At 36.4% G+C, this 72,089-nt stretch overlaps 1 protein-coding gene across 2 annotated transcripts; it reads left to right on the top strand.

Moving 5' to 3' along the window:
• The first annotated feature begins 17,386 nt into the window (after window positions 1-17,386).
• LOC131032114 (sister chromatid cohesion 1 protein 4) lies at window positions 17,387-35,111 on the top strand. Of its 2 annotated transcripts, none has more exons than XM_057963041.2 (13): window positions 17,387-17,860; window positions 21,670-21,919; window positions 22,030-22,121; window positions 22,222-22,271; window positions 22,586-22,656; window positions 22,753-23,129; window positions 23,352-23,475; window positions 33,353-33,489; window positions 33,596-34,023; window positions 34,220-34,256; window positions 34,422-34,527; window positions 34,641-34,767; window positions 34,931-35,111. In XM_057963041.2, the coding sequence occupies exons 1-13, from the start codon at window positions 17,737-17,739 to the stop codon at window positions 35,027-35,029; spliced, it is 2,022 nt and encodes a 673-aa protein (XP_057819024.2). In that variant the 5' UTR covers window positions 17,387-17,736; the 3' UTR covers window positions 35,030-35,111. The 2 variants fall into 2 exon arrangements, with proteins under 2 accessions (XP_057819024.2, XP_057819025.2); XM_057963042.2 differs by lacking the exon at window positions 17,387-17,860 and adding an exon at window positions 21,361-21,415.
• The last annotated feature ends 36,978 nt before the right edge of the window (window positions 35,112-72,089 follow it).

Genomic DNA, 72,089 nt, shown 5'->3' with positions numbered 1-72,089 from the left:
GGATTTTTATTAGGGTTTTATTAGAAGCCTCAGCTTGGCCATTGCCTTAGGGGTAATATGGAGTGGAGAAGCGGTGTTGGATGTTGAATTTTTGGCAGAGTTCTTTGACATCCTGGTTCTTAAATTGTTTACCATTATCTATGATGATAACTTTTGGGATGCCATATCGGCAGATTAGGTAGTTCAGGATGAATTTGGATATTTGCTTGCCGGTGGTGAAAGTAAGAGGGATAGCCTCTACCCACTTGGTGAAGTATTCGGTGGCGGTGATAATGAATTTATGTCTGTTGGAAGATGAAGGGTGGATTTTCCCAATGAGATCGAGCCCCCACTACGAGAAGGGCCATGGTGTAATGAATGGCTGCAATTCTTGTGACGATGCATGAATCTTGTCGCCATGCTGCTGGCAAGGGATGCATTTCTTCACATAATTGTATGCGTCTTCTTCCATTTTAGGCCAATAGTATCCTGTTCTCAAAATTTTTTTAGCCAATGTGAGTCCGCTTGAGTGTGCTCCACAGATACCCTTGTGTACTTCGCGTAATGCCCATTCTACTTCTTGTTTATCTAAACACCTTAGGAGGGAACCATCAAAATGCCTTCTGAACAAGGTGTCTGCAAGGATGGTGTAACGAGCACATCGATGGATGAAGGTTTGTTGTTGGGTTTTGGTGAGGTGTGGCGGAATGGTGTTGTCTTTGAGGAAAGCGAAGGTTTCTTGGTACCAAGGGGACTTGGGACTAATGAGAACACACACCATTTCAGACTCTGGTAGGTTGTATGCTGGTATAAACAATTGCTCGACCAAGAAATCGCACTTTTGACTATGTGCTGGCATTTGAAGGAGGGAGCCAATGGTGGCCATTGCATCTGCAACCCTGTTGTTTGTTCATGGGATTTGGTCAAACTTGATTGCCATGAAATATTGCTTAAGATCTTCAACCATGGTACGGTAGGGAAGGAGTTTATCATCTTTTGTCTGGTATTCATCATTGACTTGTTTTATGATGAGTTGGGAATCGTCATAGACTTGTAATTCCTTTATTTTCCAGTGGATAGCCAAGCGTAAACCTGTGACGAGGGCTTCATATTCTGCTATGTTATTGGTACATGCAAAGGCTATCTTGTATGATTTGAGGATGCCATCTCCTTGAGGTGTGACCAATAATATTCCTGCCCCCAATCCATTTTGAGTGTAGGAGCCATCAAAATACAATTTCCATGTGGAGGATGTGGTAACAATCATAATGAACTCATCTGGTAATTCTGTGAGAAGAGGATGGTCGCATGGAAGTGGAGCTTCAACCAACTGATTTGCAATGACTTGTCCCTTGATTGCCTTTCTGTCCACATATTCAATGTCAAACTCGCTTAAGAGCATGACCCATTTGGCGGTTTTGCCAATGAGAGCAACTTTGGACAAGAGATATTTAAGTGGATCAATTTTAGCAAATAATTGTCTTATTATTTAGCATATAGTGTCGTAGTTTCTGTGTGCTGAACACTAATGCCAAACATGCTCTTTCAATGGGGGGTGTAATTGAGTTCATATCCTACCAACGTCCGACTGATGTAGTAAATGGCGTGTTCCTTCCCTTGATCATCTGTTTGCACCAATAATGCCCCCAATGCCATTGCAGTAGCACATATATATAAAATAAGGGGCTTTCCAGGAGCAGGAAGCATCAATACAGGAGGTGATGCTAGATATTCTTTTAATTTCTCAAAGGCCTTTTGACATAGGCAATCCTATTTAAATTTTGTGTCTTTACGCAATAGGTGTGCAAATGGATGGCACTTGTCTGCTAGCTGTGAAATGAAACGCCTGACAGACTGGAGTTTTCCCTGGAGACTGCGCAGTTGTCTGAGAGTTTTTGGTGGAGGCATTTCCATGATAGCTTTTACTTTTGCAGGATCGACCTCGATGCCTCTGCGGGAAATAATGAATCCTAATAGTTTTCTCGATGTGACTCCAAACACACACTTTTTTGGATTCAGCCGTAGTTTGTATTTTTCTAATATTTCAAAGATTTGCTTTAGAATAGGAATGTGTTCTTGTCTTGTCTTAGATTTGCCTAGCAGATCATCCACATAGTCCTCCATAATTTTGTGCAAGAGGTCATGAAAAATTGTTGTCATTGCCTGTTGATACGTAGCTCCAACATTTTTAAGGCCAAAAGGCATGACCCGATAACAGAAGGTACCCCATGGTGTTGTGAATGTAGTTTTATGCTGATCCTCATCTACTATCCTGATTTGGTTGTATTCGGAAAACCCATCCATTAGCGATAACATTTCATGTCCTGTTGTAAGGTCCACAATCATGTCTATATTGGGGAGCGGGAAATCATCTTTAGGACAAGCTATATTTAGATCTTGGAAATCTGTGTAGATGCGGATGCCCCCAACAGGTTTGCCGACAGATACAATGTTGGAGACCCATTTAGCATAATCTATTGGTTTGATAAATTATGCGTCTAACAACTTTTGAAGTTCCACCTTGACCAGGAGTGCAATATGTGGGTGCATTTTGCGCAATTTATGTTTTACAGGTTTTGCCTCTGGGCGGACGACAAGATTGTGAACCACCAAGGCAGGGTCCAACCCTGGCATATTGGAATAGGACCATGCAAAATTGATTTTTACCTCTGTAAGGAAGTTGATAAAGTCTTGTTTCTCGATTTCTGTGAGGGATTTGACAATGAGCACATTTTTCGAAATGACTTCGGTGCCCATGTTGATGATGTCTGTTTCTTCTATCAACAAATTTGATTTGTCCTATGGAAAGTAACCAATGGTAGGGAGGTCAAATCCCTCATCGTCAAGTGCCTTTTCCAGGTTTTCACTTTCAAATACGCCCTTTGTTTTTATTTCTTGTTCATCCAAAGGCGCCTAAGGGAGGTTTTCACCTAGGGAATCATATCTTTTTATTTTATTATCTTTTTTGTGGCTAAGGGCATTAACTTGACTACCAAAGTATCCATTTTTGTGTAGTTTAATACCCTCAATTCTGCTACAATCTTCCATATTTTGTGTTGTTAGGAGAGCAATGAGAGCATTATCGTCGGTGCAGATATCTAAAGTGGGTTTGTCTTGTTGGCCCCAGTCAATGAGTTCGGGATTGACAAGATGTAGCTCATGTGAAGTGGGAGGGGTTACAGGGTGATGGTATTGATGTAAGCGTCCAAGAAGATATCTTTCTCATATTCATAAGGCATTTCATGGAATTCCTCTTCGTCAACGCTTTCGATATCCGAAGGACTAGAAGGGGCACTAGCGATAGTAATCTTAGGCACTGGGGTGTACCCCAAGCCTCTATTGTATCTGTAGGAGATAGGATTTATGGGTGTTTTTCTTCCTTTCTCCTCTGGTCCCAGGTCATGTCCTTTGTAACCCATTTTTTCAACTATGGCAGATGCTTTTGGTACATTTCTTTGGATATTCTTGTTGGATCTTCATCTTCTTCCTGGTACAACCATGAAGAGATATCTGCTTCAAGGCTCTCATTATCAAGTGGGCCCCATTACTGGAAGGTGGTGTTTTGGTATTGCATGACTGGTTTTGGGTCCTTTTTTATCTCTTTCGGTTTGCCAAAGGATTTAGGAGAGAGAGGGAGGTTGCTTATTAATAAGACGTCCTCCAATTTGTATTCTCCACATCCATTGTCCAAGATCTTGATTTGATTATCTGGTTGGGATGATGTGGAGGCAACATTTGATGTGTCAGATGGAGGCGTTGGCAAGGGTCTATTTAGTGGGCAATGATACAGATGCTTCCTCTCTAATAGTTTGCAATATTGAAAAGGTTGGGGATCACCTTTGATAGCGATCTCTCTTCCGTTATAGGGGAATTTGATGCATTGGTGATAGGTGGAGGGTACGGCCTGCAAGGAATGAATCCATGGCCTCCCAAGGAGAATGTTGTAGGGGAGATCAAGATCTAGTACTTGACAAGGGGTTTCAATTGTAATGGGGCCCCATTTGAAGAGGTAAGGTGATCATGCCCTTTGAAATTCTTTCAGCATCATCATATGCCTTTATTGTGATCCTTCCTGATGTGTCTATCAGATCCTCAGAAAGTCCCAATTGTTTTATTAATTTGTATGTGCACAGATTAAGCCCGGATCCACCGTCTATCAGGATACGTTTGACCTTGTGCGTGTGGATAAGAGCTTCAATGTGCAAAGGTTTGTTATGGTCTTCATCTGCGGGAGCATCTTTGGAGTTAAATACAATGTGTTGCTGGGCAACAAGGTTTCCAACGAGGACTTGGAATTGGGTGGCGTTGATGTTATCTGGAATGCGTAATTGGAGAAGGGCTTGTTCCAAAATTTCTTTATGGACCGGGGAAGTCTTGAGAAGTTCCAAAATGGAGATCTGTGCAGGTGTCTTCCCAAGTTGATCAAGGAGGTCATATCGGCGGGTGGAAGACATGGGTGGGGGGTTTGGTGGGGGATGGACTCCTTGGATGGTGACCCTTCCTTGGCATGTAGTTGCATTGCAATCATTCTGGAAATGGGAGGTGGAAGGCATGGCGCCTTGAATGACTATCCTAGCAGGATTTGGTCTGCTTTGGGAAGAAGGAGAATTGACTCCTTGGATGGTTATGACATTGACATGATTGTCTGCAGGTTTAATGCGACCTACTAAAGAATCAAAACTGGTTATGTGATTAGCATAGTCATAACCCATTGCATTAGATGATGAGCCTTTTCCTTTATCATGCTTCGGGAAGGGTTCCTGGTACATTTTGAGTTTGTCATTGTTATTACCAGGTTTTGCATTTGCTACTTCAATCTCACCTCTATCAATGAGATCTTGTATGTAGATCTTCAGTTTCATACACTTTCGTGTATCATGTCCCTTGATACGATGGTATTCACAATACTCATTTTCATTATACCATCTTGGCTTAGGTTGATTGGGGTCAAACGGGCGAGTGATTGGAAAAACCACTATACCTGCTTGGACAAGTTTTTGAAACACCACTTCAATAGGCTCAGCTAGAGGAGTGAAATCTCTTGGAGTCCTGTTATTCGATCGGGGTGGTCGTCCCTAGATTGAGACATTGTTGTGAGGTTTTTGTGATTGATTTTGGTTGTTGAATTGATGATTGTTGGTGGTGGATTTTGGGGGAGCGGCCACGGTTTGGACCCACTTTGCATCAGTTATACCATCATTGACCACATTTTTGTTTTTGGACCAGAATTTTGGCTTGTCGTTATAATAAGAGGAAGAACTTTGTGTTGATTTCTGGTAATGTTTCAAGGTTCCTTCCTCCAACAAGGCACGTTCGAGGGCGAGACCCTTATCTGTCAATTTTTGGAAGAATTTGATACATTGAGATATTAAGGGTCTTGAAAGTTTAGGCACCAAGTTCTTTTGAAATAGTTCAATTTGATGTTGTTCTGGCATGTCCCACTGGAATTTCTTGATAAGATGTCGTCATCTTTGTAAGAAATTGGCGAAGGTTTCTCCAGGCCTTTGTTTTGTATTACATAGGTCCATCACAGAAACATCATTACCCATGTTGTATGCATAGTGGGCCACAAATTTTTCTGCCAAGTTTGGAAAAGAGACAATGGAACCTCGTGGTAAAGATGAGAACCATGTCAGGGCGTCTCCTGTGAGACTCTTGGGAAAGAGTTTGCGCGAAGATAAAGGTCACTATAGGAGACTTCCTGGCATAAGATGTGGAATTCTCAAACATGATCATGGGGGTCTCCTTTGCCTTCATACTTGGTGAATTTAGGAATCTTGAATCCTGGGGGATATGGTGCAACTGATATAGACGGATCATAAGGACAAGGGCAAAACTCTTTGAACGAGTAAGTTTTCCTTTTATTAGTCCTTTGTTTCATGTCCTTGATGATATTCTTCATGTCTTGAATTTCCTTGATGAGGTCTTGTTGTGGGCTTTGATAATGATGAAGTGTATTTGCCCCAAGAATTGGATGAACCAAAGAAGGTGCACCACCACCAATATATTGATATGATGAGGAGGTGGGAACGTGGGATGTGATGACCGATGTCGTTGGGGTTTGAGTGACAATTGGTTGCGGTTCGCCAACTGTTGTGACGGGATTGAATACGGCCCGGATAAAATTTGCGACATTGTTGGGAGGAAGGGAAGTTTGTGGAATAGAAATTTGTGGTTGAATAGAAGGAGGTGGTATAGAAGTTTGTTGGAGAATGGATGAGATCGGATTTGATAGTGGTATGGATGGTAAGGAGGAAGAAGGTGGGATGGAGACCACGGTGGGAGGTACCGCGGGTGGCATTGATTGAGCCTGGATGATTGATGGGGCTGAAATTGATTGAGTTTGAATAGTAGGTGCAACACTTTGTGTGGGAGCGAGGTCTCCTTGTGATTGTTGGGTGAGAGCGGGTTTATTAAATTCAAGCGGAAGTTGAACTCCATGTTCAAGGAAAGTTTTCAGAAGTGCAGTAGGATTGTGTTTAATAAACTTTTCCATCATCTCTTGGTTATAAGAATCTGTTAGGAAAGTTTGCACTTCCGGACAAAGTTCATCTTGGTTAACCATGTCAAGATTTTGACTTTGATCTTGATCACTAGGTTGTCCACTTTGTGTATGATCTTGCGTGGGATCTTCATATAGGACACCAATGTCTGGCATGCCATATTGTTGTTCAACCATCTTTTTCTTTTGGGGTCAAGTTGCAACCATACACGATATTTGTGATGAAAAGACTTAGGAAAAAATGTGATGAAAGGACTTAGGAAATTTGTGATGAAAGGATTGAAGAAATTTGAGGATGAAAAGACTTGAGAAATTTGTGATGAAAGGATTTAAGAAAATTGAGGATGAAAGGATTTAAGAAATTTGTGATGAAAGGATTTAAGAAATTTGAGGATGATTGATGAAGAAGGTATGGTAGTGATGGTTTAGAAGAAATTTGATGACTAGGTTGTTTTTGGTATGAACATGAAGGATCGATTCGAATGACAAGTTATATGAAGGGATACGACCACCTTGATTTGGACAATGGTTGGTGTTTCAAAGGACAAACTTGAATGTTTATGGAGATGATGGACTCTTAGCTTCTCTCTTATGCTTATGAAAAATGGGACGGACAGAGTTTTGACGCAATTTTGGACTTTGTGTGGGTAATGACTTGGACAATTGTTTGTGTCTTGACAAAAATTTTTTGCAAAGTGTTTGGGGATAGTGATGTGTTTTTAGTCTACTCTTGGCAAGTATGTATCAAACAAAGCAAACACTGTGATCAAATGCATATTATATCAAAGACACTCATGCTCATATACAACATTCTTAAGGCTGACACAGACAATAGTCATTGAATCCCAATTGGTTTCCCATCTACGCTTACCCAAAGCAGACACTTAGATGCTTGAACCGACTGGCTCCCCTCCACGACACTCACTTCTCGGGGCAGCCAAACATCAATTCCCATGAAAACTCCTCATGGCGAACTTTGTGTCTCTACTAAGGGCCATAAGAATATGGGCCACTTCAAAGGTCCGACCTCCTACACCAATGACTAGAAGGTTTTTGGCCACTATGAACAAGGTGTTTAGTAAGTCTTCCCGTTAGGAGCTACCCTTCGAAGTTGCGCAAGCACAATTGAGGCCTATAGCCCAACAAAGCACCGAGAACTTAGTAGTCACGCAAGCATGATTGAGATCTCTAGGATCCTACTAAGCACCCAATGTGAGAGTGAACTCTCATATAGCCTCAACCATTAACCCTTTCGTAGCCAATGGCTTATTTATTATAGTGAGTTGGGAACCCCAGGTCCGGGTGTACTCACTTGGGTCGTTCCCCTCTTACCTTCTCAAAGAGCAAGTTGGGAGGGCAGGCTCGCTAGAGGTAAACACACAATCAAACAAGAAAAGGTTGGAGGGTCTGGATTTCTGATCGTCTAGTAAGACGAGAGCATACTTTCCTACCTTTACGTTTTTCTTAAAGACACATAAGACAATGGTTCATTCCATTTTAATTAATATCTAGGTGCCTAATTTAAATAAATGCACAATATTTGGTTGAATCAGCTAGGCAACCTGCAAAACCACTTGATTAGTAGTTTGAAAAATGGAGTCTTCAAAAAGCGTCCTGCAAAACAACTTGATTAGTAGTTTGGAAAAATAGTCTTCAACAAGCGTCCTGCAAAAAACAACAAAATGACAAAAATATTAAATTTTTTTTTTTTTTGGGAATGAATAGAAAAACATGAATAAAAACTTTTTTACTAATGACAAATGTGGATTTGAAAAAAGCTTTGATGGGTAAATGGGGTTTGACTAGGTTTTTGCCACTTTCCAAGGGATAGGCAAGCGAAAAATGGGGATTTTGGAGGAGAGATGAAGGAATGGGAAAATTTGTCCAAGAGGGACAAAGAAGCAAAAGTTGGAGATGGATAATATGAGAAAAATTTGGAGGTGATTGGATAAAAGGTGAAGAAGTTATGGCAAACCCTAAAAATAGAGAAATATGGGATTTTGGGCTTCAAAAGTGGTTTTTTGGGATAAGGCCTCCAAGGAAGGAAATGTGGAAAATGGCAATGTGGAGAATCTAGTGAAGTTTGGAGGAAAATGGAGTCGAGATAAAGAAGATATGGTGAAAAACAGAAAAAAAATTTACTTGCAGATTTAACAGAGCAGACAAAAACCCTAGATTTAATAGAGGAAAATAGAGTCGAGATTTAACAGAGTAGACAGAAACCCTAGATTTAACAGAGCAGAAACCCTAAATTTAATAGAATTCAAAAAATGTCAAAGGTCCGGATTTCTGATTGTCTAGATAGACAATAACATAATCTCCTACTTTCACACTTTCTTGCGGTCAGACAGATTATCTTTAAATAGAGCAGATAACAGGAAATGAAAAAAAAAGAAATGCAGACTACAGTTAACGCCTAAAAATTTCAAACAGATTAACAGAGCAGACAGTAGCACTAAACAGATAGAAAAGTGTCAAAAGTCCAGATTTTTGATTGTCTAGATAGACAAGAGCATACTCTCCTATTTTCACATTTTCCTGCGGTCAGAGCATACAGTCGCGCTAAACAGAATAGAAAAAGTGAAAGGTCTAGATTTCTGATTGTCTATATAGACAAGAGCATACTCTCCTACTTTCACACAAATTATAATTAAACATAGTAGATAACAGAGCAAATAATAGATCGGATAACAGGAATTCAAATTCCCACAAAAACGCTCGCACTAATCACAGAGCTATCGTACTGAAACAGAAACAGAAACAAGAATGCAACAAAAATAGAAAATAAGCTGTTGCGCCGAAATACAAAGCCGCTATTCTGGAACCTGCAAAAAAGGATTTTTTTTTATTTTTATATTTTTTAATTTTTTATATATTTTTTTTTTCCTGCAGTCGCGCTATTCTGGAACCTGCGTCTCACAACTCACAAAAACCTAAAAAAAATATTAGTTCTTAGGGACGTGGGTCCCACCGGACGTGCCAAAATGAAGAGGTGAAAACAGATTTGAAGATCAAATGATCAAAACATAATGAAATAAACATGCAAAATGCTAAAATATCATTAAAAGACCATTTTACCTTGCTATTTTACCTTCTCCTTCGGATTGAGCTTGATGAAGTGAAGGCGCCCCTTGATAATGCTCCACTTGATGTGCTCCTTTGATTGTTGGATGTGGATGACTCTCCAATGTTGTGCACAAATGGAATGGAATTGAAAAATGATAAGAATGAGATGATCAAGTTGCCAAGATGATTTCTTGGGCTCAAAAGGGCAGCATAAACTTACTGGATTTCAAGATGTCCAAATGAAGGGATGGAGCCCTTTATTTATAGGAAGAGGAAAGAAAAACAGATGGCTAGGATGGATTCGAGATGAAGGGCTAAGACTTACTTGTGAGCTCACACAAGCTCCAAGAGAGGGTGTGGAGACCAAGAAATATGCCTTAAAGGCATTTTGTATCTCCACCTTCCACAAGGTGCATTGGAGGAATTAAAAATTCTCCAAAAAGAGATATTATGGAGATTGGAGGAATAAAAAAGATTTAAAAATTCCTTGGGAGAGGGAATGCCTAGAGGAATGTGAGATTTTGAAAATCTTACATTCACCCGGGAAAAGAGCATTTAAAGCTAGTGGCTGGATGAAAAGGACAAAGAGTTGACTTTGTGGTTAATCATGATGATTAACCATTAACGACTCATTAGGAGTGGGATTAGAGGAAATATTAGGTGGGATTAATATTTGTAGGAGAATTTGACTAGGAGAGAGAATGAGTGGAGGGAATAAAAAATTAGAAGAATAATGTTCAGTGAGTTTAGGGAGCTTCTAGAAGAATTTATTAGGTTAATGATGAATTAAGAAGATGATTTGTAGGAATCATGTCGGTTAACTAATTAATTGAAATTAATTAGCTAAGAGGAAGATTTGCGAGGATTTGATTTTTTTAGAAGAGTAAAGAAAGGGATTGATTTATTAAATAAATCAATCATATGCTATAGTGACAATATTAATTATATTTAATTAATATTGAGAGGAATTTGAATTAACATAATTAATTAATTAATTATGCGAGGAATTAAAAATAATTAAAAAAATTATTTTTAAGTGTCTACACTTACAATCCTATGACACCGACAAGACAATCCACCGACACTAGCAAGATTAGACTCTACACCGACACACAGACCACCGACACCGACAATGAAAGGGAGCTATCGACACAGAAGCCGACAGGAATTTTGATTGTAATTTATTTTGTTAATTATTGTAAAATCATTGTAAGCCGACTTGGCATGTTGTAAAATGACTCATATATATAAGAGATCGTTGTAGAACATTTAGGTAAGCATGGAGGAATGTAATTAGGCAAAATAAGGCAGACCTATTATGCGAATTATAGGTTAAGGATTTATGTATGAAGCAGAGCTATAAACCGGTACTGGATCTGGCATAGTAGATGTTATTTTGAAGCAGTACAACACATTGGATTTATATAATCCATTTTGTAAGTCAGTGAGACTTCCCATTTTGTAATTGAGCAGTGAGGTCTAGGCACTTGGCCTTCTTGCATGTGCAGGCTCCTCTTGTAGCAGTAATATTCTCTTATTGGCTAGTAAGTGAATATTGTGGGTCACAAATCCCATCGAGGTTTTTCCCACACCGGATTTCCTCGTTAAACTACTATGTTATGGTGTGTTTTTCATGTGGTTGCTTTTATCTCTGTTTATTGCATTACTTTTTGTTTACTGGTAAATAGTATTATTATGCTCTACATGTTTTAAGTTAAGAAAATCATTTCACCAGTTAGATACTGATTCACCCCCCCCCCCTCTCAGTATCTGTGGGAATCCTAACATTGAAGCCCAACTACACGTTTGAATTTTCACATGCGATCAAGCCTACTTGCAACCACATTTCCGTTATTTGTTGAGCTCTTGTGCACACATAAAATCTGAGAGCAAATATGTCAAGCAAGATCAATGGAGATAGGAAGAATGGAGATCCAAAACCTATTGGATATGTGATGGTATAATCTTTGTGATTTTATTTGATTTGCATTGTCTTAAGTGATCTTCATATGTTATGGTGGATCTTTGTTGTTGTTAGGCTAGGGTTTTGTGGTTGAATCTATTTAGTCTTTTAATATTGTTGTTTCCATTTTCACCATAAACAATATTAAATCATTATCTTCACAACCCACCTTTACTGCTACTAGTGGAACCCATCACCCCTTATGAATGTATTACAAACAATAGTCTGAATAAATATTTTAAAATATTTTTCCAATACACCCTTAAAGTCTTAAGTCACTTTCTAAGGATGGAACCATGTCATACAATTTACAAGGTAGATGACACCTTAATCCTAACATCGACACCCTTTGTTAATGATTTTGACTTTGGGGACCATGGGTTAGAAATAGTAGATAAGGTATTATCAAGAGTTATAGGTGTGTAATTTATGATTACAAGATTATTGTGTTTGATGTCGTATCTTTTATTTCAAAGAATTGGTTTTGATGATGTGAGGTGTGTTTATAGAAGAGTGAATGCATATATCACCTTTCAAACTTCATTCAAGATCACAAGTTGATGTTTGTTTGGTTTGAATTTCCTAATTAATATAGGTTATGTTCTCAAGTAAGAAGAGATATTGGATGTAAATTATCTTTGGTTCTAGATGGATTGCTAACTTCATATTGGAAAAGTTTTCAAGAAAGCGTTACTAGATATTTACATGGGTTTTTAAGACATTGATTTAGGCCTAAGAGGTTGATTTGTGATAGGGGTTATCTTATCTTTGTCAAAAGATAGTTAGATGAATACTTAGATGTAAAATTGTAGACGTGTTCATCGCGTTCTAGTGTTTAGGATGGAATATGTACTTGTTCAAAATATTTGGGAGTGGTGATCTAATAATTCCACAAGGAATGTCATTTTTGATTCTTTGTCTATGACATAACCATTGGAAAATTAGTCAAAACCATCGATTTCAAATCAAATATGTTGGAGAGCGACAACAAATAGATGATAAAAATGGCAATACAGGGTAAATTTCCAACACAGTAGAGTATTGTTGAAGGTGAAAGAAAACCATTGATTCAAAGTGACAATTTTTGAGACTCATGACTAAGTCAAATGGAACTACCGATGTAGAGACAAAATGACAAAATGATAGATAAAATCATCGAAACAAGTTACTTTGCAATTGGACTCTATTTTGATAGAATTAAAGCATCCAAATAGGTCACAAAAATGTTGAGATGATGATAGAGATGTTTCTTTAGAGTTTAACCCAAAAGCTATGGACTAGATGGATAGATTTTTTTTGCCAAAATAGGCAATAAAAATATTTGGCTAAAAATGCCAAACCAAGGTTAGACTCTAAAACTATGATTTGGATAGACAAAATGAATCCACCCAAATAGGTGGTGAAAATGTTGGGATTGACTCTGATACACTAAATTAGGTGATGTTTGGAAAAAAGTAATTATTTTGGGCATTTCAAATAATTGCAAACACAAAAATAGACTTGTTGGACTTTAAGGGAATTTAAGGCTTAAAAAATATATTAGTATACCATATAAGGCTTTGATTAATGTGTAGCTAGATTTAGTGAGAAAACAAGCCTTTGACAAGTAGTCTTTGACTTACAACAAACAATTGCAAAAAGTAGATACTAGGAAAATCACCACAACCAATAAAGCATGTTAATAAGTTATAAAAATAGAAACTTGGCAAAATAATATAGAAAACACGACCATTGAGAGACAATACAAAACCTCTGAATCAAAACCATAATTACTAAAGCTCTAAATGTAAAACAATATACCAAATAAATGAAATCATTGAATCAAACAACACAACTATCAAAGTGTGAACAAATTTGCCGAATCATAATGGAACTTTTTAATTAATGCATGCTAGTTTAACCTTATTTTCTTTTGCCATTTGGTGACTTGGATAGCACTTGCAAAATCAATTTTTATTGGAAAATAAAGAGCAATTGCCAATGAAAATAATAATAAATGATTTAAGCATAAAAGTTAGTATATGACTGCTAAAGGATAGAATTGGTGAAATATAGTAAAAACTATTGAAGTATGACAAAAACATTGAATCATAATAGAATATCGTTAAAAGATCAAACCCTACAACCAAAAATATTAATCTTACACAAAGAGAGAGTGTTTTTTTTTTCTTGTAAAGTAACAACTTGTAACTTGATCCCTTGTCAAAAACCAAATGCAAATTGATCAATAAACACCAAAAAACGTGTTAAAAATGTATGAATGCAACTGTTGAAATCTCGTATGCAATTGTTGGACTTGCAACAAAACCACCAATCTAACGAAAACGAGACATGGATCGCATTGAAAGTGCCAAAAACGTGTGCAATCAAATGTAACACAAGTTAGCAACCTAAAACAGTCTAAATAGCCAAATAACAAATAATAACAAAAGCTCAAGGTTGGACCATTAGAAGATCAACACAATATAAATTATCAAAAGATATAACCTATATCAATCTTCTAGTTGCACTATGAAAGTGGTTTTGCCCAATTTGTTTTGTCATTCAAGTGCTCATTTATGCATCATGATATTGTATTCAAGATGTATTTTTCATGGTTTGGATGATCTCCAATTTATAAAATTTTGGAGAGTTGGATAGAGGACAAGATTTAATTGAAATATCGAGGGCTCACAATTGATGAGAGATCACAAGAAAGAGGGGTTGCACAAGGGTCAACAATGTATTAATTAGAAAGGATGGCTACAAGATCAACGATTTGAGACTGGGCATAGGAAATAGTGGATGGCTAAGAATTTGTGGAGTATTGAAAATGGTATCTTGGGAGGATTTCCAAAAAAAGAAATATGTCTCATTGCACATTCCCAAGTACATGGAGAATTTATAACTAAGATTTATTGAAAAGAGGAAGATTGCTCCATGTTTGTCCATACCTTAAAGTAGGCCTGGAATTTGACGGTCATCCCTGCCCGTCATATGAATTTCGTATGACAGTCTTGTCATTACAATGCCTTTCATTTGACGTTTTAAAAAAAATATTAATTGTAAAAAAAAAAAATTGTTCAAGATGTATGTTGTGTAAGCAAATATAAGCACAACTATTGACTTATAAAAGGAATTAAATTCTAATTCTTTAAACAAAGTATTCAATATATTATTTTTTGGTTATCTACAATTTTGTTTGAAAAAATATGATGCAAACATAAATTGTTTTTTAAAAAGAAAATTATTGTCCTAAATTAGTAATATATGCAGAAATCTTAAATTTACTAAATAAGTTTCTAAATTCATACCCAAAAATCTAGGAACTATTATAAGAATTTATATTAAAATATTTTAGAAATTAAAAACAATTATATTGAACAAGTTTCTAAATTGATATTTAAAACACCCTTATTAAAAATATTTACAAAAAAAAATCTAAGTTTCTAAATTCATAAATCATATCAAAATATTATAAAATTAGAAACAATTATATTCTACCATTTCAAAACATTCTAAATAAATTTATATTTTTATAATAAACATTCTAGAATGATATATATCAGTATTAAAAATTATAATACTATTGAATATGTATTGACTATTATAATTTTTGACCATTTATTAATAATTTGACGTGTCATATATACACTTTTAAGAAAAAGTTACATGTCAATATGTACGATCTAATAACTTTTTTAGCTGTCATATACAATCTAAAAGTGAAAAAATGATCACATTGACCGTCAAATTCCAAACCTGCCTTGAAGTGATACTTGTCACATGCAAGTATATAAGATGACAAGAGGATTTATGGGGAGTTGGGTCGGTCAAATCCAAGGTTAATTGATGATCATCCCATGTGCACATGATTAAAGGATAATTACAAGATAATAAAGGAGTAGTGGTGGGTTATAAAAATGGGCAAATTGGATTATTAGATAACTAAAATTTTTTATTTAATTTTTATAGGAGGAAAGGAGATAAAGGTCCAGATAAATAATCATCAAATAATTATTTATTAAAGGCTAGATCGTAGAGATGCATGGAAATATGGTTTTAAATGAAGAAAGAGAATAATAGAATTAGTAGGATATACTAATTAAATAATAAAAAAGTATTATTTAATCAATCTATAAGTAAACAATGAGAATAGTTGATCAAGTATAAATGATCAATTATGGAAGAAATAATCAAAGATTGATAAAGTGACAATTTGAGATGTCTACACTAAAATAGATGAATCAAGACCTTGTTTGATCTCTTCTCCAAACTTACTAGGAATTTTCTATCTCGAGTAAAGGTCAAAGTGATTTTTAGGCTTTCCAATCAAGATTTTGAGTTGAATCAAACAATTATTAATTTTATCCAAATATGCTTCACAAAATTTGGGTTAGAACCTTCAAACTTTAGTGGAAAGGCAAGAAATGGTTTCTAGAAATACCATTTTGCAATTGCAAACGCCACAAGGGACATGCATGGCTTTATCCCCATCTTCCTATGATTTCTAAGTTGAATTACATATGTATTCTCTAGTCCTCTCTAGGCACTTGGCCCCATAGATTTTAGTCTATTTTCTCCACAATGTTGACACTAAAACTTGCCCATTCTACTTGTTGTCTTTTATTTGAGGGTCACTCTCTTGGCACTAGATTGTCTCATTCATGAGTTGTCAATCCTTGTTGCCCATTTTATGGATAATAGGAAACTCTCAAACAAATTTTTAGTATTCTTCCAAAGCTCGAGAACTTGGAATTTAATTCACGACTTTTTAAACCATTTTTTACAAGTGAGCCTTTCTTATGAAAGGGTCTCACTGGGCGATTAACTCAAAATTCTTGCTAAATTTACCTAGATTTGATTTTTGGGCGGAGATTCTTTTTGGCATTTGGAAAGATACTTGAAATTTCTTTTTTTCACTAGTTGTGCTATTGATATCCATTTAAAGCTTTATACAAAGATCCCATGATTTGTTCTAATGTTCTTATGCAAATTCAAGTGCTAGTAAATTAAGTTGCACTTGAATTGCCGCATTTACAAATGTTGTTAGATTAAAAGAGTATTGCCCCATGTACAATTCACAAAGGCTTGTCCCTTCCAACTTCCCATAGGGCTCACTCTCATCGACGTTAACGTAGATATAATCACAATGCCAAGCTTGCAAATGGTCACAAGCCTCTCTCCCCACTTTAACCTTCTCACGACCTCATGATTGGGGGCTTCTTGAATGATTGAATTTGGGGCTTTAGCTATGTACTACTCATTTGCTTGTAGAGGATAAAAATGAAGAAGAGCATGCTTATCGACTAGGAAACTATTCATGATAACTTTGTTTTATATATGGATACAAAAAGATGACCGTGACCCTCCTCCACGTCGTATTAATGTAACTATTACTATTTAAACAACTTTGTTTTGTTGTTGTTTCTTATCTATTCAAACTTTTATTACTTCAACTTTGAGTATGTACCTAGTACTACGCTACCTATCTATCTTTTAAGTATAATATTATTTTCTTTTTTAAATATATAAAAATAAATAAGGATGATTGTACCCCTCCTTCATATCGTGTTAATGTAACCATCACTATTCAAACGACTTTGTTTTGTTGTTTTTTCCTTGTCTATTCAAACTTTTTTTACTAAAACTTTGAATATTTACCTAGTACCACCTATCTATCTTTTAAATATAATATTATTTTCTCTTTTAATATATAAAAATAAATAATTTATTTTCTCCCCTTTTATATTGTACATTTTTCTTAGAATATGGCCATCAAATTTAGTGCCACGACTTCATCTCAACCCTAAAAAGTCCTATTTCGAAACAAAGACTGTGAGACAAATTCTGCCCACGATCACCTCAAACAAGCATTACCAATAATCAAATAACACACATCTTAGCGTTAAAAAACACACTCTCACACTTGTCTAACGAGCCACGCACATTGTGAAAAGCAATACACGTTTGCAAACGATAAGTTGGGGCGGGAAAGCCCAAAAACTCAGAGGAGCGCGCCTTCAAATTGAAAAATTCACACTTCTCCAGAGCTTCAATTTTTTTTTCAGTTATTTTCAATCCCACCCACATAAAATTCGATTACCTTTACAGCCAACTGTTTTAGTTTTTCTTCGTTTTTGTTGTTTGGGATCTTGTTGATTTTAGGTTTGAATCCAAGGAAGTGACGTTCGTTTGGTTTTGGGCCTACTGAAGCGGAGATCGAAGAACCTTGTGACTGTTCACAATGTTCTATTCACATTTCATATTGGCCAAAAAGGGCCCCCTGGGTACCGTTTGGATTGCTGCACATCTGGAGAGGAAGCTAAGGAAAAATCAGGTTACCGAGACCAATATCAGCGCTTCTGTTGGTATGTTTTCGATTTTAAAGATAATGCTTTTATGTTCTTTAAGAGAATAAAAGTGTTCGGGGAGTTGACGTTTTGAGATTGTTTATTGTGTTCAAGAGAGTCGAACATATGCCTTTGATGTTGGATGATTTCTGCTAAAAGAATATGATGTAGTGATTCAATTTCATATGGCTACAGACATAGAAGGGAAACTCATGTAGGTTATGATAGAGCTTTGGAGTGTTACAACATCCACACAAGTTTTAAGAACTTGTATCTGCAGCATTCAAGATTTCATACCTTGAAACTCTGATGGTTATATACCTAGTCTCTTAATTCAATTCTTTAATTCTATACGGTTCTAGATACACCAAAATCCTGCCGGTCACGGTAAATTTTTTATGCTGGAATGCCCACATGAATATATCATTGCAATTTCTGTTTATAACTTTCGGAAAATTTTTACCTCATTTTTAAACCATGGATTCTGAAACTTAAATGCTTTCTTAGCTTGAATGGATTCATGAATTTTTTGTAGTCATCTTAGGTGTGTATTACTTTCCAAGATATAAGCAGGGTTCTTGGCGTAATATATTTATTTAAAAAAGAAAACCTTTAAGCCCTGTCCGGATACCGAATTTTACTGTGATGACTTTTTAGCCAAAAAGTGTTTTGATTAATCTCATATGGTTCTAGACACATGAAATCTATATAGGTCATTATAGGGCTGCGAACTCCTAGAATGCCCATTTAACTTATAATTTATGTCATACATTGTATCAGTAAAAAAATAAAATCCATTGGGGATGCTGAAAATCTGGTGATTTCTTGGTCATTTAAAAAAAATCAATAACACATGACTCTAAACTTACAACCATTAAGCAAATTAAGGGGTTCTCATGGTGTTCCTAAAGCTGAGCCAATGAGCAATCATCTTTCATAAGATGTTTGTCTCAACAAGAAAGTGCACGGCACGAAGCAGAGAAGGCTTTCTTTAGGCACTTCAACGTCAAAACTTATTCATGGCCATAATTAAACATGATGGGAGATTTAATGGTTAAACACAGAAATATACAGCAAAAACCCATTAAGAATTTGGGTTCACATTTGATGATGGGTGGTTTTTCATTCACAGTGCTGGCCTTTGTAGGGTTGTGCAGGTTTTCCCTCCTTGCTTTTAAATATAGATGTGCTTATGAGTTATAGGCATAAACAAGTTTGGCAGTGGGCAAAGAAAAGACTAAACAATAATTATACATTTAACAAGATGAGCCAACCATAAGTTTAATAGGCCATGAACTAGGGTAAAGTGGACGTTTGTCATCTTCATGATCCTTTGTCAATTCTTGCTGGATTTGCTTGTTTATTGATTATGTAGCCATTTTGTGAAGCAAGTCAGTAGGAGATGAGAATAGGTGTTTGCATTATATGTGAATTTTAATGGCAATAATGTACCCCTGAATGTCTCTCTAAGTAGCCGAAAAGGTTTCCTGTTTTGGTAGTCCACTATAGAAGTAGAGCTTTCTTGTCATTAAGAAAAGCTCAAAAGAAATAAACATGAGGGACATGCTAAATCTCTGGAGACTCATATCTACTTTTATTTCAATCATCATTCTTGCAATTATCTTCTGTTCTTTGGTAGATAGCTAGGAAGAAGAGAGGACTTGAGATGGAATTTATGTACCTTCTTACATGCCTTGTGGTTCTGTGGATCCCCTGCTTCTGTGGTTGTTCCTGTGCTATCATTCAAGTTCATCCTCAGCTGGAACTTTTCTGGTGGTAGAAGAAATCAATATTCTGATGTTTTTAAAATTTTAAATGGTTCCCCGACTTGTGTTTGTATTTGAAACATAATCACCTAGCATGTTAAGCTTGTAGTGTGCCGCCTTTCCAGACCTTAATGTTCAACAGGAAGATAATCTGTCATGGGGAGAAATGTTTGTAATTGCTCCAGCACACATGTCTTCTTAATCTTCTATTCATATCTCATAATGGTTGACCTGTAAACAAGCAATAGCTATTAAATATTTATTAGATTGTTATGAGTTTTGAAAAATGTAACTCATTTGGGAGGCAAAATTTTTGGGAAATCTGGAATCAAAAAAGATTTGTTAAAAATTCTAAAGCAATTGAAAAAATTGGACAGAATTGGACAAATTTCTCTGCTTGAGAAATCCAGACTGAATCAGATTTGGTAACTATGATCATTAGAGGTATTATCTCCACAGGCCATCTCCTTTGATATGGTTACTATAATATTAAGGTCATATCTATATGCTATTTATAACTAATAATGTACAACCCCATTGCATCCATGAGTTCAAAAGTTACAAGCTTTTAGCTATCATCAAACCCTTATTCTCTTGGGGATTTAGGCATGCATTGCTTATTGGTCTTGGTTTTAACTTTTCTATTTAACTCATTGGAATTGCCTTGCTCTGTTTTCCATGAGCTGGACTGTATCTACATTTTGCCCTACCATCAAGATGCCACATCATTCAATCATAAATGTTGTATCCATAGTTGCATTATATGTACATGACAATGGTGTGAGTCGTGACAAACCAAAAGTACAAGTGGAATTCAATTACATGGGTTTAAAATGGGAAAAACATGGCAAATTAAAAGATGCTGAAATACTCTAAAAACCATGGGAAAAAATGAAAATGGGCTTCATAGACAAAATCCATGAGCTGACTGAAAAAGAGGCATTTTTTTTTGAATTAGACATGCATAAAACATGTTTTTTCAATTACCCGTGTATAAATCATGCTTTTTTAAGTTTTTCTAATTACCTGCATTTATTCACAGTTTGACCCACATCGACCTGGTTTTAACTTTTAACTGATTTTTGGACAAAAACTGGGCACAGCAAGTTTGAACTGTGTGGTTTTGGTGCTGGTTACAAATTAACCACAGTTATATGCATTTTTTTTGCGTATCTGTTACTATGGTGGCATCTACTACTGAAATCAATTCTGGTTTTATAATCATCTGAAAGGTGAGAGTTTTGTATTTCTATTGTTCTATGTTGCATTTATGTTTGGGTTCTTTATTTTCTGTAGCTTGTACTTTGTTTTCAATTCTCAGTGCACTAAGCCTTTATTGCATTGATAGTTCCATACTATTTCTTGATGCAATTCTGCAACATTGTAGATCTTTTGTTAGTATATAATATTCACAGTTAAATTCAAGACTTAAACCTCTCTTCTTTGATTGTTCATAGCTTGTTTGAAGGATCTTTCTGATGCTGATAAATATAGGGTGACCATTCTTTATTTGTTATTGGAAGTGCCACGCTTTGAGTGTAAGGTGGGACTCACTTTCATAAATAAGCTGCTCATTTTAATCAGCTATAATGTTGTCTTACTTTCAGAGTTCAACCCCTTGAATTTATTATTTGTCTTTCATTTCTTTATTGAGATGATTGATGGGACATATTAAATTGAGACTCACATATTTGCTTGAATATCTCATATTGAAGCAGGGGTTCTTCCAGCAACTGGATCAAGAAATTCTTATGTACATGCAGAACATGACTTTTTTGTACAGTGTTTCTAATATTTTTGTGATAATGTAAATTCTTATTATTGACCTTAAATTTTATTTATCTGTCTTAACTATTCTAAGTTATTTAAGAGGTATACAATATCTTGTAAATATCTTTGAATGCTCATAAAAAATGCATATGATGGCAAATGCAGTTTGATGTCATACTTTTTTTGATGGTTTACTCAATGACTAAGCTTATTTGAAAGGTAGTTCTTCTTACTTAAATCTATTGATGAAATTCTTGACATTTTTTTTGTGATTTGTTACTGATGTCATAGATTCCATCATGTTTCCGGAAGTTCCCATTGCTCTTCGACTATCAGGGCATCTTTTGTTGGGTGTGGTTCGGATATATTCAAGGAAAGTAAACTATCTCTACCAAGACTGCAGTGAAGCTTTAGTAAAGATACAAGCATTTACTTCGGTACAAGTGGATCTACCACCTGGAGCTGCTACTGCACCATTTCATTCAATCACTTTGCCTGAGACGTTTGAATTTGATGACATAGAGGAAGAATTGAGATATGGGTAAATTTTTTTCTAGGTCCTTAGATAGAATAGTTGTATGGTACATATTTCCTGTTGTTGGAGTAGATATTAACAACATATTCACTTTTTCATATATTTGTATAATACAGAAAGCCAGATACACATGTCACAACCCGTGATCAGATCACTCTTAATGAGTGGCGTCGAGATTTTGCTGGTGGGCCTCAGCTTGGGCTTAATGGTAAGCTCTTTAAATAGTTTATGGGTTCTGTCTTTTTTTGGCTGTTCAAATCTTTTTTATTAAATGCATTTTAGGTAATGGCATGTTCTTGCAAATGCAGAACAGGTTCCAGGTGAGGTGGATCCTTTTACAATGGTCTATTTAGATGAGGTTTGAATCTTCAACTTGTTATGCAAATTGCCTTAAGATTCTGTATCTTCATTTCTCTCCTCTGATGTTGGAATACTTTTGTCGCCCCGATGAGAAAAGCACACACTTACACTCTTGCTAAGCATCTTCAATGTATTTGTCAAACTTTGTTTAATTTAGGAAAATTTTGGGTTATCTTTTGCAGTTAGGATTGTGTTCTAATGTATTAAGAAAACAATTTCTTCTGGAAAACAGCAAAATTTTCCGGAAGCTTCGTTTCCTTAACACGTGGATTGTGGAAGTAAAGTCCTAATATATTACAATTCTCTTTGCAGGAAGTGCAAAAACACAAATCACCTGCTCAGTCTGAGTTTCCACGTTCTGTTCTACCATCCCGTGAGGAAGAGTATGGTCCATTTCAATTCAAGCTGCATTTTGTTTTCTTTTCATTCAAATGAACTTTACAAGGCTGATAATTTAGACTGACACAATTCTTAGCCAGTGTTCTCCCACCTCTTCCAATGGATGATGCTATGGGCTTTGGTCAGATGGATATGGAAATTGATGGCTTGGAACACACTGGTGGAGAAGTCAGGGGAGAAGCACCTCTTGAAAACATCCCAGAACGTGAAACACTCAGATCTGCAGCGCCAGTTACACAGGAAGAACCATTCATCAGGGGATTAGAAGAGCTGGAGAAGGGTATTGATGTAGGTGATGAGACTGAAACTAGTAAAATGGAGGAAACAGGGGTTCCTATTTTAGGAGAGACTCCAATGATGGGAGGGGGAACTCCAAGATTTGGTCAGCGTCAAACACCACATAGCATAACTCCGGGTGAAATTTCCGGCGATGATGATCTCTTGACAGCTGTTTTAGGTGGGTGTCTCTATTATATCTATTTGCCATTTTGTTTGGATAGGTTCTAGCAGAGGCCTAATGCATAATGTTTTGATTAAAAGAATTAATTTAAGAATGAAATGCGAAGTTGCCTGTTGCTACTTATTATTATTTGTCCTCTTATATCCTTATTTTTGTAAAGCCTAAATATAGATAACACAGTTTGAGAAGAGTTCATGGGCATTTGGTTGCTGCATGCAGGGGGTATGTCTCCAGGATTGACAGTCATGCCTACTCCAACTAAGAGTCCAGCTCAAGAAGAAAGGAAGAGAATACCAAGAAAGAGGAAGCAGTTATTTGATGAATCTATTGTTTTGTCAAATGAGTGAGTATTTCTATGCATTTTAATTTCTAACTGTACTATCTTAATATGGTGTACTATATGTAATGACGACCTGGTATACTTTCAAAGTTTCCATGGGAAACATTAAGGATTGCAACCTGCTGGTAAATGTTGAAGTGAGCACCTAGGATCATTAATCTGCAACACCAAATAACCTCTACAAAGAGAAGAGAGAAGCAACGACAGAAGATGCTGTTTCACCAAACAAGAATACAATATAAGCTTGTAGATGATTAGATGATTTACTATGCAAAAGGGGCCTTCCTTATATAGGCAAAGTAAGGCATAGGATTAGACAAGATCATGACATGAGACAATTAATAAAAACAAATATTAAATGACCTAGGAAACGAGAAGTAAATGAGATCAGATCAGATAAGATCTCATCAAGACAACTAAGACTTCTAGAAAGATTTCTAGGACCTAAGTGTAATGTCCCCTATGGGGCTCCACAACATGCCACATCTTAGCAAGCTTAAACCAAGTAACATGCCACCTTCACCAAGCCCAGACCTACACGCTCAGAACCAATCACACAGCCATCAATGTCGATCCGATCTACCAATCGTAGCAGGGGATATTGTTATATTTTGCCCTAAAATCACAATTCCAACTAGAAATAGAAAATGTAATACGGTTATGAGTATAAGTTTACCAATCAAAATGCCTTTTAAGTATTAACAAGATAAATCTTGGTTTAGGTGCTGCACACAATATTAGTCACTTGAAAATTGCCATTAAATCATATGTCAAGATAACATTTATTTTTGACTAATCATTTAGTATCAAGGTTAGCAGGAGTTGGGGTTACTTGGAGACTTCAGAGATTGGTACTGGTACTGGTACGACTAATTTTCAAAAATAGGATACGAGCACTTGGAGATGCCAATATTTTTTAATATGATGTAATAATTCCTAGAAAATATTATGATAGAGAACTTTGAAAACAAGATCAATGGTAAAGTTTACATTAACTTTAAAGTTGAACAAAAATTGACATTAAAATTGCTTATATTGTTGGTACCATAGCTAGTCCAAATAGTTTGGTGAAAGTGAGGTACTATAGGTGTTGAACACACTCAATATTGTTAGCTAAAATTTCATAGAAGCAGTAGTCTGCAAAAAATCGCAATTATACCCGATTAATCCTGAATCTTGGAGCCAGCTGATTTATTCCTTGAAAATATCCCGATTCACAAAAACATCATTGACAATTGTTGACTCAATTTTCAATGTTTTTTTGCATTTAAATCACATTAAAATCATGTTAAAAACCCCCCAAAATGGCAAAAAAAGTGAAAAAAATCATAGTAAAAACTTGTGAAATTACTGAATTGCTTAGAAATAGGGTTGATCCTGTTAAGATATAGCCCTCATGAATCTAACTAATGGTAAATCAGTTATTATCTGGAGAGTGATATATTAACAGAGCATACAGTTTGGAAATTAAACATAAACAAACTAATTGTTATGAACGGTTGCCTCCGTAGGGACATGTCCATACGTGGCAACTGCCACGTATGGACATGTCCCTATGTAGGCAACCTTTCCTCTTGTATTTAAACCGGATTCAATGATGGAGACGATCAATAACTCACGACAATCAGTCTTCCAGAATCGCTGTCATTATTCTTCGATCCATATTTCACAACATGGTATCAAAGCCAGCATATTAAGAGAATAAATTAGACAGCCATATTACTCATAAGCATGTATCGGAAGTAAATAACAAATCAACGCAGAGGCTTTATACGCAGAGGATATATCCGACTAAGAAAATATTCAAAATGTCAAGTAATATGAGAGTGGAAGATAGACTCGAAGGAGACTCCAACTTCGTTTCCTAGAAGATACGAATCATTGCCATTCTTGAAGAACTAGAATTAGAGTCTTACATAGAAGAAAATCCAGACATGCCAAATGATGAACCAGAGAAATCTACCTGGAAAAGGCGTAATAATAAAGCAAAGAAAATAATTATTGACTCAGTCAAAGATCATATTCTTCCATCTATAGCCAGACTGCCTAAAGCATATGAAGTATTTAAAACCATTAAAAATACATATGAAGTTAACAATGCGAGCAGAATGTTAACCTTGAAACAACAACTTTTAAACATAAAGATGACTAAAGATGATACAATATCTACATACTTTTCAAGGATATCTGAAGTAAAAGACCAATTAGAAACTATTGGAAATGAGGTAGATGATCAAGAAATCTCTCTCATAGCCCTAAGAGGATTACCAATTTCATGGGAATCCTACATTCAATGTATTAGCAGAACACCCCCCTTACCCAAATTTGAACAACTTAAGAATGAGTGCATTCAAGAGGAATCTCGACTAATCTCAAGAGGATTAGGGACAAATAAAGAAGGAGAAATCCAAGCACTTAATACAAATACCTTCAACAAAAAGAAAAAGTTCTCCAAACGGAAGAGAGGAAATAAAAACCATCAGAAAAGAGATATGTCTAAAATTCAGTGTTACAAATGCGACAAATATGGGCACACTCACAGGAATTGTCCAAAAAGGAAGAAAACACAAGCTAGTCTAGCCGAAGTCAAAGGAGAAAACTCACTTTTCTTCTTAGCCCTATCAAGCGAAATAAATACAAATAAAAACACTTGGATCATAGACAGTGGAGCATCAAGGCATATAACTGGATTCAGAAATCAGTTTGAAACACTTAACGGGCACTCAAGTGAAGAGGTTACTATTGGAGATAACTCCACATATCCTGTGAAAGGAATTGGGACCCGTACTATCAAACTAAGAAATGGAGTATCTCTACAATTAAAGGATGTTTTGTTTGTACCTGGAATAAAAAGAAATCTAGTCTCAATCTCAGGCCTAGCTGATCAAGGATATCGGGTTACCTTCAATGAAGATAAAGTTCTACTTTGGCCTAAAAATACAAATATCAAAAATGCCATAACAGTAGGTTCAAGAGATGGTAGCCTATACAAACTATGCAGTGATCAAAAGGAAGCACTAAATCTTGAAGTTTCAAATAATAATGAATTATGGCACAAAAGATTAGGACACCTAAGATATAGTGCTCTATCCAACATAAAGAAGATTAATTTGGGACTGCCCCAACTAAAATCTGAACACACAGGCATTTGCAAAGGATGTGCCTTGGGAAAGAATGTGAAAGTTTCTTTTCCCTCAAGCGAGCACAAATCAAAAGTTATTTTAGAACTAATTCACTCAGACCTATGCGGTACCATGTCAACACCATCCCTAACTGGATCCTTATACTACATAATCTTTGTTGACGACTACTCTCGAAAAACATGGATATATTTTCTAAAGTGCAAAGACTCAAATGAAGTACTATATAAGTTCAAAGAATTCAAGGCACTAGTAGAAAACCAGTCAGGGAAGAAAATTAAGGTGTTAAGATCCGACAATGGGGGAGAATATACATCTGACAACTTCAAAGACTTTTGTAATTCTGTTGGGATTAAGAGGGAGTATACTGTACCATATAATCCACAACAGAATGGAGTAGCAGAAAGAAAGAATAGAACCATAATTGAAGCAACAAAAGCCATGATGCATGACCAAAACTTACACACTTCATTCTGGGCAGAAGCTTCAAATACAGCAGTCTACATTCAAAACAGATGTTCGCACTCAGTTCTAGAAAACATAACTCCTGAAGAAGCTTTTACAGGGAACAAACCAGACTTAAGTCATTTAAGGATATTTGGCTGTCCCGTATATATACATGTTCCTAAAGAAAAGAGGACAAAACTAGAACCATCCGGAAAAAGAGGTATCTTCATTGGCTATAGTGAAAATACTAAAGGATATCGCATTTACATTCCAGGGAAAAAATCTGTTGAGATAAGTAGAGATGTAAAGTTTGAAGAAAACACTACACTCAAAGAACCCGAGGATGATAACATTACTAAAGAAGAAGAAGATCACATAACTGAGATTGAGAGGGAGAATATCATAGAAAATTCCAAACCTTCAGACACTGAGAGGGAGGACATCATAAGAGCTTCTGAACCTCTTGTTGATGAAAATATTGAAACACTCAATAACAAGAAAAGACCTCTATGGGCAAGGAAAAGGATTGAAGAGAATAGTGTAGAACCAAATGAAATTTCCAAAGAAAATAAGAGAACAAGAACTCTAAAATGTTATGCTGCACTTCTAACCGAACTCACAAATTCTGAACCAACAAATGTCAGAGAAGCCTTATCAAAACAGGCTTGGAAAGATGCTATGGTTGAAGAATATCAATCTATACTAAAGAATGATGTTTGGGATATAGTGCCTAGACCAAAAGACAAATCAGTTGTCTCATCCAAGTGGTTATTCAAGATCAAATATGCATCTGATGGCAGCATTGAAAAACATAAAGCTCGCTTTGTGGCCATGGGATTCTCTCAGAAAGCAGGAATTGATTATGAAGAGACATTTGCCCCAGTTGCCCGGTATACGTCAGTAAGAACAATCATTGCAATTGCAGCATCCAAAGGATGGAAAATTCACCAAATGGATGTAAAGACTGCCTTCCTAAATGGTTCAATTGAAGAAGAAGTATATATAGAACAACCAGAAGGATTCACCATACGTGATAAAAATTGCTATGTTTGTAACTAAAGAAAGCTCTCTATGGGTTAAAACAAGCACCTAGGGCCTGGTATGCAAGGATAGACAACTACCTCTCCAAACTAGGGTACTCCAAGAACCTAGCAGATCCCAACATCTACTTCAAGGCTTCAAATGGCAATATGATTATATTGGTCCTTTACGTGGATGATCTTTTGATAACAGGAGAGGATAATCTCATTGAGAAATGTAAGCAAGATCTGGCAGCAGAATTCGATATGAAGGATCTAGGGCTTCTACATTATTTTCTGGGATTAGAAGTATGGCAGAAGAAAAACTACATCTTCCTAAATCAAGGAAAGTACACCACAGATATTCTAACTAGATTTGGGATGATGGAGTGTAAGCCATTAGCTACACCAATGGAAACTAATTTGCACAAGCTGAAAATTGAGGCAGAAGATTCAGAACCTACAGATCCCACACTCTACAGACAAATCGTCGGTTCACTCATGTATTTGGTAAATACTCGTTCTGATATTTGCTATGCTACAAATGTATTAAGTCACTTCATGTGTGAACCTAAGAAGATACATCTAATGGCTGCTAAACACATTCTAAGATATTTACGAGGCACAATCGGACTTGGCTTAAAGTATGAAAATGTTGAGATTCAACTTGAAGGATATTCTGTTTTTGATTGGGCTGGAAGTACCACTGACCGTAAAAGTACTACAGGGTGTTGCTTCAGTCTTGGTTCTACTATGATATCTTGGTTCAGCAGAAAACAATCAGCAGTTGCACAAAGCTCCACTGAAGCAGAATATATGGCAGCCTCCATGGGAGCTCGTGAAGCGGTATGGCTAAGAAAGTTATTATTTGGATTATTTGGAAAAACTCTGAATTCAACAATAATTCACTGTGATAATCAGAGCTGTATCAAGCTCTCAGTAAATCCAGTTTTTCACAATTGATCCAAACATATTGAGATCCCTTATCACTACATAAGAGATATGGTAGATCGAAATGTCATAAAACTAGTGTACATCAGTACTGAAGAACAAAATGCTGATATCTTCACCAAGCCACTTGCAAGATTGAAGATAGAATACTTCAGAAGTAAACTTGGTGTGACTAGATTATAATTGAGATTATTAGGATGAAATTCCTACCATGTGTAATTTGTTCATGAATAAATAAATAAATAAAATGTATATTGCAATATTCTAACTGTGTTCAAGAAGATGACGACCTTCTTATGTTTAAGGTTACTATTTCAAGGTGACGATCTTGACAATAGTTGACCAAGTGTCAAGATTGACTACATTAAGTTGTTGTCCCGGACTGTGTCAGATATCTTGATCCTAAAGTATGTGATCATCTCATGATTGACTTTTTAAGTGATTGTCCTGGACTGAGCTGGATATCATGATATTGAGTTTATTGTCATGACAAGACTATATTAAATGTTGTCCCAAATTGTGTCGGAAGTCATGACAGAATATGCTCCCAAGAAAATTACTTAGATCCACTCCTGCTAAGAGGGAGTGTTAAGATATAGCCCTCATGAATCTAACTAATGGTAAATCAGTTATTATTTGGAGAGTGATATATTAACAGAGCATACAGTTTGGAAATTAAACATAAACAAACTAATTGTTATGAACGGTTGCCTCCGTAGGGACATGTCCATATGTGGCAACTGCCACGTATGGACATGTCCCTACGTAGGCAACCTTTCCTCTTGTATTTAAACTGGATTCAATGATGGAGACGATCAATAACTCACGGCAATCAGTCTTCCAGAATTGCTGTCATTATTCTTCGATCCATATTTCACAACAGATCCGAGACAAAATCAAAGTCAATGTGGAATCAACGTTGAAAAATGTGGAATCAACGTTGAAAAAGTTTGTATTTTGTCCATTTTCGGGGATTCATCATTCCCCACACTTCACTTGTTCAAACCCACAAGCTAAACAACCCAACAAAGGCAGAAAGCCTGTGAGCTCAATGGCCCAGCAGGGGTTTGAACCTTGGTGGCTGCCTCACCAATGGAGTATTTCTACCACAACACTAAACGTTCAAAGACATATAATATATAGATATAGATATATGATTTTTATTTAATAATTGATATAGTTAATTTTTGCTCAAACAAAGACATACAATTCATTATGTGAGGAATATATCCAAAGTGCTCTACAAAATAAATCTGAATGACAACAAACAAGCTTACATATTATAATAAAAGAGTCTCCAACACGCAATCATTAAAATTTGTCTCTACCTAAAATAGTAGTTGCAAGTGTAATGTCCCCTAATGGGACCCTCATATATTCAGCCTTGGTTATAAACTTGGCAGGCAGACCTCAATTCTCAATCATAACTTAGACACTATCTTGTACCCTAAATTCCTCAATCTTCCTATTATGCCAAGGGCAATAATGCTCAAGAGAGTTGATCCACATAGGATACATATAAGAAAGACCAATTCCGATTTGATGCCTTTGAGAAGGTTGTCGATTGCCTCCTTATAATTGGCGATTAGAATGAGTAGTTGTCTTACAATAGACATGACTCATGCCCGTTCATAAAAACTCCATTGTTTGTGCTAATCACACCCTTTGATCGATTCATTCTATGATTACTATAATTGTTATATTCTCATCGAGTTTGACTAATGCCAAGTCTTATCGTATCCTCTTATCGCGATGGCAAGTCTTATCTTTTCCATAATGGAACCAGATATTGTTAATACCATATATTAATAAACTATTTAGACTAGCTATTGGTGGTACCATAGCTAGTCTAAATAGTTTATTAATCTTAATGCTTGGAATGATTTCTCCATTATACTTTATTGGTGAAAGGGTCACCACCTTTCATTAGAATTGAGTCGCCACCCTTTATTGCTGCCTTTGAGAATAATAAATTATTTTGCAAATGGATCTCCCTTGGATATCCTCAAATGAAACCTTCTCCCCCTTTATATCTTCCAATGTGAGGGAGAGTCACAACTCTTCATTATATCTGTCCTTTGCTAGGTCACAACCAGAGAAACGGGACTCGCCCAGACTCGCCTAGACTCGGCAAGTCCGAGTACGAGTCATGCTCGGCGAGTCCTAGGGGCTTGGACTTGGACTCGTAACTCGCCAGACTCGCCGAGTTGGCGAGTTTGGCTCAAACTCGCCAAACTCGGTGAGTCTTGAGCCCCAAACTCGGTTACTGCCTAGCTTAAGTAAAATGACAAAAAAAACATTTTAAAAAGTTTTTTAAAAATGAAGGTCTCGTCTTTGTTCACTACAACCTTCGCTTGAGAATGAGAAAAAATTAGGGTTACAACATGTCAGCCAATAGAAAAATAACACCTGACGCCTTGACCCCTTGACCCCACCTTGGGGGCGCTGCCCCCAAACCCCCGTCAAAAAATATGGGGGAAACTGCGTCGATAGAAGTAGGGAAAATTTAACCTCCGAGTCTGACATTGATTGGATCGACCAGGTAGATATAGAGGTTGAGACTGTAGCCATGGCAGAGGAGGAGCGGAGAGCACGAGCACAGACAGGAGATTTAGAGGCAGATAGTGACACGGATGTTCCTGATGTTGGTGAGCATGGCATGGTGTCACAGGGAGCGGCCATGGCTGTCCAATCATCCAGGACCTACCTTAGACGCCTTCACAGGGGGCCGGGGCCGGAGGGTGCTACCGTGCAGGCTTCTCTGAGCCATAGGCTTGTAGTTGTATTTACCTTTGGTATTTGTATGAAACATTTGATGATGATCATATGATGACATGTATTTTTTATTCCATGAGTTTTGTAATATTGTATACATTTGACAATATTTATATATCTATGTTTGTTATTTTCTTCAGCTACAATTTGAGTTTATGCTTATGTGATTGATGTATACTTGTGTATGTAATCAAATGAGCCGAGTTTGATGATGTTATTGTGTCTTTAAGGTGTATTCAATAAAGGGTGTCTGAAACAAGTTTTAAATCTTTAGAAATCTCTACATTTCTTGAGTTTTTCACTTTCTCGAGTCCAGCCGAGTTTGGAGCCGAGTCTGATGCCGAGTCCCGAGTCCGAGTCCGAGCCGAGTCCGAGTCCCGTTTCTTTGGTCACAACTTTTCACAATTACCACCCTTTGAAAGAGACAACCTTTCATAATTACCACCCTTTGAAAGAGTCACTTCCTTATTTTCTTCCCATTCCTTGCATCTTCCATTAATCCTTTTTTGATTCCCATGCTCCATCCTTTCTTCCTTCCTCCATATCCTCTTTCAAATGAACTCTTGTCCCTTTTGTATCTCATGTTTGAGAGAGTCACAACACTTCATTTCACACCTTTTGACCCTTGATTAAACTTAATTAAATTTTATTTATATTATGTTTTATTTTATTTTTTAATATTTGAATTCTTTTTTTTGCAGTCACAGTTGAAGCGGTATTTTTAAGCTTTTCCATGGAGCTAAGAACCAGTCGAGTAGACTCGAACCCAAGGCCTCCCATGTATTAGGCTCGCAGCTAACTGCTGCGTAGTGGGGTCATCCCCTTTTTATATTTGAATTTTATTATTATTAAATCCTATTTCAAAAAGAGGACATTACACTAAGTAAATTCAATATGTGAATAGGACCTACTAGGTGAACTAGTTAGGTAAAACACCTTATTCACACCAATAGTAAATACTAAATAGTGATCATATGTAGAAGTCCTAAATTCATGGTTTTGGTTGCAAATACTCATATTTTGGTACAACTCTTGATATTCATGCTTTCCATATTCATCAAGTTAGGAATGCTTTTTTGCTTTGAAAGATATCAACTACCTATATCAGGGTGCGAAGTTTGATCCCTGAGAATCCTGCTTGTTCTGTAAGATATAGGATCAAAGCATGGTCAAATGAAATATGATTTTATCTAGGATTTTCTTTGGCATGGAAACAAATTGGGTATGAGGAAGGCATCTGGTCCTGTGCCAGCTGGAGGTAGAAAATCATTTATGGGGTAGCATCCATCAATCCTTCCATTACAGGCTTTTTTTTATTGCACTTTACTTTTATCTTTAGTCATTTTCTTGCAATCCTCAAGCATGATAAGTGGAATAAGATGATGAACTTCAGTAATTGACATGATCTGAAAATAGGAGCCAGATACACGCCTTAATGTATGTTTAAGTTAATGTCTTGATGTTTTGAGTACATATGATAAGACTCTGGCTTTTATCTATTACAGACAGGAGTTTCATTGACACAAAATTATATGTTAAAATGTACAGGTTCATGAAGAGGCAGTTAGAATATACAGATGATATTTGTCGCATACGTAGGAAAGTTCCCTGCTCTGCTCGGGAGACATGGAAAGAATACAGAAGCTCTCACATGCAACAAATCTTCTCAGAACCCTCTCTTCCTGGTAAGATTGTTTTTCATAGTATGGCTTGGCTTATGAAGCATCTTATACTTCCAGTTGTGCTATAGAAATGTTGACATTATGTCTGCAATTACAACTGCTGTTTCAGGTATGTCAACTCATCTTCAAGAGATTTTCAAGAAAGTTTTTACTGCCAAGGGAGTAAAAGTTGCTTTTGCGGAGGCTCCAACTAAAGGCTTTAAGAATGGGGTGGAGGAGCCACTAGAATCTCCTCAGGCACCTGACATAGAAATGGCGCGGTTTGCACCACCTGGAGTTGAGACCTTGCCAGATGTGGGATTTGAAACTGCTGGTCAGATGGAAGAGCCTACTTACCCAGCCAACGAAGAGGTGGAGTTAGATACTCAAATACCAGAAGTGTTGGTGCCAGAAAATGTGATTGAACTTGAAGAGGCAAGTACAGCTGAACCAAAAGCTTCAGAATTTGCAACGCCCAGTCAATATGGTCTAAGTGGAGTATCAATTGAAGAGGCACCTAGTGTTGGAATTTCCGTTTATGAGAAGGAACATAAGCAGGTCAGTCTTTGTATCTAAACTTCAAGATGGTTTGACAAAGCTGTTGTGCTCATTGACTTACGTTTATCCTATGAGAATGCCAGTTGAGTAGGTTTCCATATTACCATCTGCTGCGAAAATGTTTATGCTGTCACCTTTATAGTTTATTTGAGAGTACAAACACCATAGCTCCTCAAATGTCCATCTAATTTTGCAGGGCCTAGAATTTCTTGAAGAAGATTCTAGACATGCTGGTGAGTTTTTATCCACCTCGCTCCCAATGTTTTAATGTAATATTACTTATGAAAGGTTGCTAACCTTGAACAATGAATACATGTCACTATTGATTTGTCACGTTCGTGGTGAATGCTTAATGAATTTGAAAGGCTAGTTCATTTATTTTCATTTCTGTGGTTCAGTTTTTGTTGTACAAGGTGAAGAAGAATTCACTGAGGAATCAGGTGTCGGTGATGCTGTGAGTGGTCTGAAGACTGATGATACCAGTGGCTGGTCAGTGCGAACAAGGTTGGTACAATGTGCTATTGAAGTTTTCACGATTGTTTGATTTCTTGCCAATTCTTCTTCAGGAATTTTCGTATTGGTGAGATATGTTTTCAGAGTGCTCTGGTTTGATGCAGAGCTGTAGCACAATATTTGAGAACAGCTTTTCAAAAGTTGGATACTCAAGAGAAAAGGCTAAATCTCTGTGAAATGCTTGCTGGGAGAACACGCAAGGAATCTGCTAGAATGTTCTTTGAAACACTGGTAATTTTTCTATTCCTGCTTTGCTTTTGAAATATCCGTCTTCAAAATCACAATTAATGTGCTGGATATATCTTGCTCTTCATTTTGATTTCATTATTTGCGTAGTACATTTTTGTGCTTGTATTTGTGTGCAAGTTGTATGTTATGATCTTGCTGCTTGCAGGTATTGAAGAGCAAGGACTACCTTGGTGCGAACCAAGAAGAACCATATGCAGATATTCACTTGTTGCCAAGAGAAAAGCTCATGAAAGCCAAGTTCTGAGATGTGCTTTGTAAAAGTTCTGATATCGCCAATGTAATATGTTCTTGTTTATAAACGAATTTAAGGCAATTTCTTCATTCAATATTGGCTCCTTGATTCAAATTCTTTTTACTGCCGTTACGCATTCTAGAACAATTAGTTGGCTTGGACATCTTTTTTTTTCTTTTTTTCCTAATTTTATTATTTTTTGATTTTGTTTTATCTGATTGGTAAGTTGATGGATCTATTAGGGCCCCAACTCATAAAATGAGAGGCTTATTACAATTGAAAGACCAAGAAGCTACATTTCACATAATAATCAAGGCACTATCCAAATCTACATAAGCTAACATTACATCCTAAAAGCCAAGACATATAAATACAGATGCAAACTCGCTAAGCCTAAGAGTATCAACAAACAATCTACAATGTTCGAACTGCTTGTAGACTTTCCATGCATATGTTCTTATTTGTTAGGCATTCTTTTTGGAGGGGTCCGTCTGCTTAGACTCCCTTTTCTTGGCTTTGATCTGTCTCGTTTTTGTTCTGCTTTGTTTTGTGGATAATCTTGAATATTTTTAGTTATGGGTTTCAGGTCTTCCCTATTAAACTTGCTTTGTACAGCGTTTCGGGTCCCTTAAAAACTTGTTTTTAACTCAATAAAAAACAATCTACAATCTAGTGTGAGACTCCATCAATACCAAAAGCTCTATTGGCACCAAACAAATAAACTGTCTAATGTAATTTTATACCCTAGGATTGTTAATCAGATTTATATCCTTTAATTATGTTCTAGATTGTAATTAGATTTGTAGCATTTTAGTAAGTCATAATTCAGTAAAATCAGAAATGAAGGAAGTAAACAAGACACATAAATACCTTGGGAAAAACCTCCAACGAGGAAAAACCCAGCATTAAAGACCCTCAGGTCAGATTATATATTCTCTTGATAGCACAAGTACAATACTTAGCTTCCTTGACAAATCTGAATCCTTCTTGAATGATAGATCTGCACTTCTAATCTCTGCGCCAAAATTGTGTTTGTCCTCTAGAACTTGTTCGCATAAGTCTGGTCAACTTTGCACCCTCCAAGGGCAAGTTCACACTTTTCAGGCAGAGCTAATTCGCTGAAATGAAGATGAGTTGAACTGATTTGCAAAGTGTCTTTTATTTATATGCATCTTTAACTTTTTATTTTGCAAGTCAACCTCTTCCATTTTGTTGCCAATGTTTGTTATTGTAGCGTGGGGTTTTAGGATAGGGCTGGGCTTAACCTTGGGCCACGTTACCCTTTAGGATGGGGCCCAGTCCTAAGTGGGTTCGGATGTTGCCTTAAGGCAATCCGAACCCATACATTATCTTAGTTACAAACAACACTCCCTCTTAACTAGGGAAGAAGAGAATACATAATCTGAACCTTTAGAGTTCCATCTAGCACACAAGCATAGAATGGATCTAGCACAAGCATAGAATTACATCTTCCACCTAGCACACAAGCATAGGATGGTTCTAGCACACAAGCATAGAAAGTGTAATATACAAGTGGTCTTTACATAATTACAATTATCCATCTAGCACACAAGCATAGATTGGACATAATTCATTTTTGCACACAAGCAAAGAATGATTCAAAGTGTTGTAGATAGAGTCATTGAGATTGAAGCTCCCTCTCAATCAGGGTTCTGTTTTCCACAACACCAAGTTTGTCTCTGAAGTATTCGAACTTTACCTTGGATAATGGTTTGGTAAGGATGTCCGCAATCTGTTCATCTGTGCTAATGTACTTTAGATGAATGGTGTCTCTTTGCACCATGTCTCGAATGAAATGATAGTGTGTTTCCACATGTTTGGACCGATCATGAAATATGGGATTTACTGACATCTTTATACAGCTTTGATTATCTCAATGAATGGTGGTGGGACCACTAGGTTGACCAAATAATCCAACAAGGAGCTTGTGAAGCCACACTGCTTCTCTAGATGCAATAGATGTGGCAATGTATTCAGCTTCTGCAGTGCTTAATGCTACTGAAGATTGTTTTTTACATGCCCAAGAGATCACTGCATAGCCCAAGTTGAAGCAAATATCTGAAGTACTTTTCTTGTCCTTGACACTTCCTGCCCAATCTGAATCTGAGTAGCCTTCCAAGAGGATTGAGGTATTAAGTGAATACTTTAGCCCATAACCAATCGTGCCATGCAGGTATCTTAGAATGTGCTTAGTAGCAACTAGGTGAATAAGTTTAGGTAAGCTCATGAACTGGTTGAGAGCATTCATAGCATAACAGATATCTGGCTTAGTATTGACTAGGTACATCAGGGAACCAATCAACTGCCTGTACTTAGATGGATCTGCAAAATCAAAGTTAGCTGCAGAAACTCTTAACTTCTTTAAGTTAGATTCTATAGGAGTATGCATAGGTTTACAATCCACCATTCTAAATCTTTTCAAAATATCAATAGTATATTTTCCTTGACTTAGAAAAATTTCATTGGATCTTTGCCATACTTTTAACCCTAGGAAGTAATGCATTAGACCTAAATTCTTCATTTCAAATTATGAGGCTAATTCTTTCTTACATCTTATGATTAATTTACTTTCACCAGTGAGAAATAAATCATCCACATACAAAACTAAAATAAGCATCTCATCATTATAAACTTTCAAGTAAATGTTAGCATCAACATCATTCTTGCAAAATCCTAAGCCTAGTAAGTACTTATCAATTCTTTCATACCAAGCACGAGGATCCTGTTTGAGCCCATATAAGGCTTTCTTCAACCTGCAAACATGAGAATCTCTTTTATGGATTACATAACCTTATGGTTGCTCAATATAGACTTCCTCCTCAATGACACCATTGAGGAAGGCTGTCTTAACGTTCATTTGATGCAGCTCCCAACCTTTGGCTGCAACAATAGCTATTATAGATCTAATAGAGGTATATCTAGCAACAGGGGCAAAAGTTTCTTCATAATCTATTCCTTCCTTTTGAGAGAAACCATGAGCTACAAACCTAGCTTTATATTTTTCAATACTACCATTAGCATTATGTTTAATTTTAAACAACCATTTAGAGGAAACAACAGACTTACCTTTGGGTCTGGGTACAATGTCCCAGACATCATTCTTGATGATAGACCCATACTCTTCATCCATGGTTAATTTCCAAGCATAATGGGACATAGCTTCTTTGACATTGTGAGGTTTAGACTCAATGATATTGCACATCACAGAAATGTAGTTGGCGTGATTTTGGAATCTCTTGCTATCTCTAAAGGTTCCTCTGGGAGCAGCAAAACCTTCAGCATCTTGAATCGTGTTTCTAACCCAAAGTGGTCTTTTCTTGCAGACCACAATATCCTGAGGTATATCGGTAGAGAGCATAGGCTCTGATGGGTCATTCTGAACTTCATGATCTGGAAGGTCAGTAGACTCCTCCTGTATCTCAGGGTTAGCATCAACTATTGAATCTTGATTTTCAATCACCATATCATTATTGTTGGATAATGAACCTTTAGATCTTTTGAAAGCAATATCTTCTTCAAAAGTTACATCTCTACTTACCTCAACATACCTTTGACCTGGAATGTAGATCCTAAAGGCTTCGGAAGATTCGCTGTATCCCACTAAGATGCCTTTCTTACCAGATGGATCCAACTTGGTTCGTTTTTCTTTAGGCACATGAACATACACCGGGCTCCCGAATATCCTTAGGTGACTGATGTCAAGTTTGATTCCTGTAAAGGCTTCTTCAGGAGTCGCATCCTTTAGGGCGCGATGATGACATCTATTCTGAATATAAACTGCTGTTTTGGATGCTTCCGCCCATAGAAAAGGTTGCAGGTCTTGATCATGGATCATGGCTCTTGCAACTTCAACAATGGTCCTGTTCTTTCTTTGAGCAACTCCATTTTGCTGAGGATTGTAGGGAACATAGAACTCCCTCTTAATTCCTGCTTTAACACAAAAGTCATAGAAACTACCTGAGGTGTATTCACCTCCATTGTCAGACCTCAAACATTTAATTCGATTTCCTGTAGTATTTTCAACAAAGGCTTTGAATTCTTTAAATCTGTTTAGGACTTTTTCAAACTCTTTAGATTTAAGAAAATAGATCCATGTTTTTCTAGAGAAATCATCTATGAAGATAACATAATATAGGAAACCGCTAGGAGATGCTACAGACATAGGACCACATAAATCTGAATGAATAAGTTCTAACCTTTCTTTAGCCCTACTATCGCCTTTATGAAAAGGATTCTTCACATTCTTACCCATTGCACAACCTTTACAAGCATCATCATGCGATAAACTGAGTTTAGGCATACTTTTAATCATTTTACCAAGAGTGGGAAGAGCTTGAAAGTGTAGATGTCCCAATCTTCTATACCATAGCTCGCATGATTAAGAGGTCTCATGAATGAGAGCTTGAATTGGATTAGCTGCAAGCTTATATAAACTATCACATCTATTTCCAATAATACGAGCAAATTTGAAATTAGATTTCTTAGGCCAAGCGAGTACTTTCCCTTTAGAAAATGCTATTTGCAAACCCTTATCTTCTAAGGCAGAAATGGAAATAAGATTTCTTTTAATACCAGGTACAAAGAGAATATCACAGAGTTGTAAGGAAATACCAGAATCTAGTTTTAAAGAGGTAGTACCAGAACCTTTTACCAAGTATCGAGCATCATCACCGATTACTACATGAAGGTTGGTGTCCTTTTCAATTAGATCTGAGAGATTCTCATGAAAACCTGAGATGTGTCTGGAGGCACCACTGTCAAGTATCCATGTATTGGTGTTCGTAGGAACATTGCTGGATAGAGCAGAGATAAGAAGATAATCTTCACTTTGTTCGGCAATTTCATTTAAGTTGACTTCCCTTTCCTTTGGATCATTCTGACAATCTCTGGCATAGTGACCATACTTATCACATTTGAAGCAACGAATGTGAGGAATTTCTTGACTTCTTCCTTGGATCATAGGAGGAGGATCTAAAATCTTTGCTTCTCTTTTATTTCTTCCAATGTCCACCTTTCCTAGATTTAGCTAAGAGAACATGATTATCTTTGTGAGAGTTCTTGAGTTTTCCTCTTACCTCAATTCAAGATTCCTCTTTGATGCAATCAGATTGAAGACGCTCAAAGTTGGGACAATCAACTCTTCCACCAATGCTACGAATGAATGGTTCCCATTCATCAGGTAGACCATTTAATGCAATCATGACAAGATCTTTATCCGAGATTTGGCAATCAAGAGTGCTTAGCTTGTCCTTTAGTTCATTGATCTTCATGAAGTAGGCTATGATTGAGTCTTCTTCTTTCATTTTTATGTGAAGAAGCTGCTATCTTAGAGCAAGTGCCCTGCTGAGGTTGTTGACTTCATACATCCCTTTCAAGTGTTTGATCATTTCCCTGCTAGACACAAACTTTGATATGACAGTGCCAAGATGATTCTTGACGGACTCAATTATGATCCTCCTAGCCTTAAGGGAATCTTTCTTGAACTGTTTCAGCTCTTCAGCATCTTCTGGAGGAGACAACCCTTCTTCTTCTACAAATTTTAGTAGATCATTCTCTTCAAGGATCAATAGAATATAGACCTTCCAAGCAGCAAAATCAATGACTCCCTCAAGTCTATCTTTAGCCTTCAAACCTGACATTTTAATCTAAAAACAAACAACAACTATATGCAACAAATGATTTACTAAAATCAGAAGTTAGTGACACCTTGGCTCTGACACCATGTAATTTTATACCTTAGGATTGTTAATCAGATTTATATCCAAAAGTTATGTCCTAGATTGTAATTAGATTTGTAGCATTTTAGTAAGTCATAATTCAGTAAAATCAGAAATGAAGGAAGTAAACAAGAGACACACAAATACCTTGGGAAAAGCCTCCAAGGAGGAAAAACCCAGCATTAAAGACCCTCAGGTCAGATTATATATTCTCTTGATAGCACAAGTACAATACTTAGCTTCCTTGACAAATTTGAATCCTTCTTGAATGACAGATCTGCACTTCTAATCTCTGCGCCAAAATTGTGTTTGTCCTCTAGAACTTGTTCGCATAAGTCTGGTCAACTTCGCACCCTCCAAGGGTAAGTTCACACTTTTCAGGCAGAGCTAATTCTCTGAAATGAAGATGAGTTGAATTGATTTGCAAAGTGTCTTTTATTTATATGCATCTTTAACCTTTTATTTTGCAAGTCGGCCTCTTCCATTTTGGCGCCAATGTTTGTTATTGTAGCGTGGGGTTTTAGGATAGGGCTGGGCTTAACCTTGGGCCACGTTACCCTTTAGGATGGGGCCCAGTCCTAAGTGGGTTCGGATGTTGCCTTAAGGCAATCCGAACCCATACATTATCCTAGTTACAAACAACATTCGGGTCCCTTAAAAACTTGTTTTTAACTCGATAAAAAACAAACAATCTACAATCTAGTGTGAGACTCCATCAATACCAAAAGCTCTATTGGCACCAAACAAATAAACTGCCTAATGTGAGTTCTGAAACCAATCTTTTTTGTAAGAAAGGAGATTTTCCATGGTTCATTGGGATCCATCATTTCCAACCTTTCCACTTCAGTTTTACCGTCTCTATGTTTCTTATACATGCTCCCTGAGAATACATTTTTGAAGATATCAAGATCCCCAAGGCTATCTAGAGTTTCCAAAGGGGAAGGGTGATCTTGCTACACCAAGAATACATTTTTGAAGATATCAAGATCCCCAAGGCTATCTAGAGTTTCCAAAGGGGAAGGGTGATCTTGCTACACCAAATCATCATCTTTCGAAAGCAAAGTTCCAAAACATTTGAGGACAATACTAGATCAACTTCCTTTTGAGCACACTCAAAACTGTTGACATTGGTAGGGGCACTCATTCCTTATGAGATTGCAGAGCGGGGAGAGACATACCTCTCTATGAAGCAGCTATGGTTTTTTCACACAAAATCCACATATTGCTTATCAACTTTTGGGGTCTATTTCTACAATTGAATCCCCTCTTGGAATATTACTGATTTTCACTTTAGAACAACAATTTAAAATTACCAATTTGAAATACCTTTGATAAGATTAAACTGGTTGAGGTGTTGCAAACAATTTTAATCACTAAAAATTGACATTAAAATCATTAAGTATTAATAATCCATGATAACATCTACACATGTAATCATCATTCCTATTTATATCAAATACTTCAATATCATTAATACTTATTTCAAGGCATATTCTTATAGTAATCATAATCATTAATACTTATTTCAAGGCATATTCCTATAGTAGTCATATTAAGGATTTGTTGATAATATTTGGAAACTGCAATCTTGAGGATGGTTGTCCTTGTATTAGGAGAGCATGGGTGGATCCTCGTCCATCTGATTGGGGATGGCGTACTTGAGAAGACCCCCAAGTTCATGAACACTCGTATACCTTTTGGTTCATGAGCATGCATTTCAAGATGACATACTTGAGAAGACCTTCAAATTCAAGGGTAGTCATATACCTCCCAGTCCACGAGCATGCATCTTAGGGTGGCGTACATGGAAAGCCCCTCAAGCCCAAGAGTACTCATTCACCTCCTGGCACAAGATTAGGTAGGATCTAGGGTCCACTCCATCCCTCACTCCATCTTAGAGGTTTGCTGTCCTTGATGAAATCCAAGAGAACAAGCGTGGTAAGGTTTTTGGTGCATCCATCTTGGGATGGTGTGCTTGATAATATCCTCAAGCCTAGGGGCATGATTGGATTTCTAGTTCTCAACACCCCTTGGCACACGAGCATGGTAGGATTTTTGGTCTATCCATCTCGGGGTGGCATGCTTAATATCTCGTGAACTTGGAAGGCCTACTATCCTTACTATTTGCAAGACACTTTTATAAACTCAAAATTGATTGCTTAAGGATTTTGCTATATCATTACCAATGAAAAATTCCTTTGCTATATCATTACTAATGAAAAATATCTCTTGATAGACAATTGATCCTTTTATAATGATCTCAATTCCATGAACCATCCACTTGATACTTGCTTTTCTCAATGAAATGTCCTCCCTTTATATCTTTTAATGGAGGGATTCACAACTCTTCAACTAGCAAGGGATGCAACTCTTTATACAATAATGCTGTTTGTTATTCTCTTCAACTAGCAAGGGATGCGACTCTTTATACAATAACACTGTTTGTTATTCTTAATTAATTGCTGGTAACTATTTATGTGGTTGGCCCTTTTCATGAAGAATCACTATTACCCTTGGTTGGCCTTTTTTAATGAAGAATAACTTTTACCCTTGGTTGGCTTTTTTAAAACGAAGAATCACTCTTACCCTTGGTTTACTATGTAGTTTATTTGGCAATATTCTTTGTTGGCCCCTTGCTAGTAATTTTTCTTTTTTAATCTTGGTTAACAATTTATTAACTACCTCGCCTAGGTTTATTTAAAATGTTCTTAGTTGGCCCCTTGTTAATAATTATTCTTTTTAGTTTTGGTTAACCATTTATTAACTACCACGCCTAGGTTTATTTATAAGGTCAGCAATTTTTATTGTGAAGGTAGTGATAATTTATAAGAATACTTCTTTTAGATTGGCGGGTGCATGACATCGAGAAGATTGACACTCATTACTCTTGTGAATTTTATTGCAATGAAGGCATATAAAGGGTAGTCCTTCAAAGATTACATATAAAATTTAAGAACATTGCATGGACACAATACAAATGGAATGAAAAGTAAGATTACCATCAAACATATCTTTGCAAAATTACCTTGAGACCCATATTGCTTCGTATCACTCCTAATAGTCTCCAATTTTCTCTACCATCTTTATAATTATAAAATTCCTCATAACTAGAGGGAGTCTCTAAAACTAGAGCCTAAGGGTAGTCCTAGCTATATGATCAACATTTGAATTAAAAAAGGGCTATTCCAAGGGCACATTTATACCACAACCCTTCCACAAAATGAAGGGTCGTGCTTAACAAAATATAGATCCTATATTTGTCAAAATTAGACATGAAGAAGCCCCTCATAGCAAAGACAAAGAAGGGCACTTTATGTTGCCTTAGGTATACCTCATCCATCAAATACTACATGTAAATTGTAGTCTTCTACCTACAACCTACGCACAAGGGGTCTATTACCTAAATTTATGGAAATTTGGTCTACCCAATCATATGGGAGGATTAAATCCAAAATGGCATTAGCAAATTTGACCAAGGCCTCCCTAAGGAGAGGTAATTGATTCTGATTGTTCTCCATCACTAGAGGGTAAAGGATCTCTAGGGTGATCTCTCCTTTTTAAACTTCCAAACATCAGCCCTAACACAAGCCTCTTCTTTATTGTTTCCCAACACAAAATTGACAAAACCGATAGCTTGATCCTTAGCGGGAAGCACCTCCTCTATGACAATGAGAATATTTTTTATTCATTTAATTTTCAATGTTGCAAAAGGTTTTATAATTGTGAAAGGAATTAAGGGAGTTTTGTGTTCTAGGTAATTTAGTGCTTATGAATCTCCCTTTAAATCTTGCATGTTTGTCTTGGATGACTTGGGAAACCTTGTTGAAGGAAAGGAGAATTGACCCTAGTTTTTCTAGAACTTGTATGCACCACACTTGGTCTACCTATGAATGATCTCTCATTATTCTTCATAGTTGCATCCCTTCATTCTCCTCACACATTTTTCAACCTATGTTTAGTGGCATGAACAACACATAATATTGTTGGCTTGCCACCATTGATCACATCATCTTTTGTTGTGATTTCTCTATCCATTATGCATTTACTTGCCATTTTATGTGTGAATCTATTCAAACTTTAGGACAAGTTTGGGGTATGCCATAGAAGAATATGATTAGCTTGGTTACTTAACATGGTCACATGTGACAATACTTTGAGGTGTGAAACATATAGGTGGTCTTTTGATGTAGGATTTGTTGCAAATGTGATGTTGATGATTATGATTGGTTGTCATTGATGTAAACATAATGGTTGTCATTAATGTCAGCACATAGTTTTGGTGTTTGTAATTTGGTACATGTGTTCCTAGAATCTTTGATGCTCCAGAAGATTGTTCTAGTTGATATTCAGTGTCGGTTGATTGAGTTGATGATGATCCGGATTCGGATGTGGTGTTGATTGATTGTATTCATGCGTATCTTGGCTATTTTTGTTGTTTTGAGTAGTGCTATTTTGGGTCCGGATTAAGTCCGGAATTCGAAGATGAGTAGCGACATTGGTGCAATGTGTGAGTCATGATTTGGGTGTGGAATTTGTGGTGGATGTAATGTGTTTATTTGATTGATGATGTGTGTTGTGGTATGGTCTACTTCTCATTCCTTCCCACCACCAAAATGTTTAGTGTTGACCTATTTTATATCTCTGTCTTGACTGACTTAGAAGATTATGTTTCTCACAGACAATATATATATGAGGATGATTTGACTAAGTTAGTGTGAAAAAGTGTGGTAATTGTTATTAAGGATATGTGAGATTGAAAGTGCTAAGTGTGTCGATGCTGAGGCACTGGAAGCAGTTTCGATTGTGCAGTGTGTTATAGTGGTGGATTACCTTCCTTCCTTTCTTTCTTTCTTTCTTTCTTTCTTTCTTTCCTTCTTCGACTGTGAGCCTTTTTTCTGGGTAGTGAGCCACCCTTTGTAAAAATTAATCTTAATCGGTGTTGTATATTGAGAACTAACATTCTCCATGATTTTTCCCTTCTTGGGTTTTCCACGTCATATCGGGTGTTCATTGTGTGATGTGTTTTATGTATTTTCATGTTATATCTTCTTTAATTAATCCTGTTGGTTATTTTGGTTGTGTGAAAGCATTGAATAAATTATTTAAGTTGTTAACTGATTCACCCCTCCCCTCTCCCTCTCCACCCCCTGATTAACTTGGTTACTTAACATGGTCACATGTGACAATACTTTGAGGTGTGAAACATATAGGTGGTCTTTTGATGTAGGGGCATCTTAAGGGTTGTGCGATTTTGCATCACCCAAAATTATTTGTTTGATGCATTGTGCATTTTTGTTGTGTGCAAGTTTGCATGAGTGTTGCGATTCATTCAAAATGAATGTTTTAAGATTGTTACTCTTTCACATAAGTATTTTGATTAGTCATTGATTGTAGAGTGTCACGTGTTAAAGTCTAGTTCTATGTAGGTGTTTTATGTTCACACACTTATTTGATGGTGTAGAAAACTTGAGAGCCCCCCACACCCTTTGACCTTCATGCAAAGGGATAATTGTGTGTGTCTATCTAACTCTATTAATGTTGGGAAGACATAGTAAGTTGTTGACCACCAAGAAAAATATTAGGGAGTCAATCAATGATTGATAAGTTGGAATTTACAACATTGGAACTAGTTCTTGTCTTGGGCATAGTAATGTTGGCATTTTGATGATGTTTTGATTGTCATTGATGGACACACACTTTCTTGATGTATGAGTTATGCTCAACCGGTAATTGTTCCAACCGGTATTGTGTATTATTGAATGTATTGTCTTTAGACTATCGATGTTTTGCAGAAAATGGTTTACCGGTCACAGATTGTATGAAGACCGCAAGCGGTATGAAGACCCCAAGCGGTACGAGGATCCCAAGCGGTTCGAGGAGCTCAAGCGGTACGAAGGAACCAAGCGGTAGTTAACTTTTGATCGGAACACTACGATCTACCAGTCTTCATTTTTGACAATCGGTAATCGGTATATAGTATTAACCGGTATTACTCTGTGATGAGTTACTAATCGGTATTACTGTAATGTGTGATGAGTTATCATCCACCGACACTTTGGCGATGTTTTTGTGTCGTGTTACCAAATGTGTCTAGATACACTGAACCTAGGAACTTGTAGTCTAATCCTATTGGACCGACATGAAATCAATTTCCTTTATAAGGACATCATGTCTAGGGTTTGCATGTGTATGAGATAATGTATGAGAGATAGAATAGAAAAGGTTATGTGCGATCATTGGAGAGAAGATTAGGTCTGTGTGAAGAGATAGAGTGTGGAGATATTGAAGACTGAAGTAATGCTGAAATGCATTAACAATGAGCTATCAAGGATCTAACTAAGCATACTGTGCTAGCATTTAGATCATTCACTTGCTGATTACTAATATCTTTGACAAGTCTGAAACCCTTAACCGGGTAGGCCCAACAAAGCCTTTGTAAATCCTCTAACAAGGTGGTTCACAACTGTGGATCTGAAATCCTTTAACAAGGTAGTCTTTAACAGGACTTACTAAAATCCTTTAACAAGGTAGTCTTTAACAGGACTTATCTCCTAACAGAGATCTAGATTCCTAACAGGATCTATTCTGGTGAAGAACATTGTCTGACCTTAACCGGTCTGGTTACTATTATGCAGATAGTTACTTGTGAGTTTCTGCTCACCGTGGTTTTTCCCATTTGGGTTTCCACGTCAAATATCTTGTGTTATGGTGATTGTGCTCTTGTGGGTGAATACTTTGTTTACTATTTGGTTTGCATTTATCTTAACCGGTTTATTAGTGAATCTGCTATACCAGTTATCTGCTAAACTGTTTAAAAGTTTGTTTACAGTATTTTTTGGCATACTAATTCACCCCCCCCTCTTAGTATTCATCAAGTAATGGGTTTTCACTCTTGGAAGATTGTATAAAGTTTTCAACAATTCTATATATAGTTGAGGGGTGAGTATACTAAAAATAGAAGATAAAAAGACTAATGGACAAATTTGATAAAGGAGATTGAGTGCCAAAGGACATGAGTTAAAAATGGGGCAAGGATATCTAATCATAAAGTGGGGTTAAGGAAGTTGGTCAATGTTTTGAGTTGTGGAGGAGGTGAGTTGTGTTTTGCAATCATTGACTCTTTTTTTATCAGTATTGATAGCAAGTGGTTGAAAAGTGAAAATGGCCCAAAAAGTTCAAAGTGTTACTACTTATCAAGTTGCCATTAGTTTTATATCCAAAGTCATTCTATATACTCTAGTCGGTTACTACCACCGAAACATTCAGTCGGTATGCATAGAACAGTCGGTTATAGAAGAAAGTAGTCACAGAGCCCAGTATGCACCGAGCAGAAATAATGATACACCAAGTTGATATACACCGAGTGAAACGTGTTACCGGATTCATTGAATCTAGACACACATGGGAAAACGTGTTACAAGATCGAGGAACATAGAACCGTTATCACATTGGAAATTGCACTTAAAGATTGTGTATGATTTTGAGGTCATCTAACCAATGAAATATTTTATATAGTTATTCATTCGATAAATCATGCTTGTAAGATCGAAGCAATGAATCAGATCACCAACATAAGAGATCTAGTTATACAGAGGTGTATGAAGCAAGACATGTGTGATAGACAAAGATATACAGAGGTGTATGAAGCAAGACATGTGTGATACATAAGAAAGCACTAAGTGTTATGACTGTTATAGAGACACAGAGGTCACCGAGAAGGATTTCAGAGAACAGTCAAAGAGCAGAGTAAACATAAGGGTTTACCGAGTTATTCTATGGGTTATTGAGGTATGCTATAAGCAAGGTAATCTTATTTTGAGTACATAGAATCTGCTATAACATTCCAGATGTAAAGTTGCAGATATTTGTAAAGATTTTATTGAAATATTTTGAAGTTGTAAGAGAAACCTTTAACATGGTAAAAGACTCTAACTAAGTCTATAAATTGTAAAGCCTCTAACCAGGTGCAACATTTAGTTTAAGTGTTGTAAAATATTTTAGCAAGGTAGATCTAACAGATCTTGATACTCCTAACAGGGTAAGCTATCAAAAATAGCTGAACATGTAGCTCTAACCGAGCACTCTTTATTATTGCAGTAGTGAAGTTGTGGGTGCTGTAGACACTTAAAAATAATTATTTTAATTATTTTTTAATTCCTCACATAATTAATTAATTAATTATGTTAATTAAAATTCTTCTCAATATTAATTAAATATAATTAATATTGTCACTATAGCATATGATTGATTTATTTAATAAATCAATCCCTTTCTTTATTCTTCTAAAAAATCAAATCCTCACAAATCTTCCTCTTAGTTAATTAATTTCAATTAATTAGTTAACCTACATGATTCCTACAAATCATCTTCTTAATTCATCATTAACCTAATAAATTCTTCTAGAAACTCCCTAAACTCACTTAACATTATTCTTTTAGTCAAATTCTCCTACAAATATAAATCCCACCTAACATTTCCTCTTATTCCCCTCCTAATGAGTCGTTAATGGCTAATCATCATGATTAGCCACAAAGTCAACTCTTTGTCCTTTCATCCAGCCACTAGCTTTAAATGCTCTTTTTCTAGATGAATGTAAGATTTTCAAAATCTTACATTCCTCTAGGCATTTCCCTCTCCCAAGAAATTTTTAATTCCTTTTTATTCTTCTAATCCCCATAATATCCATTTTTAGAGAATTTTTAATTCCTCCAATGCATCTTGTAGAGTGTGGAGATACGAAATGCCTTTAAGGCATATTTCTTGGTCTCCTCTCTTGGACCTTGTGTGACCTCACAAGTAAATCTTAGCCCTTCATCTCGAATTCATCCTAGCCATCCATTTTCCTCTCCTCTTCCTATAAAATAGGGTTCCATCCCTTCATTCAAAACATCTTGAAATTCAGTAAGCTTATGCTGCCCTTTTGAGCCCAGGAAATCATCTTGGCAACTTGATCATCTCATCCTTATCATTTGTGCACAATATTGGAGAGCCATCCACATCCAGCAATCAAAGGAGCACATCAAGTGGAGCATTATCAAGGGGCGTCTTCACTTCATCAAGCTCAATCCGAAGGAGAAGGTAAAATAGCCAGGTAAAATGGTCTTTTTATGATATTTTAGCATTCTGTATGTTTATTTCGTTATGTTTTGATCAGTTTACCTTTCAAATCTATTTTTCCCTCTTCAGGTGCCATCCCCACCACAATTTTTCTCTCTAACCAAGAGTTTATGCGTAACCAAAATATATGTGTTATGGAGTGAATCATGTATGATTGTTATCTATTTGTTTTAGCTTTATGTTATGTTGCAGCAGTTTTTGGTTTATGCATAACAGTAAAGATATTGTTGATAAAAAGATTTGAATTACTGATTCACCCCTCCCCTCTCAGTACATTAGCTTTCCATATTGGGCCTAACAATTGGTATCAAAGCTTGAGCCTTGAAAAAGGGTTTAACAACCTAAAGAGAAAGATCTTATCAATGGAAGGCTATAAACAATCTCGGAGAATTGTGTATCTGCAAGAAGTGTTGGATCATGCTAATCAAGTGATTGCAGACATGCAAAGACAAATGCAAAAATCATTGAAAGTTAGAAGAAGATTATTTGATGATTTGCAGGACTCTCAAGAGTTAGTGGAACAAATTGAAACATCATCTGAGAACAGTATATCTGAAGAGACTGAAGAAATGATTGGAGTATTGAAAGAAAGAACAAAGCACTGACTGATCAACTAAAAGCAATGAAAAGAGGACATGAACATTTTAGCACATAGATGACTGAGAATCTTGATGCATTGAGGACAGTTGAAGATAAAGTAAGAGATCTAGAAAGAGAAAAACAACAGCTTGAAGCTTTAGTATCTGAAAAGAATGAAGAAATCACAAGGTTGACTGAGATTCAACAAAATTTGTCAGATCAATTAGGTTATGCACATCATGAAGCAAATATGAAGGATGATGAGAATCAAGCATTGAAACATGAAGTACCAAGGTTGATCGATGAACTTGAAATAGAAAAGAAATCCAAGGAACACTGAAGAAGAGCTATGAAGCATCAAAGATGTTGGATGAGCAACTGAATACAAGAAGATCCAACAAAAAAGCAGGACTCAGTTACAAAGGAAAAGACTCTACCGAGAAGGGAATTCATACAACCAAGAGAGGAGAATCATCAAAGCAAGCTGGAAATAAGAAGAATATCAAAGGAAAGAAGCCTATTTGCAACTACTGTGGAAATCAAGGTCATACTGCTAACATGTGCCAAATCAGAAAAGGTAAGCAACTGAATGTCACTAAGTCTAATGGTTATTGTTACAATTGCAATAAATATGGTCACACATTTAACCAATGTAGGACAAATTCTGTTAACAATTATCAGAAGACAAAATTCAAAGGGTTTTGTAAAAACTGTAATAGATATGGACATAGTACCGAGAAGTGTTGGTTTAAGCAAAAGAATTATATATGGTCTGCACATCGAGCAAATACTAGAGGTTACCGAACTCACACAGATCCTTACCGACAATATTCTGCAGTATCGTGGGATTACAATACAAGGATATGGTGTGAATGTTGTGGAAGATATGGACATATAAGTGCCAACTGCTTTATAAGGTTTGGAATGAACAACTGAAGATCATGGAGAAATCTTGGTATGGCATGTTTTCATTGTCACAAAATTGGACACTTGGCTAGAGATTGCAGAGATCAACCTAGAGGAGACACTGAAGAAATAAAAGGCAAATTACAGATGATTTGGAAAAAGAAGGAAATTATGTTAAATGAAGAAAGCACCTTACCTACTGAGTTAGGTGCACCTATTCCAAATTAATCGGTAAAGGTATGAAGGAACTGCATTCTCTCAAAGATTAAATCTTAACAGTTCCTATTTTATCATGCACTTAATTTAAAATCTGCATAGTTAAAGATGCATTAGAAAGTTTGAAATTCTATCCAAGTCTTTTGGAGCACTATACAGGAAGATTGTCAAGTTGGTGAATACAGGAAGCCTATCAAGTCGGTAAATGAAGAAAGTCTGGTTACTTGGTTAAAGCGCAAAAATGAAAGAAAGTTTAGTGGAACCGAGTGCATTTAATGTTTTTTGACCTAACCTACATGGAGCCCGATAAGGTATATTGTGTACTTAAAGCATTTACGTGGTCATTTTTCACTCACCAAGTTTTCAAGAGAGCAGAGCAAAGAGAATCAAAGGCGATCAAACCACCTCCCAAGCGAATTTCAAAGGTATTTACATCAATCTCAACGCATTGTTAAGCTGGTTTACCGATCATATCAAGTTGTTATTATCTGCTAAAGTGTGAAGCGTCTGCCGTTTGAAAATCTTCAAACCCTAAGGATCTTGTGTTAATTCTTATCTGAAATCTGCAATGGCACCTAAGATCCAGAATCCCATTGTTGTTGAGAACATTGAAAAGTCCTCACTGAAATACTCTTTAACTCCCAAAATTGCATTTGATCCGGATGACAAAACCGCATTTTCACTCATTCTGGATAGAGTTTTATTAATCAAGGATGTGAGATTCTTCACTAAATGTCGAGTTGAAGAACTAGGTCACGTTGAAATCAAAGACACATATGATGAATTGTGCATTGATGGTAAAATGGATAGCAAGTATGAGCACATTAAGATCAAGGGATTGACTGAAGCCCTAACCTATCCCCGTGTCTTCAAACCCCAGTGGGTCAAGTTTGTTCTGAGCAGAGTTTATGATGACTTCATGTGGCTAGAAGAGAAACCGTTTAAGATCACCAAGGAAATCATTCATTCGATCACCTGCTACCCCATTTATGATCATGCCCGAGCTCAAAAAATGATATCACAGAAGGAATTGATCAGTTTAACCGGAGTAGAATCAGATTGCAGAGGACTGAAACTGAACAATGTCACAGATGCAAAGCTAAAGTTTGCCATTAGAGTAATAGGTTAATGTTTCTTCCAATCAGCAAGGGAAAACAATGTACCCTGTGCAGCAGTAGACTTATCTTATAAAATTGTGAAGAAAGGCATGAAAATTGATTTATGTGAGGTATTGTTGAAAAACCTGTTTGAGAATCTCAATACCATAAGGAAGCCAAAGAAGAACAATTCGGCTAATACACTAAAGTTTGGATCATTGTTAATATGCATGTTTTTCTATTTTGAAAAATTCTTTTCATCATTCGGTAAAGTTGTTTGGGAACTACATCGAACAATCACCCATCAAATCAATGACTTCATCAAGAAGCTAGGTGATAACTTTAATGATATTATGGATGATTACTTTAGCAAGTTTCAGGAAAGGATGCATAACAGGTATCGAATTCCACCCAAGCTAGTGGAAAAATACAAGGATGACATATGTTTTGAAGTGGACACTGATTACTATTATGTGAATGCTGTGGAACCAAGAACTCAATATTTGCCACCTATGGGTTACAAGATTGATTTTGAAATCACACAATAGTAGATAGATGCATTTTTGACATTACCAAGGCATGCTACCGAGCTGAGGTATGGAACATATGAAGAAGTGAAGGAAAAAGTAAAAATGAGCATTGTAGTACCCAAAGCTACATGGAAGGCAACAAAGATGATTAAGACATTAACGGAGAAATTTGGAGAAGGTTCTTCCTCCACACCTATCAAAGGCACTATAGTAATCACCGAAGAGGAATCTGAAGCCCAAGAGGCAGCTATAACACTGAGTACCGAATTGCCTAAGGGAAAAGTATTGAAAAGAAAGAAACATGATACATCAAAAGTATCACCGACTCCTCCTACAAAGCGACCTAACACAAGAGCATCTGCAGCTTCACCGAGTAAGAAAACAAAGAGTGTTGCCACACCCAAGGTAACAAAACTTACAAGAAATCTACTCGGAGACTCATTTTGGCAAAAGAGTCTAGTGACACCGAATCTGAAGATGCAAGTAAATTTCAGATTGTCAAGAGCAAGAAGGTAAATGTACATAGTGTTGAATTTTTTTGTGCTAATCTAAAGCAATATGGTGGATTTGGAGCATTCAAATATGTTAAGTATGAATCCAGATCTGATGATGAAAAGAGACAAACAGAAGAAGCTGTCATCTGCACACTATTGAAATTCTGATTGGCCCCATTGGAAGTATGTAAATCTCTTCCAAATGAATTATATTTGCATATTGACAATAGGTGGAAGTATGCAATGGACTTAGAGAAACAGATGAGAGAAAGAAGTCTGGTACATCTTTTCCTAGACATGTCGGTGGATGAGATCACCGAACATCTGAAAAACTGCCACACAAAATTCCTAGTCAAGCAAAGAGCTTTAAAATTGATGAATGACCTTTACTTGGATGTAGAGAATGAGACCAAGGAAAAATGGCAGGAAATATTTCGAATCAAGAATGCTGGTGAGCAAGCTGAAGTTGAAATAATTGATATCACCGAGCAAGATCCTGATATCACCGAGCAGGACCCTGCTGACACCATACAAGTAGATGAAGATATCATGGATACAGAGGCATCAAAATAAGAAATGATAGAAGGGAATGCTTATGCCCAACTGGTATCCAGTGAGTCAGTTTTGGAGCAAGTTCAGCCCTATCCTCCGGTCAATCAACTTATTTCAACCGAGGCCCCTAAAGATACTACACAAGGGACAGAAGGTCACAAATCTACAGAAGGAGAAACTGCTTCTCAGGCCACCGAGGAATAGTCTTCACAAGCTCCTTCTAGCTTAGAGACACCAAAGGACACTACAGAGGCTAAAGAAACTGACCAAAGTGTTGCCTCTACCGAGCAACCTATCGAGGGTCATCAATCCTCACAAGCCATTGTTTTAGTCCAACCGATGAAAGGCAAAGAAAAGAAGATGAAAAAGCATAGTTTCAAATTAGATTTGTCAAAACCAATAGTGTTGCCCAATGTTGATATATCCAAATTAAAGGGGCAAGCACTCATTGAATTCGGTGAACTATGCAAAGCCAAAGCTGAACAGGAGAAGCAAATGGCTATTCAAAAGAAAAATAAAGTACTTCAGAAGGTGAAAACACCCTTAACCGATATGCTACCTGAAGCTACAGTAACCAAAGATGCAGCCATCCACATTCAACTGGATGAACTCCTAACCAAGATAGAGACATCTGGAGTAGATGCATCCGAATATTTGAGCAAGTTAAAAGACAAGGAGCTCACTGCAAAAATGATTGAAGAGGTACAGAAAGCTATTGCCATTGGCAAAGTTAAACTTGTCAAATTTATTGCAGTGTTGACCCCTCAACTCAAGCACATTCTTTATTTATTTCAGAAACTCTGTACATTCTCTTTATTTTTATTAAAGATATCAAGAATAAAATAGAAGTAATTGTGAAAGAGATCACCGATCTCTCAAATAAGTTGACCACCGAGCCACCTTCCATTCAGAATTTTTATACCAAGCTACAACAACTCATGGCTCAACAATTGGAACTAAGGAATGAAGAACACAAGATAAGGATGGACATAATGACACTTCAAACATTATTCCTTCCTCATCTTTCGTCCATCCAAGAACAGATCAACAAAGCAACCTCCCTAGCCACTTAGCAAGAGGGAAGCACCTTAGATGGACTAATTTCACTGTTAGTTGACATTACAACTCATAATTCACTTATGGACAGTGTTACGGATGCCCTCTCTACCGCCCTTACCGATGCCAAGAAAAAGTATAAATCCATTTTTGACCAGTTGCCACCACCGAATGGTAACTAAGTTTTGATGTTTGTCAAAAAGGGGGAGTGAATATCATCAAAGTATACAAGGGGAGTATATACCGAGCAAAATAGAGTATTCAAATACAGAGTAAAAGTCAATTTTGACAGGGAACAGAGAACAGAGCAGTGAACCGAACAATTATCACAGAACATTGATCACCGAGCATGCAAAATCAGAGTTTTGTACAGTATATTGATAAGGGGAGTATATCTAAATATACTATTTCATTGACTAATGTATAGACTGTCTGTTTAGTCAAATTTTGTAAGTATATAGATTATTGAGTTATGAATTTGAAAGTAGTTTTGTCAAACATCTCAACTAATGTCAAAAGGGGAGATTGTTACTACTTATCAAGTTGCCATTAGTTTTATATCCAAAGTCATTCTATATACTCTAGTTGGTTACTACTACCGAAACATTTAGTCGGTATGCACAAAACAGTCGGTTATAGAAGAAAGTAGTCACAGAGCCCAGTATGCACCGAGCATAAATAATGATACACCGAGTTGATATACACCGAGTGAAATGTGTTACCAGATTCATTGAATCTAGACACACATGGGAAAATGTGTTACAAGATCGAGGAACATAGAACCGTTATCACATTGAAAATTGCACTTAAAGATTGTGTATGATTTTGAGGTCATCTAACTAATGAAATATTTTATATAGTTATTCATTCGATAAATCATATTTGTAAGATCGAAACAATGAATCAGATCACTGACATAAGAGATCTATTTATATAGAGGTGTATGAAGCAAGGCATGTGTGATAGACAAAGATATACAGAGGTGTATGAAGCAAGACATGTGTGATACATAATAAAGAACTAAGTGTTATGACTGTTACAGAGACACAAAGGTCACCGAGAAGGATTTCAGAGAACAGTCAAAGAACAGAGTAAGCAAGGTAATCTTATTTTGAGCACATAGAATCTGTTATAACATTCCAGATGTAAAGTTGCAGATATTTGTAAAGATTTTATTGAAATATTTTGAAGTTGTAAGAGAAACCTTTAACATGGTAAAAGACTCTAACTAAGTCTATAAATTGTAAAGCCTCTAACCAGGTGCAACATTTAGTTTAAGTGTTGTAAAATCCTTTAGCAAGGTAGATCTAACATATCTTGATACTCCTAATAGGGTAAGCTATCAGAAATAGCTGAACATGTAGCTCTAACCGAGCACTCTTTATTATTGCAGTAGTGAAGTTGTGGGTGCCATCCCCATCGCAGTTTTTCTCTCTAACCAAGAGTTTCTGCGTAACCAAAATATATGTGTTATGGAGTGAATCATGTATGATTGTTATCTATTTGTTTTAGCTTATGTTATGTTGCAGCAGTTTTTGGTTTATGCGTAATAGTAAAGATATTGTTGATAAAAAGATTTGAAGTACTGATTCACCCCTCCCCTCTCAGTACATTAGCTTTCCATATTGGGCAAATTTGATAAAGGAGATTGAGTGCCAAAGGACATGAGTTATAAATTTGGGGCAAGGATATCTAATCATAAAATGGGGTTAAGGAAGTTGGTCAATGTTTTGAGTTGTGGAGGAGGTGAGTTGTGTTTTGCAATCATTGACTCTTTTTTTATCAGTATTGATAGCAAGTGGTTGAAAAGTGAAAATGGCCCAAAAAGTTCAAAGGAGGTGGTAAAAACCAGAGAGCATTTTGTTGTAATGATAACATGTTGAGAGCCATTTGAACAAGGCTTGGAGTCATTTAGAGCATGTAAAGGTGAGTAGTAGTTGAGATTGAAGTTGCTAATGAAGATGAAAATTGCAAAATACAAAAACGTGGTGCTACAAGTTTAGAGGATGAATGCAACAGAAAAATAGATTTACCATAGCCTTGGTGAAGATAGTAAGTCAAGATATGATTACTTGAGCTACTATAGGAAGCTTAAATCTAGAGGAATTTTTGACGAGATAATTGAGTTTTCCTAGTGTATATTTTTTTTTATGGAGGATTTTTCATCCTCAATTGTTTAGCTACCTAATATGTGAGAACAATCCTTAGGTTGAAACCTCTTTGACTGAGAGCCTTAATGTATATTTTGAGTTTAAATTAATAAAGGACCTCAAGTGTTTGAAGTGTTTCTAAGAAGTTGAACGAGCATGTTTCTTTTTGGTGGGATTAATCTAGAAAAAAATGCATGCAAATGGGAAAACACAAGGTACTCAGGTGGGATGATATGCTCACTAAACTAAATGATAAGTTCATGCCAACAAACTACACCTTGGATTTGTTCCAGAAGTTGTAGAGCCTACACCAACAAGAGACATTTGTCAAGTCCAATAAAGAAAAAATTTATATACTTAGTATTCACATTGATTATGAGGAGGATAATGCAAAGGTCTTTAAGAATGTAAATGATTTGAGAAACTCAATCTAGGATGAGATTTTTTTGTTGTATAATTGTCTTATAGACAAGACTATCGAATCATGTTTTAATTGATAAGTTGTCTCGTAGACATTAGAGCATGTAAATACAATAGTAGAAGGCAAACCTAATGCATGCGAGTACATCTGAGTCTAATTGTATCGTGAAGAGATAGTATGTAAAGACTCTAAAAAGTGTGGAAGGATGAAAGAAAACCCATGACAAAGGCTTTAATAGGACTTGCTTCAAGTTTGGACAATTAAGTCTTTTGGTGTTTGAATGTGTAGACTCCACATATGAGTAAGGTCACATAGAGAAACATTTACATGCTACACAAGGAGAAGAAGAAACAAAAAATCAAGTAAAGAGTTAAAACTTAGAGGTTTGGGAGAATTTAACAATGCACAAAGTTTCACTAAAACTTGCAAAGGAAGACTAAGGACTATGGTTTAGAAATAATATTTTCTACATTAACTAAGGACTATGGTTTAGAAATAATATTTTCTACATTAAGTGTCAAGAAGAAAGTGTTGTAAGTTGATCATTGATAATGGTAGCATGAAAAATTCAATGTTGATGGGGATGATTAAAAAATGAGTTTGAAAATTGTCATGCACCCTATGCCATATATAGTCTCTTGGTTACATAAGGGACAACTCATGGTGAAAGAATAGTGTTATTTTGAATTTTGTACTAGAGGATATGCAAATGAAGTATGGTGTGATGTAAACCATGTTTTGTTGGATAGACCTTGGTAGTATGACATAAGCACAATTATAATGGGAGCAAATAACATTTCCACTGTGATGAAGAATGTGAAGAAATCTAAATTGTTGTCGATTAGGGTTGAAGATGAATGCATAAAGGGTGAGGTGATGTTGGTATATGCAAAATAATTCCTCAACAAGATGAGGGACTCATAGGATTGCTACACCTTAGCAATCAAACCCACACATGATGAAGAAGATGAAAAAGAATTGCATAAATTTAAGGAGAACGAGATTGAAGTTTTGCTTATACGAGTCCATGGATGTGATGAATAATGAAATACTAGGAGAGTTGTTACTATTGTGCAACATCTCACATTCTATGGATCCATTTCTAAGCTCTAATTTTACCAAATAAAGTACAACATAGGATGCACCTCATTATGAGTTCATAGTAAAATAGATAGGTTGAAGAGTTGTTGGAATGAGGTCTTACTCAAGAAAGTATGAGCCCTTCATATTACTTGTAATATTTGTGCCAAAGAATGGAGGAATGCGTAGAATGTGTATGAACACCATTTTGATTAACAACCACCATTAAATATCAATTCTCATTGTTACCATTAAGTAGTGCATGATGCTTTTTGAAGATTTATTTTGATTTAATATCATTAAATTAGAATCAAAGTAAGGGATGAATGGAAAAAAAATGCATTTATAATGAAGGCTTGTATAAATAGATGGTAATGCAATTTGGGATAACTAACTCACCAAGAACATTCTTTTTATGAACAACAAGGTAATGGAGGGTCTTTTTGTGCTTGGTGAGTTTTTATCTACAACTTTGTTGGTTGCACTAGCTTTATGAACAACGATTTGGGTAGGAAAGAAGGGTTTGCATCACAAATTTGGGTTTTTTAGATGCATAGATCCTTTACCTAGAGACATAACTTAATTAGAAGATTAATTTTTGTATGAAGAATAATTTTTCATATTGTTTTTTGCGTAGTATGATGAGGCACGAATTTAATCAGTAGTTGCGTATTGACATACTTGCAAGACATTTTGGTGCAAACAAGACATCCCATATTGGAGAGATATTATTGATCAAGTTTGCATAGAGAGGTCAAGGAATTTGTAGAATGTTGCATAATATGTCAAATAGAAAAAGGGGTGTTCATAATCAAGGTTATGTAAGCCATCATGCATGCTAGATAAGCCTCGGGAGAAATTGTCTGGGGATATTCCTTGTATTATCGTGCACACAAAAAGAGTGATTCTATCTTCAAAGTGGTTGATAGGTTATAAAAAATGGCCATTTAATTCCTTCTAAGATTTTGAATGATGCCCCCATGATTGTACACTTGTTCTCAAGGAGATAGTGTAATTGTGTGGCTTTTTACACAATTTATCATATTAGATTGGAATACGTAGTTCATTAGCCATTTTTGGTATCTATAGGAAAAAGTTGGGCCAAAAATGCAATTATAGTTATGTATGCCATCCATAGATAGATGGTTGATCGAGGTTGTTAATCAGAGTTTTGGAATTTAGTATTTAATTATATTAATGCAAATATTATTGAGTACGGTTAAACAATTGTAATATTCATAATAAAAAATAATGCTCACATCATTTTGAGCTTCTCTAGAGACTACACCTCTTGGCATCAAGCTTACACATTCAAGTTTATATCTAGTATCCGGGCACAATATTTAAGGCATTTGTGGACAACTAAGGCAACCACATTCATGGAAGGCAACCAAGGTATGCCTATCTTGACTCTAAACAAGTCAAACTCAAGATTAACTACTTATGTCACAAGTACAACTTTGTGTCCAACATGGACTAACAAGGTAATAGAGCCAAGTGGTGCTAAAGAAAGACCATCATGAGTGCAGATGATGAAAATGGATTTCTCATATTTATCTTTATGTAAACTATTGATAAATAATATTTCTTTCATGATTAAATTAACCTTGCTAGTAGGATCACATTGATAACATTCTAGCTGATCCAAGTAGGAATGTAAAGGGGAGAATATTTTCAACTATATTGTAGATTATTTGATCTAAAAGATATATCTAGAATATGCATAGTATGATCTTGAAGAGAAATTAGAGTTGTGATAACCATATTGACATACATGAAGATTTTGTTGGAGAAGTTGTAACACTAGTGCAATCAGTACAATGAGAGGGAAAAGTATCTGTGTATATTTGCATTTGTTGATTAGGCTTAGAAACTGGTTTATTTGTATTTTTCTTTTTATCACCACATCATCTATTTGGTCTTGTATGATGCATCAAAGACACACACAACATTCAATATCTTGCTAAGGCACATGATGATATTGATAAAAAATCGCACATCATACCATATAAGATATGGCTTATCAAAAGGTATCAATGTTCTCTCTAAGATGGTAATTAAGTTTTCTTTTAGAATCCACTATAATATGATATAACAAGTATCACTCAACTTGATAATTTTTTGCTTCTCTAAGGTGGAAAAATAGCCACCTCGAGATCTTGAGGTATATATATTACATTGGCTTGAGTAAAAATATTTTTTTTCCCAAGATCCTCTAGGAGAAGACATTGCACCTTGACTATCATGATGAGAGGATCAAGATGGATCACCATACTAAGTTACACTTTATTGGTAGTCTTAAAGTGCATTATATATATTTGCAAAAGAGATATTTCATGAGAATAATTTTCTCCCTTAGCATTGGTTGTATATTCTTGATGAACACTTGCTAAACATCATAATTTGGGAGCACATAAAGGATTTATGAAAATAAGGATTGGTGCCTGAGAATGAAATCAGTCAGGTTCTCTATTGGAATCAGTGAACACTGAAAAAGGGGGGGGGGTGAATCAATGTTATGCAATTTATAACTTTCTTAATCTGATTTTTAAACCACCAGATGCAAATGAATAAAAGTAAAGAGCAGAAATTGAACACAAACAAGCACACAACCATAACACTGACATTTTTACGTGGAAACCCGAAAAGGGAATAACCATGGTGGGATTGAGACCCACAATATTAAAATACTGTGATCAAGAGTATAATAATATTACAAGGGGAATGCACATGCATTAAGGCACACTAGTTGGAGCTCATTGCTCAATTACAAGAGAGGGCTATAACCCCTGAAGGACTCACCATCCTACAAGTGATTAAAAATGATATCTGAATGTCTAAACTAATGGATAGCATCTACAAATGCCAAAGTGTAGTTTCGGTTAAGTACAAAGTGTCTTCTTCCACTATTCTGGTGCACTGCTCCGTTCTGCTGCTCTGTCATACACTAGAGCACAAATCCAAAGATAACGCATGTGAAACTATGCACACACACTCATACAATCTTTGCACACCATCAATCAAAAAAATGCTCATATAGACCGGTCTTATATATCCGCATCACTTGATTAGGTCTCCACCATGTTGGCTCCAAAACAATTATAAAACATGAAACATGTAACAAGAAGTCGACTCAATACAATTACAAATATACATGCGGACCAAAAAAAATTGATGGTATGATTCACATAAGTCAGCACAACAACCTCAGACACGACACCAATCAACAGAATCATCCCAAAGATTCCACATAACACGCTACCCCACAAATAACCCAAATAACCCTGTACTTCCTGAAATACCGGATACCAGATCATCAATCTTGCACTTGGATCAATACTGAAGGCTAGGATTGTGGACTAAGTAATTCCAATCAACAAATCGACCACCTCTTCCACCACAAACAAAAATACACACCCAAAATTGAGTTCTACTCAATGTACTCATATTTTGTTGAACACTATATTCCACCTTCCAGACTTAAGCAAAATAGACCTAGAACTTCTGACATAGTGATTCTTCATATATTGGATGACACATCTGATCCGAGTTGCCATCAGTGACAACCCCTAAACAATCCTGAAGCACTTATCTCTTCCGTAACAATGTCTCTTGCCAACAGTTCTCATCATTTTTTTGCTTACAAGAGGCCAAGTCAGTGAGAGTGACTTGAAGTCTAATGTTTTCTTGGAAATGGTAAAGAAATTGATTTATCAGTTGATCAAGGGAAAAGATAGAATTGTTAGGAAGCCATAAAAAATGACCCAACATAGTATCCCTACAATGGAAAAAGCTTTGCTAACAAAGTGTCCTAAAACATAAAATCATTGTAAAGAGTAGTAAAAGTAGAGACGTGTTTATGGGTGTTCTTTTCCATTATACTTAGCAAACCTTGGTACCTCAAACCCTTGGGATAAAGGCGTATTTAGAATGATTAAGGCTAAGGGGTTATAGTGATAGTAATGTTGCATGAGAGTTTGAGATGACGAGTTTGTGAGGCTTGCTAATTGTGACTACATTTGATCCATATTTTACAACATGGTATTAAGAAAAGGTTAAGTAGAGGAGGGTTTTGTTTAGTAGTAGGAGTTTCTAGTAGAGGTTTGAGATGTGGAATCTTGAATAGTTGATAGTAGGATTGCAATAGTAGTAGTAAAGATTTTCTAAAATGAGTAGGAAGGTTAATAGCCTAACATGGGTTGAAAGATACCAAGTGACTAGTAAAAATGGAAGTAGAGACACCAATATGACTACCAATAAATATAACTATAATCAAAGGAGACATAGAGGCCATATGTATAGAAGCCTTTGTAATAGATGGAAAATTAGGGTTCCACAAGTTAAGCTTTGTAAACTAGGAAATGATCTAACTTTCACATGCATCACATTAAAAGGAGGATGAACTCAATAGATCCAACCTCAATTCTATTAAGAAGAGGGTTGAATGTTGATTTAAGTCTTATTCCTCTTTAATTTGAGTTAAAAATTTGTTTGAATTAGGATTGAATTTCAATACTAGATCTAGAATGAACAATGAGAAATTGAATTAAAACAACAATAATAGGATGTTCCCGAATTCATGTAGAGTTGTAAACTGAGACTTGGAAATTAGAAGGGGATCAAAACCTACACCTAAAAATTCATGAAATTTTGTCGGGATTAGGGAAAAATGTGCCTTGGTCCTCCATGAACACCCTGGTCCTAACAGGTCTCTAGAACTTCTACAAAATCCAGTTCAGTTTGTCTATATCTCCTCTATCCTTTTTCGCTTTTATAGCTCCCAAATCTATCACCTACACACCAAAAGAAGGGAAATTATGTCGTGGATAAGGGTTTGCCTCAGGTCAAACTCCAGGTTTGGAATTAACCCTAATTGAATTGAAAGTGATGCAGGAGCATCCTTGGTTCATAGCAATCTTGCATCAACCAAAAAAACATTTTCTTTTTTGTTTTTAGTTTCAGTTTTTCTATTTGTGTGTCCCAGTTCTGGCACACCAGTTTCCTGTGGAGTTGGATTCTTCTTGAAGACTTGATCACCCGGCTTGCTTTCTAACCGCATCTCATTTGGATCACTTTCCAGCAAGATATTGCTATCGGTTTTCCTTGACAGTTTCTTGTTACCGGATTGTTCCGTTGTTTCCGGTTGCCTAAGACCTATTTTGGTGATCTACCGGAACCCATTCCGATGCTTGCGGAGCCTTGGACATTGATCTCGATGTTTCTTGACGTGTGGCCGACCTTCTACATTTCATCCTTTGGGATTTTCTGGAGGCCAACCTCATTCATTTCTGCATGTTAGGGTTTTGATCCTTTTGGGTCGACTTGATCCTTTGGATCAATATATATATATATATATATATATATATATATATATATATATTTGTAATCATGCTTTGCAATGCAAAGGAATCAATTTAGAGAAAAGGAGTATAGGATAGATAGTGCTTAGAAGATAGATCTTTCGATTCAAGGTCCCTATGAGACCTATTCTACCAAGCCTGTGTGCCGGTATGTTGTAACCCGGTTGTTGCCGGTTGGATGTATTTGACTTTCATGCAATAAAACAATATGTTCTGGATTTGCCTCCATCATATCTGTGTGTTTCCGTTGTGTTAACTCTTGTTGACTGATTTGGACTGATCTCTTCGAAGTCCCTCCTCACCGGTGACTGCTTCAAGTGGTATCAGAGTGAAGTTCATTCTAGAGGTTGTGTGTCCTAAATTTTGTTGTAGGGTGGCAGATTGTGGATCTGACCTGCAATTGCAGAGGACTAGCGTGAATCCATGGTGCGAAGAGGAGCTAGGAATGGTGGAGTGCGTGGGAATGCAAGCCTTGCTATAATGGAGATGTTGTGAGGAATAGAAGCCTTGTTAGAAGCCATGGAGACAACCTAGAGAAGAGGGCAACATGTTAAGGATGTGAGCAAAGATGAAGGAGAAGAAGCCCCGACAAAACAAGTAAACCTATCGGCAGTTGATTCAGAGGAGGAAAGGTTTTTAAGGGTTTTGTGTAGGACGAACACTAAACCTCATTTTACCCCACCAAAATATGATGGAAAGTTATATTCAGATGAATTGTTGGATTGGATCTCAGAGATGGAGAAATATTTTGACTTTGAAAACACTACAGAAGAGAGGAAGGTGAAGTATGCCTGTACCCAGTTGAAGGGTCATGCATCTCTTTGGTGGGAGCACTTGCAAGTTGATAGGCAAAGAAGAGGTAATGAAAATATTAAGACATGGGATAGGATGATTGCTAAGTTAAAATCAAAGTTTGTCCTGACAAATTATCAAGTAGATCTGTTCCAGAAGTTGGAGAACCTAAGACAAAAGGAATCTAGTGTGAAGGAGTACACCGAAACATTTTACAAGTTGAACATCAGATCCAGACATGTTGATGATGAAATTGAACAAATTGCAAGATATTTGAATGGATTGTGGATGTCTCTACAAGATGAACTCAACATGATCAAATTAGAGAGTGTTGAAGAGGCTTATCAGTATGAAATAAAGGTTGAAGAGAAATTGAATAAAAGGCATGAGCAGAGACAAAGAGGTGGAAGTTTTACCAGAGGAAGAGGATACACTGAAGGAAGAGGAACCAGTACGGATTATAACAAGGACAAGGAAGTAAGAAACGAAGGTAGTTCATACCGGAAGGATGATAGAAATTTCTACCGGAGGAGAGAACCGGATGGTTATCGGAATGAGAACTTTGGAAGACAAGACAAAAGGACATTCAGAGGAACCTATTTTAAATGTGGAGGAGGACACCATGCATTTGAATGTAAAAAGTCAGAGACTACCGGAAGAGTGACAATGGTGGAAGAGAACCCCACTGGATCAAACAATAAACCAAAAGATGGAGAACTATTGATGACGAGGAGAGCTTTGTGTCATACCGGAAAAGATAAAGAACCCTTACAGAGGAAGAACCTGTTCAAGACTAGATGTAAGGTATCCAGTAAGTGTTGTAAATTTGTTATTGATAGTGGTAGTTCAGATAATCTTGTTTCAGAAGAGATGGTGAATAAATTTAAATTGAAGATATTGAAACACCCTAAGCCTTACTAGATAGCATGGATCCAGGATGAACATAAGTTGTTAGTAAGTGAACAGTGCTTAGTAAAATGGAAAATTGGGAATTATCATGATGAAGTTTTGTGTGATATTATGCCTATGGACATCTGTCATCTTTTGTTGGGAAGACCTTGGCAGTTTGATAGACAGACAATACATGATGGAAGGAAGATTACATACACTATTGTGGCCAATGGGATGAAGAAAACCTTGTTGCCTTTGGAGGAACCTTTGAAGAAAGAAGTCTGTACAAATACCAAAATTTGTCTTGTAGATAGGAAGGAATTGAAGTGGACCACTAGAGTAAACAAAAGTTTCGAGTTGTTGAAGCAGAAAGTGACTGAACAACCTGTGTTCGCTTTACCGGATTTCAATAAGGTATTTCAAGTGGATTGTGATGCAAGTGGAACAATAGTAGGAGCAGTTTTGAGTCAGGAAGGGAGAACAATAACATATTTCAGTGAGAAATTGAATGATGTCCGAAAGAGATATTCAGTATATGATCAGGAATTTTATGCCATAATTCAAGCCTTGAAGAAATGGAGACATTACTTGCTACCTAAGGAGTTTGTGTTGTATAAAAATCATCAAGCTTTGCAATATTTGAGCAGTCAGAGTAAGTTGAATCAGAGACATATGAGGTGGGTAGAGTTCTTGTAGAGTTACACCTTTGTGTTGAAACATAGAAGTGGGAAATCTAACAAAGTTGCTGATGCATTGAGTAGGAGAAGGAATTTGCTGACAGAGATGAGAGTGACAGTATTAGGTTTTGAAGATTTGAAGACATTGTATGATGAACACCCGGATTTTGGAGAACCTTGGAAAACCTGTAGAGAACTAGTTATGGTTGATATGAGAAAATGGTTGGATTACTTCATTAAGGATGGAATGATATTTAAGGGAGTTCAGTTGTGCATACCTAAAAGTTCCATGAGAGAGAACCTGATAAAAGAGAAGCATAGTGGAAGTTTAGCTGGACACTTTGGCATTGATAAAACAATTGCATTGGTAAGTGAGTAGTACTTTTGGCCCCAAATTCATAAAGATGTTAAGAGATATGTACAGAGTTGTAGAGTTTTTCAAGTTGCAAAAGCTAGTAGTCAAAATGCGGGATTGTATAAACCTTTGATAGTACCAGTTAGACCTTGGGAGGATATAAGCATGGATTTCATACTAGGATTGCCTAAGACACAATGAGGGAATGATTCAATATTTGTGGTAGTGGATAGATTTTCAAAGATGGCTCATTTCATACCTTGTAAGAAGACATCAGATGCATTGCATATAGCATACCTATTTTTCAAGGAAGTGGTAAGATTGCATGGATTACCTAAGAGCATAGTTTCAGACAGAGACACTAAGTTTGTTGGCTATTTTTGGAGAACACTTTGGAAGAAGATGAAGACAGATTTGAAGTTCAGTTCTACTTTTCACCCATAGACTGATGGACATACATAAGTAGTTAATCGGAGTTTGGGAAACTTGTTGAGATGTTTAGTAGGAGATAAAACCAGAAGTAGGGATTTGGTGCTTGCACAAGCAGAGTTTGCCTATAACAATTCAGTGAATAGAAGTACCAGAAAAACACCTTTTGAGATTGATACCAGAGTGCATCCTAAAGTAATAGAAAAATTGAGAGATTAGAAATGAAGACTGGAAGAGTTTAGAAGCAGAAGAATTCGCAAAGCACATGGCAACATTGCACATTTAGGTTAAACAATATTTGGAAGACATGAATAGAAAATACAAGGAGAAGGCAGATGAGAAGAGGAGACATAAGGAATTTAAAGTTGGCAATGAAGTAATGGTCTATTTGAGAAAAGAGAGATTCCCAGTTGGAACTTATAATAAGTTGTAGATGAAGAAGTTTGGACCCTGTAAGATCTTGAGAAAGTTCACTTCTGGAAATGCATATGAAGTGGAGCTACCAGATAGTCTAAATATTTCACCTATATTCAACATTGCAGATCTTCATGAGTACCATGAACTAGAATTCAATGAGGACAATATTGTAGACTTTGAGAAACAATTTCCCTAGAAGGAACCATATCAAATTGAAGAGATTTTGGACACTAGGATAGAGCGTAGTACCCAAAGTAGTTAGTACAAAGAATACCTTGTGAAGTGGAAGAACACACCAGTGGAAGAGTCATCTTGGATTTCTTAGGAAGAGGTAGACCGCCTTGGTTTTCTTCTAACCCCAACAAAGTGAGAGGCTTACTTTCTATTAACCCCAGATGTTTGATGCAGGAGCATCCCCAGTTCATAGCAATCTTGTATCAACCCAAAAAACATTTTCTTTTCTGTTTGTAGTTTCAGTTTTTCTTTCTGTGTGTCCCGGTTCTAGCACATCGGTTTCCTGTGGAGTTGGATTATTCTTGAAGACTTGATCACCCTGCTTGCTTTCTAACCGCATCTCATTTGGATCACTTTCCAGCAAGATATCGCTACCGATTTTCCTTGATAGTTTCTTGTTACCGGATTGTTCCGTTGTTTCCGATTGCCTGAGACCTATTCTGGTGATCTACCGGAACCCATTCTGATGCTTGCGGAGCCTTGGATGTTGATCTCGATGTTTCTTGACATGTGGATGACCTTCTACATTTCATCCTTTGGGATTTTCCAGAGGCCGACCTCATTCATTTCTGCACGTTAGGGTTTTGATCCTTTTGGGCCGATCTGATCCTTTGGATCTATATATATATATATTTATAATCATGCTTTGCAATGCAGAGGAATCAATTCAGAGAAAAGGAGTATTAGATAGATAGTTCTTAGAAGATAGATCTTTCGATTCAAGGTCCCTATGAGACCTATTCTACCAGGCCTGTGTGCCAGTATGTTGTAACCCGATTGTTGCTGGTTGGATGTATTTGACTTTCATGCAATAAAAAAATTTGTTCTGCATTTGCCTCCATCATATCTGTGTGTTTCCATTGTGTTAACTCTTGCTGACCAGTTTGGACTGATCTCTTCGAAGTCCCTCCTCGTCGGTGACTGCTTCAAAAAGCATGCCTTTTGAGGGAAAATGCAAGACTTAGAATTGAAATACTTGAATGTAGATTATTATACCTTCGATTGTTGATGAAATGCTCTTAACATAATTCCTCCATGTGTTGATGCAATAACATGATAAATCACATCAAATACATAATGTGTTAGATTCAATCACAGTCCCAAAGACACTGAGAGGGGGGGGGGGTTGAATCAATGTCTAACCGGTTTGCTGAATATTTAAACTTATTTATAACTTTGCAACCCAAAATAATGTACCGGTAAACAATAATTAATGTAGTAAACATAAATAATAGAGACAACATAGAAACACACCATAACACAAGATATTTAATGTGGAAACTGGGTGTGGGAAAAACCTCTGTGGGATTTGTGACCCATAATATTTAATCACTGGCCAATGAATAAATACTACTTACAATAAGGGGCTTGCACATGTAGGGATGCCAACAACCTAGATCTCACTGCTCACTAAAGAGTCACATTGACTACAAAAGTAGATTATCAAATCCAATACAATGTACTGCTCAAAATAGCATCTCTAATGCCAGGTTCAGTACCGGTTTAAGCTCAGTCAATAACCAAAACCTTCGCTATCAACTATATCACCTTATACAATAAAAATGTCTCATCACACACACCAAAAGATAATTACATTTACAAAACAATTCATATAAACAAAACTTTATCCCATGTCGGTTGGAGTGCTGGTATGCTTTGTTGCCGATGTAATCTGAATGTCGGTGTAAGTGCCTGCCGGTGCCGGTGTCTGTCGATGTATGAAGTTTGTGATGCTGGGCATGTAGAAACCAATTTCTAGTGACTTGCTAGTTGGTTGCCATCAATGACAACATCAAATATTCCCATAAGAGTGTAGAATGCCAACAATCTCCCCCTTTGGCATTGATGACAACACTCATGAGAAAAATCAAAACTGTTATCCAAAAAATGAAATCCAAAAAGATGTGCTCCCCCTAAGCAAGTGATCTCCTTTGTACATGCATTTTTCTCTTCACTACTCCCCCTTTGACATCAATGACAAAGGATGTCATAAATAATCAAAAGAGTACAAAAAATGCTATCTCAAATTCTGTAACCGGTTGGTTACAATCTAAAAGATGTCTGCCAAAATCATATTCAGACTCTGCATAAACTTGTTACTGTCATTTAAAGTTGCCTCTATCTACTGGATCATACCGGTGAGATAGTGCATTTGGTGCTTCGGTGATCGTTCTCCTTGAACTGTTGCCTTAGACATTTCACCTCTATGAGTAATCAAATTATCCACCCTCAAACCAAGTTTATCTTTTAGTTCCTGGGCATTATACCTTATTCTTGCCTTCTCTTTCTCAAGTTTTTCTAACTTCTCCTAAAAAACTGCAATTTCCTGCTCAAAAACTGATATAAGTCCGAATGAACCTATTATATTGTCCGCAATGTCATCAATTTATTTTTGTGTCTTTTTGATCTCCTCATCAATGTCCTCAGTCAAATAGTGAGGTTTACATGCTTCCCTATATAACTCCTTATACTCCAAAATTGTAGAATTGAGTACCGGTAAAAGTGTATCCACATGATCGATACATTTCTTTAAGGTGTTTTCAAATAATGTATTCTTCTCTTTTTCAACTCTCTCCTTTATGGTATCCTCATTCACCTATCTATAGTTATTACATTATCAGCAATAAATTTGGACAATGTGTCCAATTTCCCTAAAGAATCATTAATGTGATCTATCTTACAATTTGGTGCAATCGTCTTTAGAATAGGTAATGTGTTATCAATTGCCTTAAAAGCTAAGGCATTGCAATCGGTAATCCTCTTAATTGAATCCAAAAGTACCTCTATTATATTGGTAGGTCTGAATTCACCTATAGATGTGCTTGATTTTGTTGTAGGTTTCTTCTCAACAGATGTCTGACCAATCACCTTAGCTATATCCTCTTTGTTTCCATCAAATGCATCTACTTTCTTTGTATTTTCCTCTAGTGGATCTATCCGTGTCTGTACTTATACCTTTATTGGTTTCTCAATCTGATTAGGCTTCTCTTCTACTGCCGGTGTCACATACTCAACATGTACCTCTGCCTCAGATTGTTTCTCTATTTGTACCACTGCCGATTTCTCATATTTCGGTGGCCCTGTGCTAGCTGTCTTGTCCTTTGTTTGTTTTTGAGTCTCCGGTTTCTCTATTTGAGATGGTATCTCAGTTTCTTGAGAGTCAATAGTTTGTGTCAGTTTCTCTGAAATCTTGCTGTCCTCAACACTGTCTGCCTTAACCTCTGAAGTATCTTTATCCACAACAATGTTTACCTCTTGAGTATCTATATTCATGGTAAAGACTATCTCTGACTCAAGGTTAGTATCATTATGTGTTAAACCTTCAGTAACTATATCCGGTGGATTAGCTGTATGGACCGGTGATGAAGGTGATAATGGAGGGGTGTCCTGGGTTGGTGGAGGAATGTTATCTGTTATTTTTATGGAGGGTACACCACCTACTTTACCTTTACCTTTGTCCTTTTGATATACTTTGAATGTTTTCTCCATTTTAGGTCTTCTTCTTTCCTCTTTCTTTTCCTTCTCTACAAAGAATATGTCCCATTTATTTGCAGTCTCATCTGCAATTTCTTTTACCCTTTTAGCCATCAGGCTCACTTGCCAGTGTCCACTAACAAATACTAACTGGTTAGCTTCAGAAATAAGTTCATCTATTTCTTCTTTAGAATTTACCGGATGTACAACTAAGAGTGCTTCAACTTTCAAATTTTTGTCCAGTTCCATTACAGATAGCCTTTTAGCTTCCAATCTCATGTAGGGATCATTTGGTATCTCATCAATCACTTCTATCAAAACTTTCTTATAAATGTCTAAGTGCAAAATAATGCTTTCTTCAATTGTGCTTTTGTCAGAATCATTGGAAGAAATATACCATTTATTTACATTAGACAGATTACCTTCCTCTGTAATCTCATTCAATAAATCATCTAGTGTGGGGGTAACCAGTTTCTGTTTCTTCTTAGGTGTAAGTTTCTTCTTCGG

Source organism: Cryptomeria japonica, chromosome 4 (genome assembly GCF_030272615.1).
Source record: "Cryptomeria japonica chromosome 4, Sugi_1.0, whole genome shotgun sequence".
NCBI lineage: Eukaryota > Viridiplantae > Streptophyta > Pinopsida > Cupressales > Cupressaceae > Cryptomeria > Cryptomeria japonica.
The sequence above is the reverse complement of the archived record's forward strand: the minus strand, read 5'-3'. Positions and strand labels throughout refer to the sequence as shown.

Coding starts and splice junctions, on each gene's coding strand:
- LOC131032114 (XM_057963041.2), top strand. CDS start 17,737: ATGTTCTATTCACATTTCATATTGGCCAAAAAGGGCCCCCTGGGTACC. Junction 23,476..33,352: donor TCTATTGTTTTGTCAAATGA/GTGAGTATTTCT, acceptor TAAAATGTACAG/GTTCATGAAGAGGCAGTTAG. Junction 34,024..34,219: donor ATGAGAAGGAACATAAGCAG/GTCAGTCTTTGT, acceptor CTAATTTTGCAG/GGCCTAGAATTTCTTGAAGA.